At 52.9% G+C, this 70,884-nt stretch overlaps 6 protein-coding genes across 6 annotated transcripts; 2 read left to right on the top strand and 4 right to left on the bottom strand.

Moving 5' to 3' along the window:
* Positions 1-10,406: 10,406 nt before the first annotated feature.
* On the bottom strand, positions 10,407-11,035 carry IUM83_15626 (glucose-6-phosphate isomerase; the record flags this gene model as incomplete). The annotated part of the gene is made up of 2 exons (XM_067940459.1): positions 10,407-10,801; positions 10,879-11,035. 2 exons carry the CDS (start codon positions 11,033-11,035, stop codon positions 10,407-10,409), a joined length of 552 nt encoding a protein of 183 aa, XP_067790585.1.
* Positions 11,036-14,197: 3,162 nt separating this feature from the next.
* On the bottom strand, positions 14,198-15,319 carry IUM83_15627 (Pleiotropic drug resistance protein; the record flags this gene model as incomplete). Its single annotated transcript, XM_067940460.1, has 2 exons — positions 14,198-14,425; positions 14,663-15,319. The coding sequence occupies 2 exons, from the start codon at positions 15,317-15,319 to the stop codon at positions 14,198-14,200; spliced, it is 885 nt and encodes a 294-aa protein (XP_067790586.1).
* Positions 15,320-15,909: 590 nt separating this feature from the next.
* On the top strand, positions 15,910-17,020 carry IUM83_15628 (putative pleiotropic drug resistance protein; the record flags this gene model as incomplete). The annotated part of the gene is made up of 4 exons (XM_067940461.1): positions 15,910-16,126; positions 16,193-16,609; positions 16,694-16,789; positions 16,887-17,020. 4 exons carry the CDS (start codon positions 15,910-15,912, stop codon positions 17,018-17,020), a joined length of 864 nt encoding a protein of 287 aa, XP_067790580.1.
* A 5,291-nt stretch (positions 17,021-22,311) lies between these two features.
* IUM83_15629 (Serine protease trypsin-like protein) lies at positions 22,312-27,080 on the top strand (the record flags this gene model as incomplete). The annotated part of the gene is made up of 2 exons (XM_067940462.1): positions 22,312-22,440; positions 26,616-27,080. The coding sequence occupies 2 exons, from the start codon at positions 22,312-22,314 to the stop codon at positions 27,078-27,080; spliced, it is 594 nt and encodes a 197-aa protein (XP_067790581.1).
* Positions 27,081-44,046: 16,966 nt separating this feature from the next.
* On the bottom strand, positions 44,047-44,464 carry IUM83_15630 (Multidrug/Oligosaccharidyl-lipid/Polysaccharide (MOP) Flippase Superfamily; the record flags this gene model as incomplete). The annotated part of the gene is made up of 2 exons (XM_067940463.1): positions 44,047-44,235; positions 44,309-44,464. The coding sequence occupies 2 exons, from the start codon at positions 44,462-44,464 to the stop codon at positions 44,047-44,049; spliced, it is 345 nt and encodes a 114-aa protein (XP_067790652.1).
* A 5,079-nt stretch (positions 44,465-49,543) lies between these two features.
* Positions 49,544-50,344, bottom strand: IUM83_15631 (uncharacterized protein; the record flags this gene model as incomplete). The annotated part of the gene is made up of 1 exon (XM_067940464.1): positions 49,544-50,344. One exon carries the CDS (start codon positions 50,342-50,344, stop codon positions 49,544-49,546), a length of 801 nt encoding a protein of 266 aa, XP_067790651.1.
* Positions 50,345-70,884: the final 20,540 nt, after the last annotated feature.

The raw sequence follows: 70,884 nt of genomic DNA on the forward strand, positions 1-70,884 counted from the left end.
CTTCCGACAATACGAACTTATCTGCGATTTTCCATGCATCTCTGGCGGCTCGGTATCCAAGTTTCTCCACCTCTCCGCGTAACAGGGTCTTCAGGTTAGCCCATCGCAATTCTTCGTCCTGAGCGGCAGCTATTCGTCGTCGTCTTTCTTCTTGGACTTCCACAGGATCAATGTCTTGTGCGTTAGGAGCTGCTGGTGGAGCTTGGGTCGTTTCCGGGGTTGAATTTCAGGAGGTTTCCGGTTAGGTCGAGTCTTCGGCGGTGACTTCGGCTTATCGTGTGTGAATCGGACATGTTTTTTCTTGCTCTTGGTCTGCGCCCGAGTCATCGCCAGTAGCATTCCAGGTTCTGGACGTACGAAATCAGCAAATGTCTTGCGTTTCGCGGTCGAGACGCCGCTCAGAGTTTGAAGAGAGCCTCCTGGAACCAGGTTTTGTGCTTCTGATCCTTGCGGCGGCGACTCGTAGATCACTTCTTGTATCCGATTGAGTCCGGCCAACTCTGCTTTCCGGGTCTCACTCAGAATGACCTTGGAAACTTTTGACTCCAAGGCTTCTGTTGCCAACGAGTCCGCGGCAGCATTGTATCCGCGTACCACGTGCAGGTATTTGACTGACCGCAACCGTGCTGTGATCTTCTTGTGATGATTCAGCTGTGCCATCAGTGATTCCTTCCGGCAAGCTATCACCCCTAGGGATTGCTGGATCGCGAGTCTCGAGTCTCCCACGATCACTAAGTCTTCGGCGCCGTGTTCGATCGCGGCGAGAACGCCGTTGTTCATGCCGGTGTACTCGGCGATATTGACCGTGGTTTTCTCGAGGTAAGCGTTCGCTGCAATAACTATTTTCCACTCCGGAAGGCTCCACACGATCCATGAGCAACTGCCGTAACCACCGTACTTCTCAGTCTTCGCTGACCCATCGAAAGAGACCACGAAGCCTGTATGAGTCGTCGGTAGGCGTGCATAGAGCAAGTTTGGGTCCATGCGAGTCGTCGGTGAGCCTTTAGTCGGTGGGGCAACCAGGTCTAATGAGTCATCGAGGTCCACGAAGTTGGTCACCGTCGACTGGAGCAGCTGGGTGAAGGCACAGTCCTTCTCCTTGACTCGTTGGACGATCAGGTGCCACGGGGAGAGCAATACCGCGAATTGTACAGCTCTCCCAAAGAGTGACTTTGACTTGGTAATCCACTCCAAGGTGGAGAAGCGAGTGTAAACTCGTATTGTCCGTCCCGCCAACTGAGTGTAGCAAGTCTTCAGCAGTAGCAACAGTGCTAGCACCTCTTTTTCCGCCGCATGATAGTTCATCTCGGCCTCCTTCAATACACGTCCGCAGAAGCGAACAGGGTGCAACTTGTCATCATGCAGCTGTAGCAGCGTGGAGCTTAATGCCCACTCGTTTGCGAACAGCATGATGTGCACGTCCTTGGTGCGGTCGAAGTGGCGGAGTATCGGCGCTGCCGTAACCTTGTCTTGGAGAGCTTGGAAACTCCGGCGGGCAACTGTGAGGTCACCCTCCGGCGCGAAATCGTCTTCCTTCAGCTGGTACAGCGCCGCGCCGTAGACAGCGAAGTCTTGGATGAAGCGGCTGTAATAATTCAGCGCACCTAGGAAAGACTGCATTCCCTTCTTCGTTCGTGGGAAAGACAGCTTAGTGATCGCGTCCAGCTTCTTCGGATCGGGCCGAATGCCGTCTTTGACACTTCATGGGACAGAAAGTCAACGCGTCCTTGCACGAAAGTACTCTTGGTAAAGCTGACGCTGATCCGGCACTCTTCAAAACGACTGAGGAGCCGATCCAGCGTCGCCAAACAACTGTCGAAGTCTTCGCCACCGAAACAGATATCGTCCACGAAGGATCGCCGGTCGAACACAGGTACCAGCGACGACTCGTCGGCTTCGTTGGTCGTAAACATATCGGCTTCGGGGCTGTTAATGAGTCGAGTAATGGGTTCAGCTGTCTTCGAGTCATCGCGGGCAGCTGCAAACTTGGTTCGAGTCGTCGCTGTAGTGCCTGGTAGGCGAGGCGACGACTCGAGTCGCCGGCAGTGTTCTGCCGAGTCTTCGGCGGCCTTCATTTTGCTGCAAAGGCGTTCCAGCCGCCCTTCGGTTGCACAAATCCCCACAATGCGTTGTCTATCATCCGTTGGTAGATCATCGGCGCGTTCTTGAGGCCGAAAGGCATTCGTAGCCACTCGAAATGCCCCAGAGGACACACAAATGCCGAAATCTTGCGCGCACGTAGAGTCATCAGGATGGCCCAGAATCCGCTGGCCGCGTCGAGCGAGCAGAACCAAAGATAAGTCTCCAAGTCTGTGAGCAAGTCGTCGACGAGAGGCATGGCGTAATCCAGGATTGCCGTTACCGCGTTGACCATCTTGTAGTCGATGCAGAGGCGGATGTCTTGGCCATTCTTCTTGAGGACAATGACGATTGGCGAGGCCCACGGGCTGTCCGAGAACGCGATGAGCCCTGCCTTGAGCAGTCCTTTGAGGAGTTCGTACAATTTCTTGAGATGCTTGAATGGGATCCGTCGGGCCCGCTGTTTGATCGGCGCATGCCCCTGCACATCTATGTCGCAGACAACGCCATATGCCGGCGGTGGGAGTGCATTCCCGCTTGCAATCATGATACTTTCATGGCGTCGGAGTACTTCGATCAGGCTCCCTTGTTGGTCTGCCGACAACTCGGGATTCTTGACGTTCGCCGCCGAGTAGTTGAGTGTAGTCGGCTCTGGCTCCGATAAATCGGGGAGGAACGCTAATTCGTGCGCGTAGTCTTCCAGTTCGATGTCCGCTGGCGGGTGTTCCGCCGTCTCGTCGTTACTGTCGGCGGTACCTTCCGTGACCAGTACACGCATTACTGCTATGAACGTCTGGTCGAGTGTCGTTGAGATGTCTCCGGCTTCTCGGCTGGGTGCAGTCTGAGTCATCGGTGGATGCCTCTTCGGACTGCACTCTAGTCCTCGGTCTTCGTCGCGGCGCACCGTCGACTCAGCAGTCTCCAGTCCTGATCCAGCTGCTTCTGGAGTCATGGCTTCATCGTTAGTCGTCATCACCCCCAGCGAGTCGCCGGCAGTAGCGTCGAGTCGTCGGTGATGTTCTTCCGCTATCCATTCTGAGTCACCCGTCACCGACGAGTCGTCGGCACTGTCACGTTCATTGTTGACGGGTGGTTTCTCGGCCGAGTCTTTGTCCGGTCGCTGCAAGATACCTTTGGGTGTCGGGTAACGCACTTGTTCCACCGCTGGAGGCTGCTTGGCCAACCATTGTTGGTAGAGTTCAGCTTCCCACTTGAGTAGTGTCTTGTCTCGTGCGGCAGCGTATGCGAGTACCTGCCACTCCTTGTACTTTGCGGATTCTAGCCGCACGTAGCCTTCAGTCTTCGGCAGCGACCCAATTGGAACCCAGACTATCACCGGGAAGTGTACCGGACAACTCGCCAGTCTATCCGTGGCGTTGGTAAGTCGAATCCTGACCGGACGTCCCTTGTAGAACCTGGTGACAGTCGGGATGAACGTGTCAGTTCGGCGGATCCACGGCACGTGAGTCGTCGGCTCGGGTTGTCGCCGTTGTAGTTTGAACTCGTCCCATTCATGGCCCGGTATTTGCATTGGTTTCGTCGGACCGTACGCGACGTGGCTTCCTTCGGCCTCGTCCATCATGTTTTGAGTCTTGATCAGCGGGATCATTACCTCGTCGGGGAGCTTGGCCGTTGCGTTTAGGAGGTCCAGTCGGATACCGGCCGGGATCATAAAATCGGTGCCAAGCACCACTTCTACCCCGGCGCAGTGATCCATTATCCAGACTTCAAAAACATAAACGCGCTCCCATCCAAGGGTGACTTTCACCTTCGCTCGGCGAGTCGTCATCATCTTGCCCTTGGTGATCCCTTGTACATCCATGCAACGTCCATGCCCCACTACTTCGCGGAGTTTCAGTCGCTTGGCAAGTTTTTCCGAGATGACACTGACGTTTGCCCCGGTGTCCAGCAATATCCTCGTGCGCGAGTCGTTCACGGCTCCGTTCACCAGTGTCCGCATCCTTACACGCTTGTCAAATTTCTGCGCCGACCACCATCCCATCCGTTCTCCAGCTAAGAGTCGCACTTCTGGAACGAGTCGTCGGCGCGAGTCTTCCTGTATTGCGCTTGTCAGCCAGTCTTCGGCGGTATCTCCCACCTCTTCGTTGTCGTCTTCTTCACACCATACACCTCCACCGAGGCAATCGCCTCTCTCCTTTTCCAATTCCGTCGTTTTCATGTCGTTGTTTTGCTCAGTCTTCGTCCATTCGCACTCGCCCACAAATGCAAAGATGCACTCGGCTTCAATTGCGGGCTCGGCTAACTGTGGCAGCCCGATTGGGACCAACCCAGTCGTAGTTGGCGGGCTGCCTAGTTTAAATGGTCCGAAAACAGGAGTTCTTGGAGCTCGGGTGTGAGGTCTTTCTTGTCCACCTTGGACTTGATGATCTTGGTGATTTCTTGGAACACTTCACATTTTCCTGAGTCGTGTACTTGTTTGCACAGCTTGCACCGACGTCGGCAGTAGTGCGCCGAGTGATAGAGACCCCCGCAGGCCGCGCACGGTCCATACTGGCGAGGTCTCTCGTCGCGGTGACTGCGGTTCTGGAGCCGATTGTCCCGGCCTTGGCTGCGCCCCGCTGAGTCACCCCAGGGTTGTCGGTTGGCGGACCGGGCGTACGTGCCTTCGGCAGCAACTCGTCGTTCGTTGTCATTGGCTGCCGCAAGGTAGTGGTCGCTTTCGTCTGACGAATAGCTATCACCCCAGTCTTCGCCGAAACGTTGTGAGTCGTCGCTGCCGTGTTCACTTCCATCTTCGCTGTTGCTGTCGCCATCATATCTGTGGCGTTGTTGCTGCAGCTCGCTCCGCGTGTCTCGCGTGTCCCGTCCATGAAGTTCGGCGACGATGTCAGCGACAGATGCTTCAGCTAGGCTCACGCGAGGCATATTGCGTGAATCGTCGTGACGACGCTCATAATCTCGTTCGCGTCGGTCGCGACGGTTGTAAGCATCCCGCGAGTCGTCGCGGCGGCGGTCATCACGTCGGCGAGCGTCCTCCAAGCGCTCGTGGCGGCGCAAGTCATCGCGACGTCTGTCATCACGTCGTCGGGAGGCATCCCGAGCTCGAGGGTGAGGCAGCGACGACTCGCGGGACGAACTACGCTCGTCAATCTTCAGTATCTCTTGGATCATCTCTTCCAACTCATGTATGTCTAAGATGCGCAGGTGGCACAGGCGCCGTTCGAGTCCTCGGTCGCCGCAAGTCTCGAGGAACCGCTTGACGTGGTCGCGTGCCTTGCGGCCGTTGCTCTCAAACCGAAGTCCGGCGTTCCTGGCATAGCCATTGAGCCGGTTTAGGTAGTCGCAAACATGTTCCTTGTCTTCGCGCTTGGCTGAGTAGTAGCGAGTCTCCGCTGACTGGCTGAACTGGGAGCAATAGTACTTGATGAAAGCTTCGCTTAAGAGGCTCCACGTTCGCTTGGTCTTCTTGGGTAGTTGTCGGTACCAATGTAGAGCGCCGTCCCGAAGACTCAGCTCGAAAGGCATGCACCAATCGTTGGGCGATGCTCGTGTTCCTTTCATCTCGTAGACAAAGGCGCGAAGCCATTGCATCGAGTTCTCGCTCTTGTTTCTGGTGCCCGAAAACGCCTTGATCTGCCCCAGTGGGCGATGCGTTGCCACCTCGATCCTCGGAGTCGCGTTAAGCAACTCGGATTCGGTCACCTCACGGATTTGGCGCAGGTACTCGCCCATCTGCGCTCCTCCATCGCCGGTAAAGTCCGCTTCTTCGTCCGACGAGTCGTCGGTGGGCCCGCTGCGGAGGTTCGTGCTCCGTCTTGAGTTGCTTTTCATGCCCCTGGCCGATTTTGAGTCATCGGTGGTGCGTCCAGCGCGGTCTGAGTAGCCCGTAGTTGGTGGAGTCACCATGTGGGAGTCTTGAAAGTACGGGGATCGCTCTCCTGACGCGCTAAACACCCCTCTGATGGGTTTTCGGCTGGGGTTTTCGCGGATTGTCCTCTTCGGAGTCGTCGGCAGCGGTACGCTAGCCGGGTCGACCACTTCGCGAGTCGCACGAGTCTTCCGCGAGTCGTCCAGAGTGAACGAGTTCACGCCGAAGGCTGTGCGGAGTCGCTTCTTCCATTTCCAGAGCTCCGCGCCTGCTTCGGCCGGCACCCAGCACTCCAGAGTCGACGGCGAAGGGTACTCCAGAGGCCGAAGACCCAATGCTTTCAGAAATCGTTCGGTTTCCTTCACCACTTGTTCGATTGTTACCGAACTCACTGGGCGAGCCAACTCGTGACACAAATCGGCCCAAACCGCCTGGCGAGTCATCGTTGGCTCGAATAGCTCACCCCAGTCGCTCTTCTTCATCTCTTCGTATAGTCGACCGAGAACCTTGTTGGCCGCCGGCGTGTCACCGTTGAGTGGCGGCCGGTTACCGGAGGTTTGCTCGGTCACTTGAGTCGTCAGGACTGGTGACCTCGAGTCGTCGGCGGCGTCTTCAAAGTCTTCCAAGTCGTCATATGCAGGCCCTGGGCCATCCACATCATCCAGTTCATCCGCGAGGTTGCGCGTCACGGAACGCGTGTCATCGTCAAGCTCAACCGCGAGGTTTCGCGACAACGAGCGCGTGCCCACGCTGCGTCCCGCAGACAGCACTGCATCTTCCGGAGTCTCGGGTGTCACCACCGCTAGCGCAGGCGCCTTCTCCTCCAGGTAATCGTCGTAGTCTTCATCCATTTCTTCGTCCTTGGCGTCGGATCCAGTCATCGAGTCGTCGAAGCTGACGGTCCGCTCAGCAATCGGGTCGAGGTGCGGCGTGATCAGGGCCGCCGTCGAGTCGTCGCCACGCGTTCCTCCAGTCTTCATCGGAGTTGCTGGTACCGCTGAACGTGATCCTTTCGCCATTTTCTTCTTTCTTCGTCTCTTTTTTTTTCTTCTTCTTTTTCTTGTTCTTCTTCTTCTTCTTGGTTGCTCGTAAAGTCGATCGACCTGCAGTAGCACGAAACACAGAAGGTCACACCAATCCCGGGTCGCGGCACCAGTTGTCGTGTAGGAACACGCGCTAAATTATATATGGCACACTTTCCCCACCAACAACACCCACCGAGTCACCGAAGACTCAATGGGCTTGTTAGGGTTAGAACCTGAAGGCCCAGGAACTTTCCCTTGCACCGGGTTGATGTTTCCCCTGTGTACCGAGCTTCCGCTAGTCGACCGACGGAAGACTCAGCGTCACTAGCCACGAGCAAAGGCTAGCACGCTCTCCCACACAAAATATACCTCGCAGGCCCTCAGAAGGAAGGGTCCCGGCCTGTTACGGCGTGATACGAGGGTGCCGGAGCTATACTCCGGCGGGAAGAAATAAATGGAGTGCGCTCTCGCTCCTCCAGTTCCTGGCGACGACTCGTCGCTACCAATACACCGGCCACTAACTCTTGGCCCTGCCAGGGATGAACACACGCTACACTAGTAGATGTGCCCACCGACAGTCATAATCCTACCTACCAGGTTTACCTTGAGCTGCAGGTCGTTCACTGCAGGCACCGGTGTCGCCCTTGCGTGGTTGGGAGGAAAAGCTGTTCTGTTATTGTTGCCCGAAGGCTTATCTTGTCTTCTCTTAAGTTTCCTATCGATCAATACAAATATCAAGTATAAACGCGTCCGTTTTGGACCGCCAGTTGTAACTCACGACTCTTCGGCGCTTTCTCTGCGACGTGGCGGCGTTACCGACGACTCAAACGGCCGTTGAAACGCCACCGACGACTCGGGACAGGCGCCGATGACTCATAAGTTCGGATCTTGCCAGTAGGTTCGCCCCGCACTTAACGAGCTGCAACCGCCCGCGCTTGACTTGGGACCGTCGACGAGTCATCGTCACCGGCCTATTTAGGCCAATCAGCGATCAGGGAGTTTAGTCCAATGACTGGCGATGGGTTGTGACTTGCCAGTTAGCGCCGGCGCCTCGAGTCTTCTTCGCCCCTCGTCCCGCCTTTGGGTTTTGGCCTTGGCTTCATTTCCCGATACCACAGTACATTAGTAGTGCTATTGTTACTACTATCCATGTTTGTAAGGGCTACTATTCAATTAGCACTACTAATGGCTCGAACCCAGTACTATAGTAGTAGTAATAATAGTAGTAGTGATAGTATGTCTACTAACGCTACTATCCTGGAGACTACTACCGAACCCTGACCACAGCCACTGGAAAATCCTCGGTTATTCTCCAACTTCTTCAATCCACTCGTATTGTGCGACTTGAGCAGCTTCTTCGACGTATTAGCAACTTCGTTGACTACAGCAAGTGAGATTTTGTGGAGATGAGTAATCATCGACTCGTTGGTGTGGTGAGCGGCGTCAGTATGTGACGTGGACGTCCGTCTGCCAATGAGATGGCAGGGGACTCCCACGTCAATTGCTAATGCATACCCTTCTGTTTACGCTGTTCAGCTGGGGGTTTTGTCTCTGTCGGCGTGGTCACCATGAAGCGGTCAGCGCGAACTTGGCGACGCTGAAGCTCCAGAATTGCCATCTCATGCGTCTTGTGGGCAGATACCAAATGCGTCGTGGCGTTTGAGGCGTGGCTAGCGTGACAAAGTGCGTTTTGCCAGGTTTTGGTCTCCAAACACACCTTGCGAATATGCGTGTACTGCTTCTTCTTGTACGTGACTGGCTTTCCAAGCTGGTGAACCAAAATCCAAATCGGATCTGTCGTGTTCGCAGGGGGGCCGTGAGTGATGTGATCCGGAACGCTATTTACTACAGCCGGGGTCCCCTCGAGCTCTGTTTCCCTCGGATCGATCACGGTGGCAATGCTTGAGCACGATTTTCCAGAGATACTGATCGGAGTGGACTCCTGGAGGTCGCTGTCATCCGCGTTGAAGACCGTCAGACCACACGCGCGGCTGCAGAATCTGTACGTGGACTTGCTCAGTACAATCACCGCGGCAAAAAACCAACGCCAGAGAGCAACGTTACCTTTGAGAGAGCTCGCCTTTAGTGCATAGCTCGTTACTACACCGGTGATGCACCTGACGGCCACATACACAGCACGGAGCAGTCTCTGATATGGCACTCTAGCGACAATTGGTCTTCGCGCACCTCATGATACGTTCGTGTGAGGCTGGAGGTCGAAGAATGGAGGTTCCTGACTGAAGTTCGCGGTAGATGGGGAGGCCGGAGAACCACTCATCCTTGCGTCTTTCGAAGATCTTGCGTCAGTTGAAGTATGGGTACATTAGTAGTGCTATTGTTACTACTATCCATGTTTGTAAGGGCTACTATTCAATTAGCACTACTAATGGATCGAACCCAGTACTATAGTAGTAATAATAATAGTAGTAGTGATAGTATGTCTACTAACGCTACTATCCTGGAGACTACTACCGAACCCTGACCACAGCCACTGGAAAATCCTCGGTTATTCTCCAACTTCTTCAATCCACTCGTATTGTGCGACTTGAGCAGCTTCTTCGACGTATTAGCAACTTCGTTGACTACAGCAAGTGAGATTTTGTGGCGATGAGTAATCATCGACTCGTTGGTGTGGTGAGTGGCGTCAGTATGTGACGTGGACGTCCGTCTGCCAATGAGATGGCAGGGGACTCCCACGTCAATTGCTAATGCATACCCTTCTGTTTACGCTGTACAGCGTAATAAAACATTGCATGGTTTATATTCGTTACATGCTATCCTACTGGTCAATATCAAGAATAATCATGATTATGGGATGGAGTTTCATGCGACCTCATTGGCTAAAAATCCTTGAGATGTGCAAGAATCAAGTTTTCGAGCCAAACTTTTGATTATGGGACGCAAGTCGCATATTTGGATCAAGCTGTACGTCTTGGATTAGCAGATTCTCATTGGTAGATCAGGATAGAATTAGGACCTAGATACTTGTTGTGTGTCCAGGTCGCTAAGAACTACTGGTTGTGCGGCGGCAATAAGCCGACGCCAAACTAACGATTCCATCAATCACTTTTCAACTTCCAATCTTCCGCTCAAGTGTTCGACGGGCGCCCGCCTCTGCGCCCTCAAGCTTTGGGGCTTCGGATCTTCACATCGGTTTGTGTGACACAGTAACCATGTGAAAGACGATGGCAACGAGCAATGCGGCAAAAACCATCCACATTATTGCAATAGCTGATGTTTTCGTTGCTGGGAGGACGGGCGTACTTGCGTGGGTGCAAGTTGCAAACGAGAGTCGAACTCAACCAGCGAGGGTTTCTGCTTGAATGATGCATCAGGACACCGTATTGCTCAATTTGAGTGAATATGTAGCCAAAATTCTGCCCAAGCTGGCGTGACATCATTATAGGCTCCATGGATCCTACCGTGAGCACCTGGAGAGAGTGTGGCGCTCACTTGGTGATCGCGTGAATATCCTAGGATGGCTCGGTGCAGAGCTCCGCCGTGTCTGTCAGCGTCACCCCCCGCGTGACAAAGCTCACTCTACCACCAGCTCCTGGCTGCAGCTTTTCCAGCCGCTGAGCCGCCATCTCCAGGCGCTGCGCGGATGTGTCCAGCAGCAGCGTCAGGCGCGCCGTCGGGTAGGCCTCCAGCACAGCCGAGGCGGCGCGCCCGCTGCCCGCGCACGGGTCCAGCACGTGGCGGTCGCCGCAGGGCGGCAACCCCAGCACCAGCTCGCGGAGCATGGGCCCGGCCTGCGCCAGGCGCCGCTCCAGCTGCAGGTCGTACCAGTGGGCGTCCCCCCAGAAGTCGCCGCCGCCGCGCGCCAAGTTGCGGCGCCAACTGCCTTCGTCTGCTGCAATAGCGGCTGCTGTAGTAGCAATACTGGTAGTGGTGGTGGCAGTGGTCATACAGTTGGTGCTGGAGTCGTGGAAGGAGTAGAAGTACCGGTAGAGTTGCTATTAGGGTCGTGTGTCGGGTCGGCCTTGCGCTTCTTGTGCTTCGTGCCGGTCTGGGATGCGGTGGCGTGGAACGGGGCGAGCGTCATCTGCTTGGAGCCGCCGGGGGTGCTCACGGACACGAACTCCGGGCTGGAGGAAGCCATGCGCTTGCTTGTTCGAGATACTTTTGTCATTGGACGCTTTATTTTGTCTTGAATGGCGTTATGCGATGTTTTCTGGGTTTTCCAGGGTTGTGGTGCGAACCACTATAGGTATAAACACATATATCCGAATCACTTATATCGTGACAAGAGGATGATGAATCGGTACGAACCTGTTAGTTTTGTACCGCTGTGGATAGTATTTTATCCAGTTGCTTGTTGATTAAGTCTTTTAGAGGCGACATTTGCGTGAGAAGAACAACGTGTCAGTTGTCGTTTCGATTTTCACTGTAGTCCTATTTTCTATTGTCACAGCACTACTCTCAATCGAAGCACTCAAATTCAACCAGCAAGCGACAAATGTCAAGGTCTCACGGTTGATTCTCGGACAAAAAACGCAATTTTATGTCGCGGTGACCCGAGTTTTAACCCCTTACTTCCCGGAGCTTTTTACGAGGGTAATTTTTTGCTCTATCCCATATACTATTATATAGCGTTTTGTATACCGACTCTTTTAAGTACGGAGGGGGTTGGGGAGGGCAGGATCCGGTACTGGGTGTATAGTTAAGACAATATCCTACATAACGTCGTCCTATGTATGCTAATTGATTCCCTTGCAACCTTATGTAGGCGACGTTAATATAACAAATGTACTGTTTATCGGGCCGTTCAATTTTTGAAACGTTGCACACGTCGAGCAACTCTTTATGACCAATGGCAAGAAGCAAGTGTTGTTGTTTCAATTGATTGCAAGTAGCCAGGCTACACGTAAAAAGAACAAATTCCTACTCATCTTCCTCCGCCACTCCCTCGCTGTCGTCATTTGCGTTTGTGTCACCACCACCGCCTCCACCGCCACCTCCGCCACCAGATTCCTGAGCTCGATGTCTACGCTTCTTGCCCGGTCGTGACGGTGGTGGGCGCTCTAGCGTCTTGTGTGCATCCAAAAGCATGGGCGGAATTGCGTTTCCGTTTTTCCACTCGATGTGCCAAATGCGAAAGCAAGTATCTCTGCCCTCGCGTCCAACATTGCATAGATATTTTCTGCATCACCACAACACAGTAAGCCAACCAGTCTCTACATGTAACAATAGAATGCACGTACCGTCGGTTTCCGTTAGAACATTCAGGGCAGAAGTATTTAGTGAACTTTCGAGGCTGGACTTTGAACAAGGCGCACACCTTGCACAACCGCTGGCGTCGTTTTGTTCCCTGTTCTCCCTCCGCAGTGTCGGGGTTCTCCTCAAGGCGGTGATCCCCATCGACAAGCGGATCTCCCTCCGCGTGCTGAACCACGTCATTCCGCGAAGGTGATGGCGCTGTCCTCTCTCGAGCATTCGCGGCCTCCTATAAGATTCAACATAAGTGGACTCGTATGTTAAATAGCATCAACTGCATAACCGCTTATGTTATCCAAACAACATAATACGCACCTCAATAGATGCAAATGCTTCTGGAGAATCAACCGCTAGTAGTTGCTCCATCAGCTCTTCGTAAAACGCGAAATGCTTGGCAGGTCTCAAATTGTTCACGTTTTTGTGGTAACGGAACACGATAAAAGCATTCACGAGGGCCATGTCGAACAGTCCCAGAAACAACGTCCGATAGTACTTGCGTGACTTGTATGAAAGTTGGACGCTGTAGCGCTGCATCCGGAGCTGGTCGTGAACGTCAACACCGCCCATCCAGCGGTGGTAGTCCCGAACCAGCTCCGGAGCAGGAAGTGACTGCATTTCACCATTGATTCGTCGCACTAGAATACATAGCATATTCAATTTAGTGCACTTCGTATCAAATAGAGCTAACACCAACACAATACTTACTGACTGTGGTTAGTTGCCGACTGCCTCCGCTCGACAGCAAGTGCACTGGATTCCGGTCCATCCACATGGCTGCGGTTAGTTGCGGAAATTGCTTGTTTTGGGCCAGTTTTATTGTGCCCTGTGGTGGATCCATAACTTTGCGCTTCGCCACTGTCTTGTATTTCTTAGAGGTGATGACACCGCTAGCGTATCCTGATCGATCGGTCTGGATCGTGCCAGTAAGATAGACCCGGCGATGAAGCAGCTCCAACGCTAGCTTCACTGATATATAAAATCGATCGGTGACCACGAGCCTCCCGGGAGAACAAGCCGAAGGTGGCAGCAAGGCTTTCAGATTGCGCAGTACTCTCCTGAATTATTATCGGCCGGAACAGGCGTGCGAAGGTGGGTCTTGGCTCCGCAGTAAACCTCCCGCCTGTAGCACAGTATGCAAATAACAAATATAAGTTGCTGTTATGTTGGACCATGTCGTACTTAGTCCGTGCTTATGTTGGCTGTATCCAACATAAGCACTTAGGCCCCAAAAAATCGCCGTGGTAAGCCAGAGCTTACCACGCCAGGTACACCGCTTACCTCAGGCAATATGCCGACTTCGCGCACGCTGCCACAAACACCTTCGTTCCCCAGCGATGCGGCTTATCCTTGTTGAACTGGCGCATGGGATTGAATCGGGATCTTGAGGGTAATGTAGCTTCATCAAACCTAATGACGGGGGGTGCTTTATATCCACGCGCGAATGTTCTCTGTAAAATATTCACTACCGGCCGGCTCTTCCACGCGCGGTCCTGTCGCGCTTGAAGTGACTTGTTATTGGAGAAATGCAAGTACCCCATGATGTGAAAGAACCTGGGCTTCCCCATGTACAACTTGAACCGGTTCGTGGCCATAGCGCCTAACCTCTTTGTAGCCCAGTGAGAAGCGATGCCCTTTCGAATTGGCGCCAGCATGCGCGCAAGAAGCAGTACCATGACTTGGAGAACTTCAAACGCCTGGATGTCCGGTACACTGGCCAACCTCCGTCGAATCTCACCTAAGTCTTCAACTTCGCCACCGCGACGACGCTGTTGAGCCCGAATCGCCCGTGCTCGCGCAGGAATTGATTGCTTGTGGTAGGTATTGCTCTTCACAGCAATTTGAGACCACAGCTTTGGCGGCATGAAGTAGAAGAGCAACGTAATGGGATCGTTAGCCACGCCAAGTACGCTATCAGTTGGGCCATACGGGCCATCGTAAAGCCCATGGTACTCCGGGTCTGCTCCAAACTTTGACGTGTCTACATTATAAAACACAATAGCATGTTATGTTAGTCAATATGTAGAAAATGCGTTCCTCCAACCAATCCTTATGTTGAATTCATCCAAAATTGCGTGCCGTACTCCCAACCATTGTCACGCATCGATGCCATCAGTCGCTTGTCCTTCGACGCCGATAGCCAGATCAAATCTGGAAGCGCCTCCGCCTCTTGCGCAGTCTCCTCATCAGTCAGATAGCCAATGTCCCAGTCATCCGCCCCAACTACCATAATCAGATTTGTCGTCTTCAGGCTCCTCGCGTAGATCTGGGTCCTCGTCTGAGTTGAGACCGGTGCATGCATTAGCTCCACGTTCCATTAGATTTGGGTCTGCATCGACGACACAGGTATGTATCGGGCATGGGTCATCTTGTCCATTCCCCTCTGGTTTGTCTTCATCACTTGGGGCAGGCAGACCGATCACACTATCACAAACATAAATCAGTATGTTAGATCATATTTTGGATACATGGTTGAATGAACATTATTATGTTGGAGGATCTCAACATAACTCACCTCATCGTCAACTTCATCATCTTCTTGCAGAATACCGCGGCGCCGCTTGCCTGACGATGCTTGAGTTGTTCTTTTACGCTTCTGCTGTCGCAAAGACGGTTCCTCAGAAAAGATAACGCGACGTTGCACAGGCGTCGCAACCGCAGCACATTCCACTGACGCCACCATATCTGCAATCACTTCTACCACCGACGTTGGAGTTGCTGCACTCGTTCCCGTCTCCTCCGCTGTCGTTCCCATTTGCCGCGTAGTCTTCTTGCGCACAGTCACAGCACCTTTCGCCGCCGCATCAGCTGCCGTTGCCGGCGCGATGCCTACACGACCACGCGCATCCGGCATCGTAGTTTCCTTGGCTTCTGCGCAAGCGCGAGCTTCCACTGGCGCCTCCTTCGCTCCCGCGATCTGCATGCGTTGGGCGGTCGCGGTCGAAGCGTCTACAGTTTTGGACTCTGCATTCTCCATCTCCGGCGTTGTCAGTTTGGTAGGCCTCTTGCGTGTAGCTTTTTTCGTTTTCTTCTTGTCCTCTTCTCGGCCCTCTTTGAGTTCCGTCTGCCTCATACGTCGCTGGTAACGGTCGCCAAGCAGTGCCTCAAGGCATCGCATGCGTTCTTCCTCGGTAAGTTGGTTCCGCGGAGTCTTTCCCGTCGTAGCTACCATCTTGACTCTCTGCAGGCCTATTGAAGAATGACGAGCTGGTGGCTGTGAACCACTCACCCGTTGATGGGTGTGTGGATCCTGTCTCTACCACCTTCAACCGAACCCTCCCGACTGAAGACCTAAGCCTGTACATGCGGATGTTATGTACAAGAAAAATATCTTAATTTCATTATACTGATACATGGACATGTGTTCAATACAAATCTCAAGTTTAAAATATTCTTATGTTGGAGGTCCAACATACCAGAGACGCTGCGAAAAGGTGAATTAGGGTATACACCTCTTATGTTGTACCGTACTACATACGAGGTGTATACCCTAATTCACTTCTCGTTGCAGCATCTATGCTATGTTGGACCTCCAACATAAGAGAGATTTAAACTTGGATTTTGTATGGGATGACTGTCCTTGTCACATTATACTGAAATCGAGTCAATATTTTGCGTGTAAAATGGGCGGATGCACAGGCTTAGGTTTACCCACTGTGGGGTTCGGTTGCAGTGGGCAGAGAAAGGTTCCACTCACCCATCAAGGACGAGTGGCTCATAACCATCAGCTCCTCATGCTGCAAAACGACGGCAAGAAGCAAGATGGTCGCCCCGACCGGCAAGACTCCCCGACACCAGCTTTCTGAACGAGAACGCCAGCTATGCTTAGAAGCACTGCTCGGAGACCGCTGTCAGCGGCGTATGCGTCGGGCGAAGCGTAAAGAGAGCGAAGCGGACGCGAAGACTACAAAAAAGTCGACAAGAAAGAAGGCCACGAAGCTCACGACTGCGGCCATGGAGAGAGTGGAATCCAAGATCGGTGCGGTTCCGTCGGATAGAGGTCGTGTGGAGCCAGCAGAGGCCTAAGCGGCTGCGTGCGAGGCAGCGACGGGGGCCAAGGAGACGGCGGTGGAGGCAAAGGAGGTGGTATCGGAGGTGGTAGGGAGGGACAGGAAGGTTGGAAGGCTGGACGCCCCCATTTCGCGCGTGGTGGAGGAGGTAGAGTCTGACATCGTCGCTTTCGTCGACACTTCCGCAGAGATGGTTGCATCGTCGCTTGGCTCGCGTTTGACTTCGACATCTCGTGACAAACCTTCTTCGATCAGCTCTCGCAAGCGGCGTCGTGCAGTACTTCAAGATGATAGTGCGGGCGAAGATGAAACAAGTTCTGGTGGGAGAGATGACTCTGTGCGGAGCCTGGAGCTGCCTGTGAAGTGCATTATTGATGGCGACGCTAATCTAATGACTATTGGTGCTGAGCAATGCACGGAACTAAACTCGGATGAGGACCCATCACTTCCAGGTGAGCCCGAATCCGAAGATGATGATGAAGGCGATGAATGAGTGGAAGACTGGAATATTGGAGTTCTTACGGATGAGGACTCAGAGGAAGAGCCGGCGGAGATTCCGGACTCTGCGTGTTTGACGTCAGAGAGGAACAAGAAGACGATGGCGATGATGAGGACACACGGATGGGAGTATGGTACGTTATGATGATAATATCCAACATAATTGGATCTCTATTTGATGCTCATACAACATACGAACAACATAGTCTAACTGGTTGTGTTTTTCTATAGTTCCTGCGAAGTTTGGCCCGGACCCAACGTATGCCGGCTTGTACGATGGGCCGTACGGACCCAGTGATAGCGTCATGTCCGTGGCGGATGACCCATTGGCACTTCTGTTTTACTTCATGCCCCCGACGTTGTAGACGCAGATCGCGGTGGAGAGCAATCACTACCATACGCAGTCAATATCGCTTCGGGCGCGCTCTATCCGATCTCGGCAGCGGCGGTTGGGACAAGAAGTTGAAGGTCTTGGTGATATTCGTCGGCGCTTGGCTGCGGTTGCAGATATTGAGGCGTGGGATGTGTTGCGTGCTATGGCTTTATTAATTTCGCGAATGTTGGCACCAATTCGGAAAGGAATCGCTGCACATTGGTCAACAAAGCATGTCGGTGCGATGGCTAAAAACCGCTTCAATTTATTTTTGGGGAAGAACCGCTTTTTTCACGTGATGGGTTACCTGCACTTTTCGAACAACAAGTCCCCGCGAGCTTCCGTCGATCGAGCCTGAAAAATCAGGCCTGTGGTCGACGTACTTCAGCGCACATTTGCCCGTGGTTATCAAACGCCTCCGGTCATCAGTTTCGATGAAGCTACGCTTCCGTCTCGCTCCAGGTACGACCCGATGCCTCAATTCAACAAGGACAAGCCGCATAAGTGGGGGGGACCAAGATTTTCGTCGCTGCGTATGCCAAGACTGCTTATTGCTTGAGGTTGGTGCTGCAACTAGTGTGGCTAGCCTCGACTAGCCACACTTTTTTTTTTGTCTAAGTCCTTATGTTGGTAGAAGACGACATAACTGTGGTGGGTAAATTGTGATGTTCAACATAGTGCTAACATTTATGCTTTCTCCTACTGTGTCGATAGGATTGAAGTCTACTGTGGTGCTAAAACACATCTACGGACGCCAGTTCCAAAGGATAACAACACTGGAGAAGCGGCTGTTCTCAGGAATATCCTGGCATTGTGCCCACCATCACCGTCATCGCCCTGGCGGTTGGTGGTCACAGACCGCTTCTACACTTCGGTCAGGCTAGCGCTAGAGCTGCTACATGGCCGCATCTATCTAACTCGTACAATTCAAACCGACCGAGCGGACTTCGCAAAAGATGTTGTCACGTCCAAGTCGTTCAAGACGGTAAACAAAAAGAAGGAAATTGTCCCCCCACAAGGCACTATCAAGCTAGCCCACAACAAGCATTTCCCCCAGATTACAGCTGCCATGTGGATGGACAGGAACCCCGTTCACTTACTATCGAGTGGAAGTAGTCGAGCGATGGGCACATGCGGTACGTACAATTTCGAACCGGAACGGGAAATTGGTAACTTTTTTGTGTCAATGATAGCGAGACGTATTGCTGGAGAGCAACAGACGGTGCCTGCGCCGGAGTTGGTTCTGGATTATCATCGCTGGATGGGTGGCGTTGATGTCGTATAGGAATTCACGATTTTACGAGTCCTCGTCCCTCAGCCTCGACAAATGGGACGAGTCCTACCAACAACACACGCTTCCCTCGAAAGGTCGGCGAAGATTGTTGGGATTAAACATGAAGACCAGGTCCGATCCCTTACACCGGGCTGGAAATATGCCTTGTGTTGAAGTATCGGTCAGGTTGGTAGAGCCCACACACAGGCACCGTCAGCCACGAGCAACGGCTGGGGTGCGTAAATATAAACGCTTTCGCGCTAAACCCACTGTGGTCCCTCAGAAAGGAAGGGTACCGGGCCGGTCAAGGCCTTTGACAGGGACGCCGAGGTGAAACCTCGGCCAAAGAGTCAAATACACTGGGGGCCACGCCACGCACCCAGGACAACGTACAAACGTACAGGGAGGACTCTCTACCTCCCAACACTCGGCCACTATCCACTCTTGGCCTTGCCAGGGCGAACTCTCGGTCAATGTACCTTAAGCTCACCGGCAGACATACCCCGCGTCGGCCGAGCGTATCCAGACCCTACAGCTAAGCTGGCTAGACTTACAGTAGACGGACTTGACCCTGATGGCTTGGGGGGAATATTCTGCTCTGATTTAATAGTTAGAGGCGGTGAGGCCTCGACTATAACTAATCCCTAATGTCTATACAAATATCTAATATAGACCGAGCCTTTTGTCTAATCCTACAACCGGACGAGCCTTCGTCTTAAGTCCGGATTCCTAATAGGAGGCAAAAGGTGTATCCACTATGACTATCTGGAGAGCTCGGCGAGAATTTATTAGGGCCCGCCGAGCCTCGCAGTCACTAACTAGCTTTCTGTCACTCTGGCGCGGTGAATGTGAGTAGCCAATAGGAGACCTCGGTCGTCTTCTCTCAAATTCTCGACGCCGTTAGACCTCGGTCCGGTGGCTCCACTCCGCAGTCAAAACCCAATCTCTCATTGACATCCACGACCAACTCCGGATGGAGCGGTACAGCGTGCAGCTATGCTACAAGACTAAGAAGTACTACAAGGCGTTGTTTCTAGGACTACTGGATATGGCTTTGGTAAACGCGTTCATTGTGCATCGGCACAACCGCAAAGTGAATAACAAGAGCGCACCAAAGCATTTCGCTTTCTTCGAGACGCTGATGGAGCAGCTGAATGCAATTGACTCTTCGGAGACGTACGCAGCGATTGAGGTAAGTACTAAGTTGGTGTATCCTACATAATCAACTATGGGATGAAGTTTGAGCTAACATAACACTTCCTTATGTGCGCTATATTCGAACAGGCTGCCACTCGAGCCCAGGACAGAACAGCATCCCCAAGCCGACCGGATAGTTACCAGGCGTCATCTGCAAGGGGATCGGAGGGTGGCCATCGTCTGGAGGAAAATCCCGACACAGTTGAAGGCGAACAAGGTGTCAAGCGTCGTCAGCGATCGTGTAAGGTCTGCGCGCTGTTCAAGGTCAAACCACGCAAATTTACGAAGTATTTTGCCCAGAATGGTCTAATGGCAACAAGCGGTACGTTGCGCTATATTGAGTTTTACTAATAGCGGAAAATGCATACAGAACTAACGCACTTATCTAGAAAATATCTATGCAATGTAGCGCGCGAAGGTAGGGAGAAGAAGTGCTTCAGTATCTGGCACAACGAGTGGGGTAACGGAATGGATATCCCTCGGCTGTTGCTGGAGGACCACAAGCTGCGCAACCGTCCACATCTATCTCACCCGGGGAAGAAGCGTCGGCGTCGCGATTCCGCAGGCGGTGGTAGTGCTGGTGAGGGTGATGCGCGCAGTTGTGAAGGTGGCGATGAGGACGAAGCAGATGAGGACGAAGAATGAGGCGATGAGACGACGAACATGACCGTTCTTTACATTGGCAGTGATGCAGGAATACATGGTAATCAATTGAAACGATTTCTTTCCTTCCGACAATTCGTCAAAACAAATCTAGTCACTGTCGCTGGACGTGTGCAACAATAAAAAAAATCGGCTACCAATAAACAGGGCATACATTATGTTCTCCTAGCCTACATAAGTGGTTTGTCGGATCACATTCTACTGTATGACATACGACCGATGTATGTTGGATATGTCCTGACCATGTCTACCAGCCCTATCGTATGTCCACACCAAACCCCGGCGTACTTAAGTGACGCGATATACAATTCTCTATACAATAATATATGGGACGGGGTAAAAAAATATCCTCGTGAATAGGTCCGGGAAGTAAGGGGTTAAGACGTGAAAGAAATCTATCTACTGGAACGACTCACATTGAATTTCCAACATACTTCACAGCACAAGCTACAAAATACGCACTGCCGTTCCCGAAAGGATACAGTATTAATACATGTATGCTTATATAGGTTTGTTAGCTATTACTACTAGAACCATGCGGCTTTTACCGTATAGAACTTGCTGATTCCGACATTGATGTTAGAGTAGGGTAGGGGCACAAAAGACCCTATCAAATATCATGCCAACCTATAAAGTTTCATAATCAATATGTTTGGTACAAAATGAGCTGGGACGTCGAATCCTCCAAGAAGTCACGAGGTACACCACTCTCTCGGGCCACTCGCAGCGCGCCCACCCGCAGCATCGTCGACGAAACCGGGGCGCGTTCGACGCGGTAGTCCTTCGCCCATCGCACGAGGTCTTGCTCGGCGTCTGCGCTCAGCGATGTGTCGGTCCCGAGCAGACGGAAGCTACAACCCCCACAGTTTCACGAATGGCGACGATCTTGTCCTTCTTCTTGGCTCAGATGTAGACGCTCTTGCGCGTAGTGTCGAGGACCGTCCCTCTAGCCCGGGAAATAACGAGTCGAGCGTGTCTTGCAAACCGACGCTTTCGTGGGAGTTGATGACAGCGAGACGAAAACCGTAGGTCACTCAAGTGTTCTTGTGCTGGTGCAGTTTGCGATCACCCGTCACCTTAAGCGGCTATCGCCCCCGAGGCATCTTGGCAATGATCTCTAATCTAATGCAAGGTGGCCGGTAGACGCGTGCACTCGGGTTCACGCGGAAATCGGTGGCTCTGGGATTTTGTCGGAATCATTAATTTGGCTTTTCTATTTGATTAAACGTCATTGGTCAAAATGTAATATCGAAATTTACATATTGTCGGAATCAACAAGTTCTATACGGTAAATGATTTTGGATCCTTGAAAAAAATGCTAACAGCAATTTGCCCCGTGGAAGCATTTTACTACTAGTAGTATGTGGCTATCGAGAATGGGAACAAAGGAGAAGCCCTCGGCGGCAATACTGTAGCTCTTTTCTCCTTTATTTTCCAAACCATGCAGTGCTTTCTCAATTCTCTGGATTTTATCCAGAGTCCTGAGGCGGATGCCACTCAGGTGCCATTATTCTCCAATCGAAATACCTGCCGAATATGATTGATTCAGTTCGGTTCAACAGGCGTTTAAGGGAACTGTGATGTTCAATTACCTGTGCTCAAATCAAATTATGCTGGTGTGTTGACCCATCCAGTTTTTATTAAGTTAAAAAATATTATTTCAAATAACTTGTACTCGAGTATAATACCTGTGACAGGTAATTAATCTGATCACTCGAGCGACATCCGCAGATTTTCTCCGCGTTCAGGTCCCCGTGGAGGTGAGGGGTGGTCACCTCCGTTCATTAAGGCGAAAAGCTCTGAATTTTCGTGGCCTCAATTTGAAGAAGCAGATGAAACAAAGTTAAAACCTGTCTCGATTTGTTTATTTATCGTAGCCTACGCGGCGTTGACGCGGTCACAGGCAAGATCTAACAAAGCCGTGAACAGCTCTGAGTTTTAATACTGGGAACACCCGAAGAATGAGAGGGTTGCGTGCGCGTAACTCGCCTTGGCGCAACCTTCGCGCCACATCAGCCGGAATGATGTCGACGCAGCAATTTCGACAGGAAGTTTGGTGTTGGTGCGGAACAGCTTACACCACCATCCAGCTTCGGACAGCGAGCTGCGGCTATGTTGATCTATACCAAGCTCGCCCCGCCACGGACGAGATGCTTAAGAAGAGCGAGGCCGTGTCCGTGGCCATCCTCACATATGACGAAAGCAAGCTGTGGGCTACAGGTCAAGGCGCGAAGAAGGCGCTGGTCGGTCGCGAGATGGCCGTTAGCTCGGTTCCCATAGTACGTACAGAAGGCCATCGCACCGGTGGGCATCCAGCCCTCGACTACTCAGTGAATTACCAAAATGAACGAGTCAGACAAACATATATTGTGTGTTACTTTCATTTAATGAAGTCCGCGCGGAGCGGGGTGGCGTCTGGGGGAACAAGACCAGAGCTCGGAAAAATAATTATTTTATTTTACTGAGACGGTGGGTCAACTTTTGCTGGACTCGCGGTCACGACAGCATCACCCGCACCTCCATCCTCGGCTCCATGCCATTTGACGAGCAAAACCATTTCTGCAGTTAGAGCGCTTGTTCGACTCCAGGTACTGCCCGCGTCCAAGGCGGCCAGCATCCAGCTCTTCGTGCCCACTCCTGGCCGTGGTCGACAACGACCACCGCTGCAAAACGGCAATTACGCCGAGAAAAACACCAACAGGTAGGCATACTGCAGCATTCCTGCAGCAGGGAAAATAATCCTGCTCAACCCGAAAGAGCTGTGATTTTCCTAACTTTTTATTATTGTTAGCAAACTAATGATGTTAAGTAAATAAAATATTAAGAGACGAAATAATAGCGGATCAATGCCGCGGACATGAAAGGTAACTTACTTATGGCAGCACGCTGACCTGACCTAGGTCGTGTGCGACTTGGCTCGGAACACCTGTGTTGCGAGCTGCAAACATTGCTACAGATTGCCATGGCATGGTCGACCTCGAGATCGAGATAATATTTCGATCAAGAAGAACAACACTTCTTGTCGTTGAGGCCAAGTTGCTGCATTTCTCGTCCTCCACCTCGTCGATATCTTCATTCGCTTCAGCATGCAATTCATCATCTCGGTGCAGTACAGCCATAACTCTTGGATCCCACTTGACGCCGAAAATGTTTCGACGACCAATTCGGCTGGAATACACACTGTAGCACAATAACAACAAAAATAGGGATATTGCAAAATTCTCGTCCACTTCTGCCGCAGCTCATCATGGCGGTCATGCAGACGTTTCATCTTGCCCAACTTGGCAATCCATCATGGCGGTCACGCACAGTTTCATCCTGCCAAACTAGGCAATCACTGGGGGTCACGCACCATAGCGCTCTTGCGTATTATACATCTCATCCAATTCTTTCAGGATTCATAGCTCGATCGAGCAACCGTCCCGTTTTAAGTGACAGCGATCTAGCATTAGCGCTTGACTGTATCATCATATACTTATTTTCGCACGCTCACGCTAAATCCAGAGCTGTTCCGGGCGAAGAACGGCTTTGTTTCTCTTTGCTTATCTGCTACTACTGTAATAGCTGTATAGTATCGCCAGTCATTTACAAAGAAGACCGGAACTACATACATCTGCAGCAGTTAGTGGTCGCCTCTAACCAAGGCAAGTACCATTACCACCAGTAATAGAATCGATCCAAGCTCGAACGCTTGACACACGAGAGTAAATGCCGGGATAACCTTCCCTCCCACACGCGTCATCCTTGCTCCAACTCACCACGCCGACCAACACGTCTTCTTCACCGGACCCTGGCACGACGAGCGGGCCTCCTGAGTCGCCAAAACACGAGTCGTGGTTCAGAACGCCTCCGGCACAGACCATACTCGAATCAATGGTGGCATATGCGGCACATGCTGTGTCGCTCACAAGCTGGACATCAACCCCTTGTAGCTCGTAGGGTTTCGTACCGTTGACCTCTGCATCCGTACCCCAACCCATCGTGGTAGCCCAAGCACCGGCCTTGAAGTCGGAGTCATTAGCCGCTGCCAATTTCACAGGTGCGAATTTGCTGGGTTTCTCGAGCTCGAGCACCATGAAGTCAAGCGAATTCTTCACATTCTCCGAGTAGTTTGGGTGATTCATGAGCGACACCACTCGAATCTGCTCGCCGTCCTGAGTTCCATTTATGTAGTGCGAGCCGATGGAAGCCCAACGAATGTCGTAGCGTGAGCAGTGCGATGCACTGAGGATATGTGTCGGCGATATCAGGGACCCTCCACAGAAGTTGTTGCCCGAGGGGGTGGATCGAAGGCTTGTCATATACGTTTTGGTGCCACTAGGGACCACACTCCCACCCAGGATAAGCTGTCGCTCGACGGTGTGCCCCTCATAGCAGTCTGTTGAGTGCGTGAAGCAGGCTAGTGCAGCGGCAAGAACTGACCAGGTCTTGAACGTCTTCATTGCGGTACGTGCAAATTCTAGTATGAACAAAACTCGAGGTGCTTCCCGCGACAGCAGCAGAAGAACCACAGTGGCGTGGGTTCCTGTGATGTTGGCCAAGATGTGTTCTTGGTTGGATGAGTGCGTTGCGTGCAACTCCATTACCATATGGTATAATATACCGTATATGGCAGGTCTTGTTTATTCGTCAGCGACTGGGTCTGAGGATCGGTTGATTTTTGGAACGTGTGAGGATCGTGAAAAAGGGTTGATAGATACAAATTTTAGTATATGATTTTACCATATCAGCTTTCGGAGTTCATCGGTAGGAGTATCGATTCTTACAGAGAGAGAGAGAGAGAGGGTGAAAGCAAATCCACCTAATCCAGCCAAATTGGCAGCTTCATATCTGTAGATGCGTTTGTTGCCTGCGCTTCCAGGTCCACTGGAAAGATCTCCCCTTACCCAGCCATTCTATGAAGCTAAACACGTCTCCGTAGCTGCCGTATTACCTCAGCCGGCCACTTTCTTCCCCTTCGTAGCGGTCGTTCTGGGGATTTGAGGGCCGTGACATCCATCCCGGCGAGCCGGTTCCGATTTCTGTTGCACTACCCTTCTCTGCGTGTGACGAGCAGTTCTCGATTTCCCGATCGCGAGGTGGAAATTCAGGTCTTACATAGTTCCTCCCGATTATTTATTAGCTTGTCCGCCCCAAGGACCTACAAAATGACAATTTGCACCTGGTGGAATTTACTTTGCGGTTTGCTATAGACTGTACCAGTAGATACTTAGAATCCATAGATGCACGGCAATAGGGATTTCAAAAAGCTTTTGATAGGTGCGCTCGATAGAAACGCTCAAGGATTTGCAGGTACATCGACATACATGTACAGGTGTACGTGTCTTTTGCAAAGAACGCTTAACCTTGTAAACTTTGAGCTCCAATGCCACACTGTAGGTAGGTCACACAAAACCTAGCTTCTGTCTTTTTCTGCACGTTTCTACGCAGGTGGTTACTGTAGTTTGTAACAACCTGATAATATTGTTCTGCACGATCTAGATATGGTGTACAATGTACACACTATGATGTAAGTGGAAAGTTTTTTAGGTGTGGTAATGATCCTTCCGCAGGTTCACCTACCGAAACCTTGTTACGACTTCACCTTCCTCTAAATGGCGAGGTTTAAACCTTACATGTATTACGCACTATGTACATAATATGTACAAGAACGTACTATGTACGCGTAGAATCGATCACAGTACAGGGAAGTCCATCACAACGTGGATCCCAGCTGGTGTTCGCATTGTTGAAGTGATCTAGGCGGCAAACTGGAATTTCCTGAAAAGGTGGATCACACATCAGCTGATCAAGGCATGCTTAGTATTGACAGCAGTATCCTACTAATATAACATTGCTCTATTGGGGGGAGGGCACAATTTGGGGTAGAACGTTCACCAACTTTCCGCCATTTTTAGAAGCATAATTTTGCAAACTGTACACGAGCTGGAAGTGTTGGCAACATGCGGTCGTTGACGGTATCCGTAGCACAGCTCGTTAATCTTCCCGATTGTGCGGTTCGCCTTTGTAACCCAGTCGACACGACGGTCGTGGCCAACGGCCATGATCACTGTCCATGTTCTTCACAAGAACATCTGAATCCTGCGTTTGCGCGGTAAACCGTTCACTTTCGTTTGCCTCAGCTGCTGAACACTGGTACAAGATGAAGCTTAGCTTCGCATTATTACTAGCCCTCGCTTTTGTCTCTACTGCTCAAGGCGATTCAAGTCACCACACCGGGCCGGCGAGTTCTTTCAGCACCACCAGTGTTGTGCCAAGCGGATCGAAGACCTATGTCGCTGGGTTGCGATCCAGTGCAGCCGGGAACAACTTCTGCAGCGCTACCCTCATCACTCCGACGCACTTGCTAGTCGGCACATATTGCTACTCGGGCAATATCCGATGGGCTTCGATCGGCTCTCACTACGTCAACGGAACCCAAGATGGTGAGCAGATAAAAATTGTGGCAATCCAGAGCCACCCGAAGAGCTCGAGCGCGAACTTCTCCAATGATGTTGCAATTCTCACGCTGGAGAGACCGAGTAAGTTCAAGCCCGTGGCGCTTGCGTCGGCTGGTAGTTCTGGTGTTAAGGACGGCGAGTGGGCTGCGAAGATGGGATGGGACGACACTGCAGGTAGCGGCACGATGGCCTACGAGCTGACACGTGCAAACGTTCAACTGATGGAAAATGCGAACTGCGCCAAGCAGACAAGTATCGACGACACCATGCTGTGCTCGCGAGGAGCTACCAATAAGACTTCCTGTACCGGCGACTATGGGGGTCCTGTTGTTGTCGAGCACCGCAGTGGCGATGTTGTGGTGGGCATCGTAAGCTGGGGCAACAACTGTGGTCAACCAGGGTACCCCAGTGTGTACTCACGTGTGTCAAGTGCTCGTGCATGGATCGAGTCTGTTGTCAGGGGTGTGTGCTTCCACTGAAATCGCTCGTGTAACCCAAATAATAACGTCCCGATGACCAAAAGACGCATCGAAATTCTCTGAATTCTCTGAAATTTGGGTGTGCGAGTTTGCCAATTCAAATACCCTTCAACATCGCATATTGTCATAAAGACGTGTTTGTGGTGCATTGGTATCCTGGTATTACCGTGCTGTTTTTCTCACGTCTCCGCTAAGTGGCGCGATCCGAGTAGGTTGCGCTCAGATCAACTTCAACGTCGGTCGAATTCGAGTACCGACCCCGGGCATATGGATCGCGCCCCCAGCTGCGTTGGAACAACATGCGGCGCGCAGCAGAAGACGCGGCTTGCTGCAGTCTTCGTCAAACGGCGTTGTCTGGATGCGCGGCGTCGGGGCCATTCGTCACTTGATTTCACGTCGCGCCGGCCCCGTTCGTGGCCAAGGTCGCCGCTGGGTGCTGCGCGTATGGAGGCAACAGCGCTGGCTTCGCACCGACCCGCGCAGTCAAGCGCTTGCATCCATAGCGCGACACCACCTGAACGGTATTGTTTGTAAATTGATCTTGCTCCTAAATCTGCTAAAACTGTTTAACATCTGTGAAAGGGGTTGACAGCGGCTGGCTGTCAGAGCCCCGCTAATATGCATGTCTCTGATTGGTAGAAAGATGCTGCATTCTACCAATAGGATATTTGGGTATGTGTAGACCACTCATTGTGGTGGCCCACTTCAATGTATCCATTGGTGTGACTTACACCAAGGCGAGGAAGTATCTAAAACTTTTAACAGACATTTTATCTGTTAAAATCACGAGTGGCTTGTAGGCGCTTGTGTGTGTAACCCCGTTACATCCACCAATAGTATGCAAAACGTCTTTGCTCGAAGGAATTCCTACGCTTTCCCAGGATGAGTGAAAGTCTAGCCGATAAACCTCCAGTCTAGAGGTCAGGGTCATCTGAATGCACTATCACCGCTGGTGCAATACTGTGTGCGCCTTCGTTGTCTTATTGTCCCTTTAAGTATGGCCCCGTCCAGGGGTTGCGGCAGAGCCGTCGCCTCCAGTTTTTCGATGCTCCCTAGAGTGGAACCTGCTGATTTTCACGTCCTACCGCGATGTCCATGACGAATGGTGCCGCCTTCGTGAGATTCTTGTCATTGTATGCGATGGTCAGCTTTTCGAGGGCTGGCGCGTTCTTCACTGCTGCAGTGGTGCTAGTGTGGACCGCCGTTGTGCGGTTCTCGACACTATTGGCACTGCATTACGTGAACCATCAGACAAGGTGAACAGTTTACTTAGTTTGAGAACGCGCATATAGACAAGGTATCCCAAGAACAGTTACTTACAAATTCTTGTGACGAAGAAATTGTCTACGATTTAGAAAGAATCGATTCAACCTCATCTGGTTGTGCTGCTGCTGAACGAGGCGCAGTGGTGAGATGGTGTTCTTCGGAGATCTGTGGGAGATGGCGGTGAACCTGATCAACTACTACGAGTCAATCGATGTGTGGCGCCGCGACTCGAGAAGGACTACAACACTGTGATGTGGATGCTGGAGGTTATCGACACCGGCAACGAGAATTCGTCGAAGACGGATTTCGTGTCGCTGTACAGGTTTAGCGAACAGTACCGCCAGCTTGAATCGAACTTGGATCGCGAGAGTGTCGCGCGGCCTTCGCTGCCACCATTAGAGTTCTGGCACAAGCGGGTAGCTAGTAATTGGGTGCAGGTGGTGTTCGTGGCGATGAGTTGGTTTGCTTTGTACTGGCGGACACCATCCTACAATCTTACCAGTGTCGTTGTGGAGTAGCGCCCTCCCAGAAAACTGTAAGTTAGTCCTCGCACAAACTCTGCACGTCCAATCTGGGTCGTGTCGGGCTATTTCCCGGTCCTTTGAGTAGCGTATCTGCGGAAAGGCACTTGTAGATTTTGCCGACAAGCACCTGAGTTGGGGGGGGGGGGGTCCGGGTGACACCCTGCTCGGACGCAGGCGTGTTGAATCCCTTGGGTGTGCGGCGTTTTCGGGCCTGCGTTTCCTCGGGATTGCATGGCGTTATCGGGCCTACGCGGTCTTGTGCACGGCGGTTATCGGGCCTACGCGGTCCTTCGTCTCGGGCGGCGCGTTGTCGGGCGTGCCGTAGACGGTACAGTTTAGCGTTCCCTCCTGTTAGGCACGGGGTTGGAGGGAGGGGGGGGAGAGACCCGATCCAGCGAGCGTCGGGGGGCCACGTGTTCCTGGTGACTCGACTTGCCGGCGCTTGCTGGTTCCCCTGAACGTGGAAGAACCGTGGGAGGTCTTTGTGGTTCAGAGAAGTTTCGGGACTGATCCTATGTCCTTGCTACTGGCTACTGACTGCTAAGCATTCTGTTCCATGCCTAACCCTACGTCTGTCGTGTATCCCGCTGCCGATCCTCAACCTGATTTATGTTCTGTCGTGCGTCCCACCACCGATCTTCAACCTGACTTATGGCCGATCTTTACCCTGATTTACGGCCCGTCATCATAACCCCGGTGTGACGGGGTTTGAGTGACGGGGTCTAGGGTGACCGGGTTTGAGTAGCGGGCTGTACAACAACGGGAGCCAGATCCAGCGTCGGACCGGTACCGATCCCTCGACGTATCAGTCTCAGGCGCCGTGTCACCGCCCATCGCTCCGCCGAACCTTCTCGTAAAAGTCGACCGCGTCGATCAACATTCATCGTCCCGCCTTCTCCCATCTCCGGTAGCACCTACTTGGTTCTCGCCGGGAGCACTCTTCCACATCGTGATTTCGTGCGTGTTTGCTATTGACCTCGGAATTCCACACATTGGATCCGACTACAAATCGTATGAAGGGGTGAACGCGGACCTGGTAATAGTTTACGTGGGCGCTGTCAACATCAAGTTCATCAGCTTCAACGGGGTACTCCCTAACACCTCACAGGAGTGGACATCGTTCTACCGTGAACGAGCTGGTGCTCGTGTGCCTCTTCATAACCGACCTCCCAAGGCTTCCACTCGAAGCCTCCGCGTCGCTACGGCACTCTCTCACATCCACCACCATCGCGACGACTTCAACCAGGGCGTCTCATCACACTAACCTCTTCGCCTCGAACCTCAGCAAAGTATCCAATCTCTTTCCTCTCTCGCTCTTCGTTCATTGGCCTAGTGTCAACATCTCTTCCATCCGGATGAAGCACTCTGTGGTGGAGTGGATCCAACGGAATAAGTAAAGATCCCACACTCCCACACTGCGCCCAGACACCGACTAACGGAGGGGGTACTCCGTTAGCCGTGGGGATACTGAGTGGTTCACCTTTGTACCCGTCGGTGGGCTGGATCTACTCTCTCGTTGACACGAGATGCGCAGCGGGTGAACTTGAACGTCCTTTAGGAGTAGTCTAGTAGATTTGCGTGGGTATTCCTGCGCGCGTAGTTCCGAGTGGGTAAAGCTTGGTATTGCGCTCGTTGATGTTGTGGATTCGATAATAATGTATCGGATCCGGGGTTGTAGCCTTGTAGGTTGTGTTATAGTCCTTTCCTTTAATTCTCGCACTGCTGGATGCGGGAGCTCATGTCATATCTGTGACTTTCGTCCGATGGGTAAGTGCCTGTCTGTGTCGTGCTGCAACTCGGCAAATGCCTGGTTGGAGACTGGAGATGTCCGTGACGAGTGTCCACATCAGTCTCCGCCCAGCATGGGCATCTGGAGCCGGTGATATGTACGCTCCGCCCGCTTGAGCGTCATGATCTGCACCATGTGACGCGCACTCACGAAGGCACTCATGAGGGTGGAGAGCGTACTGCTGCTTCACGTCCCCGTAGTCCTCGGAGTTGGTGTCGCTGGCCCTGCTCGACATGGGCGATTGGGTCTAGCTAAGATTTGCAGCTGGACTCTATATTACTCGCGGCCACGGCAGAATCACCCGCCACCTTTATCCTCAGTTCCATGCCATTTGACGAACAAAACGATCTCTGTAGTTGGAGCTCTTGTTTGACCCCAGGAACTGCACGATTGGATCGCCTGCAGTGGTATCGCATGGGTTCATCTTCGCCTACATCTGATTTATGCGATTGGCTAAAAGATTTCAGGAATACGAGCTTATTGACAAATAGATATCGCACTAAACTGAGGTGGACGACACAGATAACATCCAGGTACTTTATGGTTTTGTGCAAGTAATTATATCCGTCTCATTTTACCTTAAACTAATAGCTTTTGTGTCTTTATTTGGATTAAATTATACTTGAGGACTCAAGTATATTTTTTTTCTAATTAAATCTAAACTACCGCTTCCTCATACACGTAGCGCAATGTGTAAGCTAAAGTAGTGAGACAAAGTAGGCCTACTACAGTGGAGCTACATGAACTTTCATCCAACCAGGGGGCACTTCGAGACCACGCAGACAAACAAGACGGAGTGTAGTTCCGAGGGACAGCACAAATACTTGATGCTTGCGCGTCAAGGATAGCATAGACAAGTTCTCCATCCCTATCCTAAATATTTTCTCAGCCTGCTGTTCACTCATGTTTAACCTAATTTCAAGGCCTACTGCTGATGCAAATTCAGCAATGCGTTTTACTAGATTTATCCAGTCCGAGCATGCTTTTCCATTTCATTGCGAGGAAGGTCATGCGTGCGTACTCGCTTTAACGGTAACCGCTTGCCTTGTCGCCAAACCACGACAACTGCCAAGCCCACCCGGGAATGAGCTGACTCGTTGAGGCCGGAGCTGAGCTGCACTTGGAACCCGAGTCGGATTTGGAGGCGAGCGAGCTTGGAGGCTGGATGAGTGCAGAGGCAGGATCTTCTTAGCTCGCTTGCTTGCTCGGCGGATCTTCATGGTGTTGGAGGGCTCGAGGACTTGGCGGCAAGAATTATTTGTATCAATCCTAGGGAGTCGAACTTCTTGGCTACGAAACCGGGACTATTCGATAATCTTTGTGAGTGTACACATATTCACTTATCTGCCAAATTCGCAGGAAAATACTACTGCGGCGAAGGAAAGAAATTTTATTGGCCAAAATTAACCTAGACGTTGCCGTTTATACTCTGGTATTGATGTTGAAGAAGTCCGAACTTGATGTTGCCGCGCTTTCCTCACAAACCGAAGGATAGTAGTGACTGACGACTCTGCTACACGCCTTTTTCTCTTTGAAGGTGGCAGTTGAAGATAGTCCATTCCTACACGAAAAACCACCGTTGCCTATTGCTTATACATACTCCGTGGAATAGTAATCCAGCCGATACGACCGGTGCTTGAATGTGCCGTATCATGACAGTGCAGTCAGAGAACGTTTTGTGCAGTGCATTGCTAGGTAGACCATGTGCTCGAATAGTATTAAACGGAGGTTAGACTTTGTGGTAATCGCCAAACTACCACCGTTTAAATGCTCCAAATGGACTAGCTTTTGGAAACTCAACAGACATCGGAAGTAGATGAAATGTTCCGTCATAATAGTGGTCTCTTCGGGGGTTGTTGGCGTCCCCATCACTAGAGACTGCTGGTGCTCGAGGATGTGGCATCCCTGCGCGTGCAAGTAGTTTGTAAATGATAGATTCGAGCTGCTCCATGATAATATTTCCAGTTGTGACTCCCTTTTCCTCAATTAGGTTACTGTTCATTTCAAAGCGTACTGGTGGCAAGTTGTGAATAGTGTTTTGCATTGCATACAGCTGCTTATACAGGTCTACATGTGGTGGAATTTCCGTTGGATTCATCCACGAAGATGTGCCCATTTCTAGTTTAGATCGTAGTTGACTCAATTCATCATGTCGAAACAAGTACGTTGAAAGCAGCGGGTGAGAAGCTGACAATGTCTCTCCGAGTTAGTTAGCATGGCAGACGAGAGATACTACGCACAGTTTTAGGATATCTTGAAGGGTACTAGTGGTGTGAAGTGCAAGGAACATTTCAGCGATGCAGTCACGCAGACTAGAATCTTGATTGTCTTCAAAATGGGGAGGAAGTACCGAAACGTCCGCAAGATTAGGCAGGAACCCAGCAACAGCACGTCCAAGGTACTGGGTCTGGGCTGATTCAGAATCGCACATAAGATTCCATTGCGTAGTGAGGAAAAAATGCGCAAATTCGCCGTCTTAACACTCAATAGTTGTCTTGCACAATTCCTGGTTAATCGACAACGGTAATGGGTCTTTGCCAGACTCGCGAAGGGATCCCGACTGATACATTGATGCCTGTAGCCGCTTTAACACCGAAAAAAAGTGACATACTCTTCTCGTAGGAAGGAGGAAGAGGCATCTGCTTCCGGACGGGAAAGAGATTTGATAGCACTTCGGTAGCCGTACAGCGCGCCAACACCGACTGGCTTCCGCCTCTGGACTAGAAACCCTAGCGATATGAAGCGACCGAGGTCGATCTGGCCGCTTCTGTCGAAAACATGGCGTGCTTCACTGTTTTTGATGCTGATAATCCAACGCGATATGGTTTGAAGACTTCACGCGTGCTGAGTTCTCATTGAAATGCATGCACCACGCACATCTTGGGTGGTAATGTTTTTACGTGCGTTGGTGACAATCGCCTCGTCAACAGCTAAGACGCCGCTCTGCTCATCCGCTGCGACCACCAAAATGCAGACTGCCGCAGTCTCCTTAGCTCTTGTAGCAACCGCTTGAGTGGGAGTGCTGTCCACACCCGAGGTGCACTTCATCCCTTTGCTACAAGGCCTCGGCTTGTCAGTCATTCGAGACATACCACCGGCGTTATCGAGCACGAGGGTACAATCGTGGGCTTTGAGCTCGGAGTGGTGATGGCATCGACGTCCTTAGCAGTTGTAGTGGGTCTAACTTGACTCACTACTTTAGCTTACACATTGCGCTACGTGTATGAGGAAACGCAAGAGTTTATTATAAGTTGAATTAATTATATTTGAATACACAAGTATAATTTAACTTAGATAAGACTCCAAGTAGCTAGTTTAAGGTAAAATGAGAACTGTATTGCTTGTAAATTGATCTTCCTCTAAAATCTGCTAAAAACTGTTTATCATCTATGAAAGGGTTGGCAGCGGCTGGCTGTCAGAGCCCCGCTAATATGCATGTCTCTGATTGGTAGAAAGATGCTGCTTTCTACCAATAGGATATTTGGGTATGTGTAGACCACTCATTGTGGTGGTCCACTTCAATGTATCTATTGGTGTGTCTTACACCAAGGTGAGGAAGTATCCAAAACTTTTAACAGATATCCTATCTGTTAAATTCACAAGTGGCTTGCAGCCACTTGTACGTGTAACCCCGTTACACCATCCCCTCCTTAACGTTAGACGCGCGGGGTCCCCGCACGTCAATCTTTGGAATTGACCATTCGTCAATTCTCCGCGTTTGGAGAAGAAATCCGCGCTCATTCAACGATGAGCGCGCCTCAAAGACTTAGAAGTCGGTGGGGAGTCATCTCTCCATCGACGACTACTTGAACGCCAAAAGACGAAGTACGGCGACATCGTCGACTTTGACGACGACGATGAAGACATGGAGGGCGAGGAGGACTCGTCCTCAAAGCGCAACGACTCAGTGTCGAGCAAATCGCTCGACCCTCATGCCAAGAACATTCGCCCGCGTGAAGGGGACGAATCGGACGCTTCGAGTTCGAAGCGTTCGCGTACTGAGAGCGATACCCCACTCGCTTCCGCTGGGGCTCTCAGTACTCCGCGCGCTGTTGTTGCAGCGCGTGATGTCAAAGCTCAAGGCTCTCCGCGCGCTGCACCTGCAGCGCGCGATCCATGGATGCCGTCCGCGTCCGAGATCGCGGACCGGTTTGGGAACTCGGTACCTCCGAATGAGTTGCCGCTGTACGTATGCAGCGCCATCAAAGATGACGCTGTGGCTGCCGAGCTGCACTTTGATGCGGAAACGCATCAAAGGCGCGATTACTACATCGGACTCTTTCATGAGCTCCGATGGTTTCAAAGCAAGAAGACCTCTTCTCGCAGCAAAGTGCCCGAATGGCAGGCACTTTGTCAAAGCTGGAACGCCTTTGTTGAGAACTTCAACAAGAGGCCGAGTGCTTACCGTGATCGGATTAAGCAAGCGCGTGATCGCTTCGAGACGTACTCGAAGCGTGGAAAGTTGGAGCATCTCCACGTTGCTGCGGAGGAGGCAAATGTGCCGTGCGCTGTGCCCGAGGGCTTTCAGTGCACGATGTGCTTCCCAGGCGCGGTCCGCTTGAGCGACCGCGACTTGAAAAGGTACACGTCGTTCCGTGTGCCCGAGAGTCTCAAAGAGCTCCATGCTAAGTTCTTAGCACGTGAGGGCTCGGGCGCTAGCGATGATCGCAGCGCTCGTGTTACTTCCGCTGCGCCAGCGCGTACTGCTCCTCGTACGCCCTCACCATTTCCGGAACGTCCTCCAGCAAGACGTTCCGCGGCTCCCATGTATCTTGGTGGGGAGGAAATCCTCTCCAACGAATACGAAACCGAGCTCCTTGAGGGTTCGTTTTCGGGATACTATGGTCAACAATCCGCTCAACAATCCAGCGGGTTGGGCCGCTGGCGTCACGGATCGGCGGTGGCGGGGGTGGGAACACGCCCCGGGTATGATCAGCCCCGGGCTGATCAGTATGCGCCTCTACACGACCGGGTGGCCGTCGTGGAGCGTCTTCAGGGCGCAGAGTTCGCCGCCCTGAAACAGGAGCTGGCGAACCAGAAGGCTCAGGTTGCGGCGGTCTCGCAGACCGCCTCGAATATCCAGGTCGAAATGGGGGACCCGGATGAAGGAATTGCTCCAGCGGGTCCGCGAGCTGGAGGAGAGGCTGCTCGTCGCCTAGGCCAAGTCCTCCGCTTCTGCCTCGGCTCCTGCCGAGGCTTCGGGTCGGCCGAACTAGATGGCTCGTGCTGCAGATATGGCTTCAGCCGTCCGACGTAAAAGGTCGGATGGAGGCGCATGCTAGACGGTATGGCTAGCGTGTAAGCGTTGCCGTGCCGTGCCAACACAGTGAACGGCCCGATGAAGCGCGAAGCAAGCTTGCTTGCTCCGAAATCCGAAACTGCATGTCTAGGCAGGTTTTGTGTAGCTAACAAAACTAATGAACCAACTTTAAATTCATTTGTGTTGCCTCTGCCCGCATTGTCTGCGTTCAGCTTCTGTTGATTAACAGAAGCTGCTATTGCATCTTGGACAAACCGAATCACGGCTTGTCTTTTGGTGATGAAACTGATTGCATCCGAGCTGAAGTCATTCAGCTCGCTCTCCGCTAGAGGCCCGGCCTCTGCGTGGTTCTTTGCGGTGTCTGCGCCCTGCGCAGACCCGTGGTCGTTGGCCTTGTTGTTGGGGGAGTCTGCGCCCTGCGCAGACTCATGTGGTTTGTCCATTGTTGCAGCTGACACTGTGCAAGTGTCAGCGGTTTTCTGCGGCTGCTGTATTGCAGGCGTAGATCCTCCCCCACTTAAAGTGGGAGCCATCACTCCGAGTAAACTCGGTAGACGTGGATGCCGCATGGCATTCACGTAGAACGGTGTATGCCCGGTCGATGCATGCACTAAGTTATTGATGGCAAACTCTGCCATCGATAAGCACTCGCTCCAGTATTGGAACGAGTGAGCGTAGCTCTTCAACGTATCGACGAGCACGCGATTCACGCGCTCTGTTTGGCCGTCCGTCTGCGGATGATCCGCAGTCGACATGGAAAGCTGGCTCCCAAGAAGTGTAAACACTTTTTGCCACAGGTGCGCTGTGAAGCGCGGGTCTCTGTCCGACACGATGTCGGACGGCATGCCATGGTGTTTGGACACCATGTCGACGAGCAGACGGGCCGTCTGCTTCGCGGTCACCTCTGCTGGCACCGCAGCAAGATGTACCATCTTGCTGAAGCGGTCTACAAAGACCACAACACCGGTGTTCCCTCCGCTATCCGGGGGAAGACCAAAGATGAAGTCCAAAGACATGGACTTCCAACACTCCGACGGAGTCGGTAGTGATTACAGTGGAGCCTGCGCGAATGGCGCAGGCTTTACGCGTTGACATACCTCGCAAGCACGGATGTACTTGCGCACCCACTTATACTGGTGGTGCCAGTAGAAGTCGTGCGTGAGAAGGACGTATGTCTTCTCACGTCCGAGATGTCCCGCAGTCGGGGCATCATGATATTCGTACATGATCCTGAGTCGCAGGTCATGGTCATTCGGCACGACAACGCGGTCCGCGTTGTCGTCGACTGCATTATAAAGAAGCAGTCCGTCGTGCATCCGATATCGGAGTGCACGCGCACGAAGGTGCTTGGGCAACTTCTGACGAGCCTTGTCAGAAGGTGTTGTGCCATAGGCCAGCAAGAGCTTCGTGTCCGCGTCGCGCGCGTACGCGTACGCGGACTTCACATCGTCCAGCAGAGACGATGTGGGTTTGCTCGATCGCATGACGTCAATGGCATTGCCGTCAACAGCTTCTGCATAGTCCGGCCGACGTGATAACGCGTCGGCCACCACGTTCAATCTTCCGGGTTTGTATTCGACCCGGAAGTTATACTCCGCAAAGAATGAGAGCCATCTCGCCATTCTTTGTGAAATGTGTGGCGACTTCACTGCGGTGCGCAGTGAAGCGTGGTCGGTGTAGACCACAAATGGTCTACTCCCAAACAAATACACTCGGAACATTGCGAGTGCGTACTTCATGGCAAGGCGTTCCTTGTCATGCACCGGATAGTTGCGCTCAGCTGGCTTCAGCTGACGCGATTGGAAGTAGACGACACGATCACGGCCCTCGTGATCGTGCTGCATCAACGCGCATCCGATCGCGAAATCGGATGCGTCACACACTACGTGAAATGGGCGATCTTGGTCAGCCACTGCCAAGATCGGCGCCTCAGTCAAGCCCCGCTTGACTGCATCGAATGCCTTTTGGCAATCGGGCGTCCAATTCCACACAGCTTCCTTCTTAAGAAGCTGTGACAGCGGGCTGATCTTGCCCGCATAATCCTCCACGTACTTGCACAAGTACGTGGCCAAGCCAAGGAACTGCCTCAGTTCCTTGACACTTGAAGGCGTTGGCCATTCATTTATCACTCTGACCTTTTCCGGGTCAGGGCGAACACCATTCTTCCCTACGAGACACCCGAGGACGGGTATCTCGCTCGCCCCGAAGATACACTTCTTCAGGTTCGCGTAGAGCTTATGCGAAAGCATAAGCTCAAGTAGCTTCCGGAGATGCACCCTGTGCATCTCTACGTCGGTCTTCTCGTCCACAGCCCGGCTGTGGATGAATACGTCATCGAAGTAGCTCGGTGCGAAGTCGCGCACCGAGCGCAACAAGTGCGTCACGCACCTGTTGAAAGTCGCAGGGGCAGTCTTAAGCCCCTATGGCATTACTAGCCATTCCCAGAGCATGCCGCTTGGCGCGCTCACTGCCGTGAGATGGATATCGCTCTCACGCATTAGGATTTGATAAAATCCGTCTCACAAGTCGAGATCACTGTAACGGTGCTCCCGGCCATCGAATCGATGATAACATCTTTTCGCGGTATCGGCGTCTGCGCCGGTACCGTCGCATCGTTCAGCTTGTTATACACATGAACGATGCGCCATCCGCCCTGTGGCTTCTTGACACAGAACGTCGGAGCACTGTGCGGGGACTTTGATTCCCGCACTTGTCCTGCTTTACGACGACTTTCAAAGAAGTCGTCGATCGCTTTCACTTGCTCTCGCGGCAGTGGCCACTGCCGCGTGACACAGTACTTCGTGCCCGGCACGAGATCAATCTCGTGCTGAATGCCCTTATCCTGCGGAAGCTCCGCAGGAATGTCTTCCGGGAGTACGTCTTTGTACTCCCTCAACAATTCGTAATAGGGACTCGACTTCAGCGAGTCCCAACCTTGTTCCTCGAAGCGCTCTCGCTTCGTCTTCGCACTGAGAGTGTCTTCACTCTCAGTGGTACTTCCCATGAAGAGCTGCCTCAGCTCTTCGCTCTCGCTCGCCGTTCTTTCGCTGTCCGAAAGAACGCAGACTTGCTCGATGCGTCCTTCGTGCAAGTCGCGCGTGAAGCGCTTCCAGCTCATGGCTGGAAGCGAAGTCAGCTCCGACGCCGTCGTCGGAGGACTAGCGAGTTCCATGTCACGATACTGGAATCCAATATTGGTGCGCGTCAAGACGCTTAGCGTCTTGACATTTGGCGTCACCGCCGCAGTCTGCCCAGCAGACTGCTCTTGTTGCGTCTCGGCCCTGGACCGAGACTTGCGCAGCGTTTTCCGCTTGCGCCGTCTTCTTGTTGTGCGGAGCCCGGCTCCGCACAGTTGTTCTTCTGGTCCAGGCCCGGCCGTGGACAGTTGTTCGCCGGCGGACCCTGTCCGCGGGCGCGCGGTATCAAGCCCGGCTTGACCGCATTTTCCTTCGTGCAGCCCGGCTGCACGGTAATGTGTCCCTTCGCCGGCAGACCCTGTCTGCGGGCGCGCGATATCAAGCTCGGCTTGATCGCATGGCGCTTGGTCGTGCAGCCCGGCTGCACGACAGCATGCAAATTGCGTCAGTGCGGTACGTTTGCAACCGTCGGCACTGTTTGCAGCGTCAACTCCCGGCGTTGACACGCCTTCGTCACCTCGACGCCATTCATTGGCGGAGCTCCTCATGACCGAGGGTGCGTCGGCTCCCGGAGCCGACGCGTCGTTGTCGACCTGACCTCTTCGGGTCAGGGACTGTCCCTTACACGCTTGAACGTGGGTGTTGGTTCCCGGAAACAACACATCTTTTTCGTCCGACGTCGGCAGCATTGCCGACGTGGGTCTCACTTGTGCGCGCCCTCGCGCACTTCTTGGGCACTCCAGGACTGCAGCATTAAGCGCTGTCACGACTGGTGAGCCGCGCGCACCTGATGGTGCGTGCGCTGCGGTAACAGGGCCATCGCTCTCTGTTCCGCTGTCGCGGTCGAAGCGCACGAGCGTGCGCTTGTTCCAGTCTATCACCGGATGCCCATTACCACGTCGAACTTATCGTCCAGGTCCTGGACGATAAAGCGTTCGACAAACACTCGTTGTTTGTACGAGAAGCGCACGTTCACGGCGCGCTTTTCAGGCTTCACGATGGCACCTGTTGCCAATCGAACTTCCAGAAGACTTCGAGGTGTATCTACCTCCTCCAAGTCAAGTCTCGGCAGGCTTCGTAGTCGAACAAAGTTGTTCGACGCGCCTGAATCTACCAAAGCTCGAAGAGAGTCACTCGCTCTCTTCGAGCAAACCTTCAAGATGACTAGGTTCGGGCTGTCATCTTGTTTCTTGCAGTGAGAGCTGGTCTCACTGGGGGCTGCAGTCCTCAGTGTCGCGTGCCCGATGTCGGCACGCGCGACTGCATTACCAGTAGGGCGCCCCGCGCCTACTGGATGTTCGCGTTTTTTGTTGGTCCGCGGCGATGCCTAACATCGCCACGACGGCCACTTCCAGGGGGCATGGGAGCTGTGCACTCCCGTGCAAAGTGACCGATCCTTCCGCAACGGAAGCATCGCACGTTACCTCCCTGCTGCTGGTAACCAGCAGCCGTTGCGTTCGCGAGGTCCATTGGTTCTGGACCTCCCGTCCTCGCTACCGGGCGCGGTTGCGGCCTCGGTACATTTACATGGAGTTTAGCCTGCCGCAGGCTAAACTCTTCTTGCATGGCAAGGGTGATTGCAGCTTCGAGAGTACTCGGGTACGCTCGGAAAAGATAGGTCTTCACAAGCCCATCTCTAAGTCCTTTCATGAACGTGACGACCTTGGTCGCCTCGTCAATCGGGTTAGTCACGATATTTGATACCAAATATCGTGCGCGCTGCGCGTAAGCATGGACGTCATGCTTACCCTGCTGAAGGTCGAGGAACTCCGCCCTCGACCGGAACTCGTTTTGCGGGGGCTCAAACGCTTGTTTGAGCTCCTCTTTGAACACTGCGTACGTGCTGAAGCACGTAGGATCGGAGAGTCGGAGTCCATACGCCCAACTCCTTGCGCGTCCGCCAAGGCAGGACCTGGCGAACGCGACCTTCGACAGCGGGTCGACGATGCGTCGAGCCGCAATGGGTGCGTCGAGCTCGACAAGCCATCGGAGGAGAGGCTCGCCCTCTCTTCCCACGTAATTGCTTACGCTCAACTTTAATGGTTGAGCACGCGGTGTCGTCCCTGACGACGCCGTCACTGAGGAAGCCGCATCACGCTGCTCCTTCATGATGAACCCCAGAGCAACACCATGTCGCTCCGTCGGCGATAGCGTACGCAGCATTGTAGCTATCGCCGCTTCTCCAATGACTGTTGACAGTCGTTGAAGGGCCTCCCACTCTGGGTCAGACAGGTGGGGGCAGTCAGCCCGTGCACCATGCGTTGCAGGCGTGTTGGAGCTCTCCATGGGCACCTCCGTGCTCATGGGGTTCTCGGCTCCGCGTTCGTACACCGCGTACGAACGTCAAGCCGTCGGTCGTTGGACGGACTACAAAGTGCTACCAGGTGTAGTGGGTCTAACTTGACTCACTACTTTAGCTTACACGTTGCGCTACGTGTATGAGGAAGCGTAAGTACTTAGTAATTACTTAGGTTAATTATATTTGAATACACAAATATAAGTTAACTTAGACAAGACTCCAAGTAGCTAGTTTAAGGTAAAATGAGAACTGTATTGCTTGTAAATTGATCTTCCTCTAAAATCTGCTAAAAACTGTTTATCATCTATGAAAGGGTTGGCAGCGGCTGGCTGTCAGAGCCCCGCTAATATGCATGTCTCTGATTGGTAGAAAGATGCTGCTTTCTACCAATAGGATATTTGGGTATGTGTAGACCACTCATTGTGGTGGTCCACTTCAATGTATCTATTGGTGTGTCTTACACCAAGGTGAGGAAGTATCCAAAACTTTTAACAGATATCCTATCTGTTAAATTCACAAGTGGCTTGCAGCCACTTGTACGTGTAACCCCGTTACACCATCCCCTCCTTAACGTTAGACGCGCGGGGTCCCCGCACGTCAATCTTTGGAATTGACCATTCGTCAATTCTCCGCGTATGGAGAAGAAATCCGCGCTCATTCAACGATGAGCGCGCCTCAGAAGAAGACTTAGAAGTCGGTGGGGAGTCATCTCTCCATCGACGACTACTTCGAACGCCAAAAGACGAAGTACGGCGACATCGTCGACTTTGACGACGACGATGAAGACATGGAGGGCGAGGAGGACTCGTCCTCAAAGCGCAACGACTCAGTGTCGAGCAAATCGCTCGACCCTCATGCCAAGAACATTCGCCCGCGTGAAGGGGACGAATCGGACGCTTCGAGTTCGAAGCGTTCGCGTACTGAGAGCGATACCCCACTCGCTTCCGCTGGGGCTCTCAGTACTCCGCGCGCTGTTGTTGCAGCGCGTGATGTCAAAGCTCAAGGCTCTCCGCGCGCTGCACCTGCAGCGCGCGATCCATGGATGCCGTCCGCGTCCGAGATCGCGGACCGGTTTGGGAACTCGGTACCTCCGAATGAGTTGCCGCTGTACGTATGCAGCGCCATCAAAGATGACGCTGTGGCTGCCGAGCTGCACTTTGATGCGGAAACGCATCAAAGGCGCGATTACTACATCGGACTCTTTCATGAGCTCCGATGGTTTCAAAGCAAGAAGACCTCTTCTCGCAGCAAAGTGCCCGAATGGCAGGCACTTTGTCAAAGCTGGAACGCCTTTGTTGAGAACTTCAACAAGAGGCCGAGTGCTTACCGTGATCGGATTAAGCAAGCGCGTGATCGCTTCGAGACGTACTCGAAGCGTGGAAAGTTGGAGCATCTCCACGTTGCTGCGGAGGAGGCAAATGTGCCGTGCGCTGTGCCCGAGGGCTTTCAGTGCACGATGTGCTTCCCAGGCGCGGTCCGCTTGAGCGACCGCGACTTGAAAGGGTACACGTCGTTCCGTGTGCCCGAGAGTCTCAAAGAGCTCCATGCTAAGTTCTTAGCACGTGAGGGCTCGGGCGCTAGCGATGATCGCAGCGCTCGTGTTACTTCCGCTGCGCCAGCGCGTACTGCTCCTCGTACGCCCTCACCATTTCCGGAACGTCCTCCAGCAAGACGTTCCGCGGCTCCCATGTATCTTGATGGGGAGGAAATCCTCTCCAACGAATACGAAACCGAGCTCCTTGAGGGTTCGTTTTCGGGATACTATGGTCAACAATCCGCTCAACAATCCAGCGGGTTGGGCCGCTGGCGTCACGGATCGGCGGTGGCGGGGGTGGGAACACGCCCCGGGTATGATCAGCCCCGGGCTGATCAGTATGCGCCTCTCCACGACCGGGTGGCCGTCGTGGAGCGTCTGCACGGCGGTGGGTTCGCCGCCCTGAAGTAGGAGCTGGCGAACCAGAAGGCCCAAATAGGAGAGGCTGCTCGTCGCCGAGGCCAAGTCCTCCGCTTCTGCCTCGGCTCCTGCCGAGGCTTCGGGTCGGCCGAACTAGATGGCTCGTGCTGCAGATATGGCTTCAGCCGTCCGACGTAAAAGGTCGGATGGAGGCGCATGCTAGACGGTATGGCTAGCGTGTAAGCGTTGCCGTGCCGTGCCAACACAGTGAACGGCCCGATGAAGCGCGGAGCAAGCTTGCTTGCTCCGAAATCTGAAACCGAAACTGCATATTTAGGTAGGTTTTGAGTAGTTAACAAAACCAATGAACTAACTTTAAATTCATTTATGTTACCTCTGCCCACATTGGCTGCGTTCAGCTTCTGTTGATCAACAGAAGCTGCTATTGCATCTCGGACAAACCGAATTACGGGTTGTCTTTTGGTGATGAAGTTGGTTGCATCCGAGCTGAAGTCATTCAGCTCGCTCTCCGCTAGAGGCCCGGCCTCTGCGTGGTTCGTTGCGGTGTCTGCGCCCTGCGCAGACCCGTGCCGGACTACCAACAGTTAATCAAGCAGGCCGCCCACTTCATTCGTGGACTAGACGCTTGCTCCCTCGATAGTGCGAGGGGTGACCTCGCCGCCTTCATCATCTCCTCGTATGGTACTGCTGGCTCATGCGCCTCAGTCAAATCGCTGACGAAACCTCCTGGCTCCTCGAGCGTTGTAACAGGGTGCGCTTCACTTTCGCGCATCCGCTCATGTCTGCTGGACTACAGGCTCCTGCTGCTCCATCCGGTGCTGCCGACCACGGTAACTGTTGCCGTACTTACCTTCACTGTGCGCCATGCACATACCGTTGCGTTGCGCCCACTTGGAGCAGCCGCTAGGGTGGCCACAACGACGACCGCCGCCGTGCGAACGGCAGAAGCCGTCTCCCTGCGAGCTCTTGGAACACCCCTCCACACGGCAACGAACACCACCACCGTGGGCCTTGCTCATTCCGCACGCCGAGCCGCACCACCTCGGCGTCGTCCTTGGACAGCGCCAGCAGGCAGCCGACGCTCCAGTACCAGAACACCACGGGCAGCGACAGCAGCAAGACGACCGCGAGGCCGATCTGCAGCCAGGTGCCCGCCAGCTCGCCGTTCCGGGCGCCCCACGCCTGGCCTAACAGCTTTAGCGCTGCGGATGAGTGTCGACGAAGAGTAGATAGGGAAGACTTGTATACTTGAGAGCAGAAATCGAAGTAATATTCAACCATTAACCTCACACCAACTGTGTGACTTCTACACGTGCCATGCACGAGGAGGAGGGCCTAAGCAGAAAACCCCCTTTGACCATACAATCCATCCATCGAAATTGCAGGTGTTCTCCTAGCCATCCGCCCAGAACGCGACCAGATCGTGAGTGAACATGAGAGAGTGATAGAGAAAGAAATCAACACGAGTCTCATACTCTCATACTCCCCCAGAACTCAGGATTCCTGGTCATCAACACTTTTGTGTCGTGTTGACAGGCCTGCTTTTGAAGCAGCCTCAACCACGTCCTCAACTCCAAGCAGCTCCCGCAGCATTGCAAATTGCTGTGGTCCGAGCGCCTTGGTGAACATATCAGCAATGTTATCTGTTGTAGGAACGTATTTCAGAGATAATTTCTTGCCTTCAACACGTTCAGCCAGCTTATGGCTCAGTTTTGCAAATCGCTTTACACCTTCCTAATTCCCGACGTGCTGACAAACTTTGATCGTGCTCTGATTGTCACAGTGTAGTTCCGGAACCAAAGGCTTCATGCCTATCTCTTTGAGTAGCTCTTCCGCCCAAAGTAGGTCCTCGACACACGGACTGGCAGCCACCAGCTCAGACTTCCACGTGTCATCCGTGACACTGTTTTGCTTCTTGCTTTTGAAACCAAAGCTGAAACCATTCAACTGGAGCACATAACCAGTAATTGATCTCCCCCTATCCGGACAATTTCCATGATCGGAGTCACTAAACGCTCGCAGCTGAAGCTGCTCGATCGGAGCCGCATCGTCTTTGCGGTAAACCAATCCAAATGTCCTCGTACCCCGCAGGTACTGCAACACGCGCTTAGCACTAGCAAAATTCTCTTTTGTATATGCACCAGAATGACGTCCGAGACTTCGTACCGCATTAGCAATATCTGGACGCGTACAAGTGACCAAGTACTGCAACTTCCCAACAATCTCTCGATACGGAAGTGCTGGATCATTAATCTTGGCCACGTCACGCTCCAGGGGCACCTTCTTCTCATTGTGCATCTGTGGAGAACCCACCGAACGAACCATACTCATATGAAAACGTTCCAGCAATTGATCTACGTAGGCGGATTGCGACAGACAAAGCATGACACCAGGCTCATAGTGTACTTCTATCGACAACATGTGTTTCACGCGTCCCAAATCCTTCATCGTGAGCTTGAGCCGCAGTGCTTCGACCACATCATCAATATCGCTGGTCTTACCAATAATTAGCATATCATCGACGTAGACAGTAACCAGAACAATTCTGTCGTCCACGCACATTACGTAAAGACCCACATCATGTGCGCAGCGACTAAAACCAAGTTCAACCAAATATTTGTGCAAGGTTTGATACCATATTCTTGCAGCCTGCTTCAAGCCATAAAGACCTTTCTGGAGCCAACAAACCCATCCCGTACCATCGTCGAAGCACGCAGGTTGTTCCATGTAGATAACTACTCCATGGAGTGGACTGTTCAATAACGCAGTTTTGACATCCACGTGTTTGGCATCCAACTCAAGGAGCAGCGCCAACAGAAGTAACAGGAGAATCTTCACTATGCGCACTACCGGAGAGTACGTGTCCCAGTATTCGTGTCCAAACCGCTGCTTAAAACCATGTACCACTAATCGCGCTTTGTATCGTATATTGTTGCCCTTTTCATCTCTTTTGACGCAATACACCCATTTTGTCGTGATCACCTTCACTTTCTTTCCTTCCGGCGACTTTGGTCGGTCAACTAAAATCCATGTTCCGCTCTTCAGCAACGAATCAAATTCTTCTTTCATCGCCTGTATCCATAGTTTCCGCTGAGGCGAACGCATTGCTTCCTCTACTGATGATGGATTTCCAACAAACTCTTCTTCCAGCGATAGCACATACCCTCCCAATCTTACATTTGTTCTTCGAGTTCGAGTCGAGCGACGAGCAGGATCACCATTGTCTTGTTGATCAGTACTTAGGTGTCTCTGTCTTCGAGCTTGTCTACGACCTCTACTTCTCTTCGAGTGTGCGGAGTGGTTGGGGTTTGTGTAGTTGCTGGATTTGTGTCATCCATGTCAACATCTGACAATTCGTCATCGGCGTCTGATGATTCACTACTGGATGAGGTTCCTCCCCCTAAACCAGCACTACCAGGCTCACGCACAACATCGTCAGGCAAATTGCTGCCCACCTCCTGTTGAACAATTTCTCGCACACTGTCAGCAGCTACATACTCCACTGGAAGAGGTACGAAAGGGATCTGCTTGTACATCGCCTGCTTTCCAAGTAGTAATGCTTTAATGTAAGACTTGCTGACTGTGATATCTTCGCGAAATTTCACATCTCGCGCTTCCACAATTTGTCCTGTTCGCAGGTGTAGCAGTGGATATCCAGGTGAGATGCGAGCGAACCCGAGTAGCAAAGCAGGTTCCGCCTTAGGACTCAACTTATCTTTCCGCTTCGCTTGATAAATGAAACCAATCGAACCACAAACACGAATTTTAGCGACGTGCGGCTTGGTGCCGAATAATTTTTTCCGATGAAGTTCTGCCGTTCAGCGCCCGCGTCGTACTCATGTTGTCAACGTCCACGATATATTGAAGCACTTCAGGCCGCAATTGAGTCGGAAGATTAGCAGCACACATCGCAGCACGCGTTTTGCCCACCAATACACCATTCAGTTTCTCCACCAGCGCGTTTTCTTCGGGAGTATAAGGATGCGTAGGTACAAGACGAATTCCACGAGCCGCTAGAAACAACTTCAGCTCGTCATTAATGAACTCCCCTCCTCTGTCACTGGTAAATTTCTTGATACGATGGCCTTGTGTCAGCAACTCAGTGATTAACTTCAACGTGTTGGCATTTGTATCACTCTTGTTCTTCAGTGGAAAACACCATTTGTACCGAGAGCCTTCATCCTGGATCAGATGAAAATATCGAAATCCCTTGACACGAGGCAAGTATTTACCGATATCGCAAATGTCTGACATCAGCCGCTCGTAATTGACTTTGGTACGCTTATCTGCGGCACGTGCTTTGTAGGATCGCCGTTTGCGTTTGGCAGACATGCAGCTAACACATACAAACTTCTTCTTGAACAAGTGCAGGGGGATATCCATGCCCGTGACCGTGCCATGCACGGCAATGTGCTTGATAGCTGCTACGTTCAAATGCCCCAGACGTTCGTGCCAACGCATTAATGGACTGGCATCAGCATTCACCGACATCATAACTGCTCCTGTCACGACGGAATCAACATTACTCGTCTGTAGCCAGTAATGATCACCTCGCTCACAAAACACTAGTCGCACATCTGCACGATCTAAGCAAACCTTTGATATTGCTTCGTCGGGAGAGTTTGTCGACATTTTCCAGCCAGCCTTTTTCAACTTGCCCAAACTCAGCAGGTTGGATGAACCATGTGGAGAATACTCAACGTTCTCCAATTGCAATTCCAGGACTCCATAAGATCTGCCATTGCGTGTAAATACTCGAACATTCCCACTCATAATGCCTTTGGTGAGCTCTCCAGTCCAGACCTTGAAACTTCTTCTCGACTTCTTCTCGCTTGTAAAACGATTTCTATCAATGCGTACGTGCGTCGTAGTCCCAGAGTCCAGCATCAACTCACTTGGGTTGGTCGAGTGTGTGCTCTGCTGTACCATACCGATCATCTCCATTTCTTCATCGCTACTGCTGTCGTCGTGACCATTATTAAGCCATTGCATGTTGTGGTGTAGGAAACATTAGTTTTGTGGAGCACCCAAGTGGAAAAGTGTACGAAATCCGCCTAATAGCGGAACCGACGGTACTACTCGGCTGGATGATACACTGTGCCAGTCCGCCGAGTTCGCCGAGCTCTCAGTACCCAGACGGCCAGGAAAACAACACCGACGGTACTACTCGGCTGGATGGCACACTGTGCCAGTCCGCCGAGTTCGCCGAGCTCTCAGTACCCAGACGGCCAGGAAAACAACACCGACGGTACTACTCGGCTGGATGGCACACTGTGCCAGTCCGCCGAGCTCACCGAGCTCGCAGGCTTCACGAGCGCACTGCGGCCGACTGAATGGGAATCAAGAGCACCGGAGACCACAGATGGGTGGCGCCACGCAAGGAGAAGACGCACGTACGGCGGGCCGAGTGCGGGGACGCTAGGAGACGCTCAGCCGAGTTCAAGGCAGTTTCCAGGCCTTGAGCTCGGCTAAACAGAGCCGCCGGCCGCCCAGACGACGCGGTGCATTGCCAGAAGGCGCACAAGAGGACCAAGCGGGAGCCCGACGAGCACAGCAGCACTCAGCCGAGTCAGCGAGACCTCCCCGTCGAGCTTGCCGGGTTATCCGGACAACTTATCCGGCTCCGCCGAGTTCGAAGCGTCGCTGAGAGGGTGAAGGGTCGGCCGAGATCCGAAACCACTCCATTTCACTTGATATTTGTATAGGACCTTAGGAATAGTGGAGGCGCCCTTTCAGGACGCCCGGGAGACTTAAGAACCAACAGAGCAGGATTTCCTAGGCCCACAACACGTGTACACTTCTCCGTAAGTCACTGCGCGGGGTCGGATTATGCCTGCTGTCGGTACCCGAGAGGCATAGCTTGGAGGGTACTCGACTGGCAGCGCCAAGAGATAAGTCGGCCCGGGTTGGGCACATCTCGCCAAGCGCGAAAGGAACAGGTCTCGCCAGGTCGGCGAGCCGGTACGCCGGACAGCCCGGGTGCCGTTACTCTTCAAGTCGGGTTCCTTCTGCCCCGGCGACCTGTAAAAGCGCTCGCGCGCCGTCGTTCATCCTTTGGTGGAGGGCACAGGATTTCTTTACCCGGAGGCAGGTAGTTCAGCTGACTTCCGTGATTTGACTGGCTTGGGGTACTTGGTCTCGGCGGAGGCGAGCCACTTCTGTCCTGGAAGGTCCGAACCGCTTGGGGCAACTCAGCGCAGGCCAACTAGAGCCGACTAGCTCGGCTGTTGTTGTGGTTTGTGCTAGTATCCACATTTGACGATTTTGTGCGTGCTACAACACCACAAAGTGCTCGATCACACCCGATGTCTGTTGTTTACTTTTACCAGAGCTTGTTTCCTTCTTGCCTTGGACATTGCGCTTCTGGGAACTACCCTTCCTGCTCGAGTCTTGACCATTGTCACTCACCTTCTTGGACTTATTCTTGTAGTACCAGCAATTACGCCTCATGTGACCAGCCTTCTTACAGTGGTAACACTTAATAGCCTTCTTTCCAGCATCTCCACCAGTGCTATCAGCTCCATTTCGCCATTGACCATCACTACCACCAGGCCCACCCCGACCAGTAGCATTCATGCTCATGACCACCGCGGACTCAGCGGCAGTCTGACCCACCATGCGATCGCGTTCATCTCGCGAACGGAGAGCATTTGTCACCTGCTGAAGTGTCGGCGGGTGGCCCTGTCGCGTTGGGAGGTCAAACTGCTCTATCAGCTCTTTGTGCATTACCGCGACGCCCATCAGGAGTACACTATCCATCTCTTGATCCGAAATTGCATGCTCCACGCCCATGTTCCACAGTCGCTGCCGACGCCGAGTCATCGTGCTGATATAGTCAGCCATCGATTGACCTCGCTCTAGCGAGCACTGGTAGAGTTGGCGCTTCAGTAGCATAGCATACGAGAAGTCACGTTGAGTATGGTCCGAGACCAACGTGTCCCACATATCTTTTGCCGACGGCATTCCACAGACCTTGGACGCATCGTCATTCTTGCAGCCACGAAGTCCACGCAGTGTCGCAGCCCTGGCCAGCCGATCGCGCTTGTCGAAGACAGCTTGCAGGGTCGCGTCCATGGCGTGCCTTGTGTCATCACCGGTTACAACACCCCACGCATCTCGGTCGCTGAGGTACAGCTCCAGATCGGCTTCATACAGCTCAAACGTAGCCTCAAAGCGAGGTGGCTTGCTGCTGCTTCCTCGAGTCGAGAGTTGTTGTTGCGGAACAGCTGCTACCGGCGGATGTGCTTGTTGTGCTATTTGCCCAGGCGCAGGTTGCGCAGGTTGCCCCGCTCTAGCTCTAGTTGCCGCGTTGTTCCCACCGGTAGAAGCCATGTCTTGTCACTAGCTGCTTGAGTCTAACACTTCACCCGCACGAACGACTTGGACTCATAACCTAACAGCTTTAGCGCTGCGGATGAGTGTCGACGAAGAGTAGATAGGGAAGACTTGTATACTTGAGAGCAGAAATCGAAGTAATATTCAACCATTAACCTCACACCAACTGTGTGACTTCTACACGTGCCATGCACGAGGAGGAGGGCCTAAGCAGAAAACCCCCTTTGACCATACAATCCATCCATCGAAATTGCAGGTGTTCTCCTAGCCATCCGCCCAGAACGCGACCAGATCGTGAGTGAACATGAGAGAGTGATAGAGAAAGAAATCAACACGAGTCTCATACTCTCATAGGTTTTGAGTAGCTAACAAAATCAATGAACTAACTTTGAATTCATTTATGTTACCTCTGCCCACATTGGCTGCGTTCAGCTTCTGTTGATCAACAGAAGCTGCTATTGCATCTCGGACAAACCGAATTACGGGTTGTCTTTTGGTGATGAAGTTGGTTGCATCCGAGCTGAAGTCATTCAGCTCGCTCTCCGCTAGAGGCCCGGCCTCTGCGTGGTTCTTTGCGGTGTCTGCGCCCTGCGCAGACCCGTGGTCGTTGGCCTTGTTGTTGGGGGAGTCTGCGCCCTGCGCAGACTCATGTGGTTTGTCCATGGTTGCAGCTGACACTGTGCAAGTGTCAGCGGTTTTTTGCGACTGCTGTGCTGCAGTCGTAGATCCTCCCACACTTAAAGTGGGCGCCATCACTCCGAGTAAACTCGGTAGACGTGGATGTCGCATGGCATTCACGTAGAACGGTGTATGCCCGGTCGATGCATGCACTAAGTTATTGATGGCAAACTCTGCCATCGATAAGCACTCGCTCCAGTATTGGAACGAGTGAGCGTAGCTCTTCAACGTATCGACGAGCACGCGATTCACGCGCTCTGTTTGGCCGTCCGTCTGCGGATGATCCGCAGTCGACATGGAAAGCTGGCTCCCAAGAAGTGTAAACACTTTTTGCCACAGGTGCGCTGTGAAGCGCGGGTCTCTGTCCGACACGATGTCGGACGGCATGCCATGGTGTTTGGACACCATGTCGACGAACAGACGGGCCGTCTGCTTCGCGGTCACTTCTGCCGGCACCGCAGCAAGATGTACCATCTTGCTGAAGCGGTCGACGAAGACCACAACACCGGTATTCCCTCCGCTGTCCGGGGGAAGACCAAAGATGAAGTCCAGAGACATGGACTTCCAACACTCCGACGGAGTCGGTAGTGATTGTAACGGAGCCTGCGCGAATGGCGCAGGCTTTACGCGTTGGTATACCTCGCAAGCACGGATGTAGTTGCGCACCCACTTATACTGGTGGTGCCAGTAGAAGTCGCGCGTGAGAAGGACGTATGTCTTCTCACGTCCGAGATGTCCCGCAGTCGGGGCATCATGATATTCGTACATGATCCTGAGTCGCAGGTCATGGTCATTCGGCACGACAACGCGGTCCGCGTTGTCGTCGACTGCATTATAAAGAAGCAGTCCGTCGTGCATCCGATATCGGTGTGCACGCGCACGAAGGTGCTTGGGCAACTTCTGACGAGCCTTGTCAGAAGGTGTTGTGCCATAGGCCAGCAAGAGCTTCGTGTCCGCGTCGCGCGCGTACGCGTACGCGGACTTCACATCGTCCAGCAGAGACGATGTGGGTTTGCTCGATCGCATGACGTCAATGGCATTGCCGTCAACAGCTTCTGCATAGTCCGGCCGACGTGATAACGCGTCGGCCACCACGTTCAATCTTCCGGGTTTGTATTCGACCCGGAAGTTATACTCCGCAAAGAATGAGAGCCATCTCGCCATTCTTTGTGAAATGTGTGGCGACTTCACTGCGGTGCGCAGTGAAGCGTGGTCGGTGTAGACCACAAATGGTCTACTCCCAAGCAAATACACTCGGAACTTTGCGAGTGCGTATTTCATGGCAAGGCGTTCCTTGTCATGCACCGGATAGTTGCGCTCAGCTGGCTTCAGCTGACGCGATTGGAAGTAGACGACACGATCACGGCCCTCGTGATCGTGCTGCATCAACGCGCATCCGATCGCGAAATCGGATGCGTCACACACTACGTGAAATGGGCGATCTTGGTCAGCCACTGCCAAGATCGGCGCCTCAGTCTAGCCCCGCTTGACTGCATCGAATGCCTTTTGGCAATCGGGCGTCCAATTCCACACAGCTTCCTTCTTAAGAAGCTGTGACAGCGGGCGGATCTTGCCCGCATAATCCTCCACGTACTTGCACAAGTACGCGGCCAAGCCAAGGAACTGTCTCAGTTCCTTGACACTTGAAGGCGTTGGCCAATCATTTATCACTCTGACCTTTTCCGGGTCAGGGCGAACACCATTCTTCCCTACGAGACACCCGAGGACGGGTATCTCGCTCGCCCCGAAGATACACTTCTTCAGGTTCGCGTAGAGCTTATGCTTTCGCATAAGCTCAAGTAGCTTCCGGAGATGCACCCTGTGCATCTCTACGTCGGTCTTCTCGTCCACAGCCCGGCTGTGGATGAATACGTCATCGAAGTAGCTCGGTGCGAAGTCGCGCACCGAGCGCAACAAGTGCGTCACGCACCTGTTGAAAGTCGCAGGGGCATTCTTAAGCCCCTGTGGCATTACTAGCCATTCCCAGAGCATGTCGCTTGGCGTGCTCACTGCCGTGAGAGGGATATCGCTCTCACGCATTAGGATTTGATAAAATCCATCTCGCAAGTCGAGATCACTGTAACGGTGCTCCCGGCCATCGAATCGATGATAACATCTTTTCGCGGTATCGGCGTCTGCGCCGGTACCGTCGCATCGTTCAGCTTGTTATACACATGAACGATGCGCCATCCGCCCTGTGGCTTCTTGACACAGAACGTCGGAGCACTGTGCGGGGACTTTGATTCCCGCACTTGTCCTGCTTTACGACGACTTTCAAAGAAGTCGTCGATCGCTTTCACTTGCTCTCGCGACAGTGGCCACTGCCGCGTGACACAGTACTTCGTGCCCGGCACGAGATCAATCTCGTGCTGAATGCCCTTATCCTGCGGAAGCTCCGCAGGAATGTCTTCCGGGAGTACGTCTTTGTACTCCCTCAATAATTCGTAATAGGGACTCGACTTCAGCGAGTCCCAACCTTGTTCCTCGAAGCGCTCTCGCTTCGTCTTCGCACTGAGAGTGTCTTCACTCTCAGTGGTACTTCCCATGAAGAGCTGTCTCAGCTCTTCACCTTCGCTCTCCGTTCTTTCGCTGTTCGAAAGAACGCAGACCTGCTCGATGCGTCCATCGTGCAAGTCGCGTGTGAAGCGCTTCCAGCTCATGGCTGGAAGTGAAGTCAACTCCGACGCCGTTGTCGGAGGATTAGCGAGTTCCATGTCACGATACTGGAATCCAGTATCGGTGCGCGTCAGGACGCTTAGCGTCTCGACATCCGGCGTTACCGCCTCAGGCTGCCCAGCAGACTGCTCTTGATGCGTCTCGGTCCCGGTCCGAGACTTGCGCAGCGTTCTCCGCTTGCGCCGTCTTCTTGTTGTGCGGAGCCGGGCTCCGCACAGTTGTTCTTTTGGTCCAGGCCCGGCCGTGGACAGTTGTTCGCCGGCGGACCCTGTCCGCGGGCGCGCGGTATCAAGCCCGGCTTGACCGCATGGCGCTTCGTCGTGCAGCCCGGCTGCACGACAGCATGCAAATTGCGTCAGTGCGGTACGTTTGCAACCGTCCGCACTGTTTGCAGCGTCAACTCCCGGAGTTGACACGCCTTCGTCACCTCGACGCCATTCATTGGCGGAGCCCCTCATCTCCGAGGGTGCGTCGTCTCCCGGAGCCGACGCGTCGTTGTCGACCTGACATCTTCGGGTCAGGGACGGTCCCTTACACGCTTGAACGTGGGTGTTGGTTCCCGGAACCAACACATCCTTTATCTTCCGACGTCGGCAGCATTGCCGACGTTGGTCTCACTGTGCGCGCCCTCGCGCACTCCTTGGGCACTCCAGGACTGCAGCATTAAGCGCTGTCACGACTGGTGAGCCGCGCGCACCTGATGGTGCGTGCGCTGCGGTAACAGGGCCATCGCTCTCTGTTCCGCTGTCGCGGTCGAAGCGCACGAGCGTGCGCTTGTTCCAGTCTATCACCGGATGCCCATTACCACGTCGAACTTATCGTCCAGGTCCAGGACGATAAAGCGTTCGACAAACACTCGTTGTTTGTACGAGAAGCGCACGTTCACGGCGCGCTTTTCAGGCTTCACAATGGCACCTGTTGCCAATCGAACTTCCAGAAGACTTCGAGGTACATTTACCTCCTCGACGTCAAGTCTCGGCAGGCTTCGCAGCCGGACAAAGTTGTTCGACGCGCCTGAATCTACCAAAGCTCGAAGAGAGTCACTCGCTCTCTTCGAGTAAACCTTCAAGATGACTAGGTTCGGGCTGTCATCGTGTTTCTTGCAGTGAGAGCTGGTCTCACTGGGGGCTGCGGTCCTCAGCGTCGCGTGCCCGATGTCGACACGCGCGACCGCATTACCAGTAGGGCGCCCTGCGCCTACTGGATGTTCGCGTTTTTTGTTGGTCCGCGGCGATGCCTAGCATCACCACGACGGCCACCTCCAGGGGGCATGGGAGCTGTGCACTCCCGTGCAAAGTGACCGATCCTTCCGCAACGGAAGCATCGCACGTTGCCTCCCTGCTGCTGGTAACCAGCAGCCGTTGCGTTCGCGAGGTCCATTGGTTCTGGACCTCCCGTCCTCGCTACCGGGCGCGGTTGCGGCCTCGGTACATTTACATGGAGTTTAGCCTGCCGCAGGCTAAACTCTTCTTGCATGGCAAGAGTGATTGCAGCTTCGAGAGTACTCGGGTACGCTCGGAAGAGATAGGTCTTCACGGGCCCATCTCTAAGTCCTTTCATGAACGTGACGACCTTGGTCGCCTCGTCAATCGGGTTAGTCACGATATTTGATACCAAATATCGTGCGCGCTGCGCGTAAGCATGGACGTCATGCTTACCCTGCTGAAGGTCGAGGAACTCCGCCCTCGACCGGAACTCGTTTTGCGGGGGCTCAAACGCTTGTTTGAGCTCCTCTTTGAACACTGCGTACGTGCTGAAGCACGTAGGATCGGAGAGTCGGAGTCCATACGCCCAACTCCTTGCGCGTCCGCCAAGGCAGGACCTGGCGAACGCGACCTTCGACAGCGGGTCGACGATGCGTCGAGCCGCAATGGCTGTGTCGAGCTCGACAAGCCATCGGAGGAGAGGCTCGCCCTCTCTTCCCACGTAATTGCTTACGCTCAACTTTAATGGTTGAGCACGCGGTGTCGTCCCTGACGACGCCGTCACTGAGGAAGCCGCATCACGCTGCTCCTTCATGATGAACCCCAGAGCAACACCATGTTGCTCCGTCGGCGATTGCGTACGCAGCATCGTAGCTATCGCCGCTTCTCCAATGACTGTTGACAGTCGTTGGAGGGCTTCCAACTCTGGGTCAGACAGGTGGGGGCAGTTAGCGCGTGCAACATGCGTTGCAGGCGTGTTGGACCTCTCCATGGGCACCTCCGTGCTCATGGGGTTCTCGGCTCCGCGTTCGTACACCTCGAACGAACGTCAAGCAGTCGGTCGTTGGACGGACTACAAAGTGCTACCAGGTGTAGTGGGTCTAACTTGACTCACTACTTTAGCTTACACGTTGCGCAACGTGTATGAGGAAGCGTAGGTACTTAGTAATTACTTAGGTTAATTATATTTGAATACACAAATATAAGTTAACTTAGACAAGACTCCAAGTAGCTAGTTTAAGGTAAAATGAGAACTGTATTGTTTGTAAATTGATCTTCCTCCTAAATCTGCTAAAAACTGTTTATCATCTATGAAAGGGGTTGACAGCGGCTGGCTGTCAGAGCCCCGCTAATATGCATGTCTCTGATTGGTAGAAAGATGCTGCATTCTACCAATAGGAAATTTGGGTATGTGTGGCCGACTCACTGTGGTGGCCCACTTCAATGTATCCATTGGTGTGACTTACATCAAGGCGAGGAAGTATCTAAAACTTTTAACAGACATTTTATCTATTAAAATCACGAGTGGCTTGTAGCCACTTGTATGTGTGACCCCGTTACACCTGCGGACACGGAGGCGTCCGTTGAGACCGTTGCCGCAACCTGGAAGCGCTCAGGAGCGATGTTGGAGTGCGTGGTGACTATTGAGTCGGTAGAGAGGCCGATCTGCATGCTGCAAGTGCGGATCGTGGGAGAAATGCGCGAAATCGGTTTGGCGTTTTTCATGGCGGTGCATGCGTATAGGCGAGTTACTGTCGACTATTTCCCGCTGGATTTTACTCCGACGAAACATACGCCACTCAATCTTCAAATAACAGAAATGCAAACCTCAAGTAATTCGCCTACTGCAGCAAAATTTCTACGATCCAATACAAGGCGTAGATACTGGCAACGAAACAATGACAATCGGTATGGAAGCTTTCTTTTTACTAATTTGTTGCCTATAATCGGGTCAATTTTATATTGTATTGGAGTCAGTGCAGTTCACTTGACCGGGCGTAGAACTAAGTTACCCACGCCAGCGCCGACGGCGCCTTCTCTAGCAGCTCTTGCTGTCCGCGGAACTCCGTTACCAGGCTATGGGCCTGAGTTACCCACGTGGTAGGTGCCGTCCGGCACTCCCGCACCTGGAACCTGGTCGGTCCGTTCACCTTCGGAGTCGCCGTCAGTACCGACGACCCCAATGAACATTTTGGACGCAGCTGCGCCCTGGCGGCCCTCGTGAGCACCCCAGCTTCTGCCAGAGGTGGGAACATGATTCACCAAAGCTCTTTCAGAGCGCGGGGGACGGCTTGCCCCAATGACCATGCCCCGCCAATCGATCCAAGGCGCGTGTTTCTCTAACCACGGCATGCCAAGGACCAAGAACGGCTCCTTCCTGTCAAAATCTTCGAACTTGACAACCAGGTCCATGTGGACCTGAGGTACTTCTACCACCGTACCGTCGGCTAGCCTTATGGAGACGAGCCCGTTGCATTTGCTGCCACGTAGAGCATCGGGATACCTACCACGGTTGCGCGCGACTGTCTAGCGGTGCGCAAAATGCTCTGGTGCCCCAGAATCGATCAAGATTCTAAAGTGATGATCGTATCCCGGTACACTCGCGTGCACCAAGACCAACCCACCGATGCCTTTCTCCTCTTCTAGACTGCATAAACGATCAGGGGCTATGTCCCCATGGGACGCGCCACCCGCACGCTTCTCGTGGAGACTTAGGAACTCCCCGGTAGGGAGCGCCGCCCCTGCTGGTGTCCTGCGTTCCCCTGGTCCCTGGTCCGTGGCTTCTGTCAGCGACCCTTAGACCCAAAGGGTTTCAAATTGCAACTCTTCTTTTGTCTTCCGCAGGACAAGCACGTTTCTTGTGCCCTAGCTTGCCACAGCCGACGCAGCGAATGTCGTTCTGCTCGGCCATTCCCAAATCCATGGGAACTGGCCCATTGGAATCCCATTGCCGGAACCACCATCCGGCATACCATCCGGCACAGGGTTACTTTGCCGTACCGTAGCGGGGGAACGAGCCTGTTTGTAGCTGTACTCCACCTGGAGGGTGATCTGTATCGCCTCCTCCATGGTGCTTGCTTGCACCCGGAACATTGGGCTGGGCCAACACGCAGACCGTCCATGAACACGGTCACCTTGATGTGTTCGGGCAGGGGCGTTCCCGCCAGCGAGGCTGTGAGTACTCTCATCTCTTGTGTGTACTCGTGCAGCTCGCACCTTCCTTGTTTGCAGGTGAGGAAGCGCGAGCGCTGGCGATATTCATAGTTCGCCGGAAGGAACGTGGCCCGCAGCTGCTCACAGCTGGGACCATGATGTAAAGCATCCTGGCGTTGTCGTTGCGCGTATACGCCCAACGCTTAGCGCGACACGGAGTCGCTCGTCCGAGACGAGAGCCGCGTCCATCGCGAGCTCGAACTCTCAGACCCAGAAGTGGAGGTTCTCACCCTCCTTCCCTTTAAGGGGGTGAATCTTCAGCCTCAACGGCTTCGGTTGCACCGGATTCGGCGCGGCTGTGGAAGCCTGCAGCCCCTGAACATGGGCAATGAGCCCTTGCTCGTAGTTGTTGAATGCGCTGATGCACTCGACCTGCTCAGCTGGCGGCGCTGCCGCTAAGCTACGCAGAGTTTCTATTCCAAATATGCCTGCCATCTTCCGAACTGACTCGAACTGGGAGTCGTTCAAGTGAGGAAATTCTCTTCTATCCATCGTGGCTCACTCCTTGAGACTACAGAGGTTTCATGTAGTCGAATCTACCCGCATAGATATAGGATTGACTACAAGTGCCACCAAGTGTGACGGGGCCACATGAGCACCTTGCACAGTGGAAGTGTGCTAACGAGAGCATACAAACTCTCAGTGAACGGCAGTTCACGTGTCCCTGGCCTAAGGGGACTGATTGATTAGTATTACGGTAGATCTAACACTGAGTTTATTTATAGGTTAGTACAGATTTGGCCTGCATACAAATCCGAAGTTACCTATAGTTTATCCTATATCAAATGTATCAGTTATTTGTTGGGTCACTACTCAGGGGAGTGACCTTTTGTAGACATTCCTGAATAGTGCCAGTGTCGCTATTCCATGTAACCCCGTTACAGGCACTCTTGTTACCATTAGTTGAAAAGTCTAATATGCATTCTATATGTTAAGATTCAGTGTAACGGGGTTACACGCACAAGTGGCTGCAAGCCACTTGTGATTTTAATAGATAAAATGTCTGTTAAAAGTTTTAGATACTTCCTCGCCTTGATGTAAGTCACACCAATGGATACATTGAAGTGGGCCACCACAGTGAGTCGGCCACACATACCCAAATTTCCTATTGGTAGAATGCAGCATCTTTCTACCAATCAGAGACATGCATATTAGCGGGGCTCTGACAGCCAGCCGCTGTCAACCCCTTTCATAGATGATAAACAGTTTTTAGCAGATTTAGGAGGAAGATCAATTTACAAACAATACAGTTCTCATTTTACCTTAAACTAGCTACTTGGAGTCTTGTCTAAGTTAAATTATACTTGTGTATTCAAATATAATTAACCTAAGTAATTACTAAGTACCTACGCTTCCTCATACACGTTGCGCAACGTGTAAGCTAAAGTAGTGAGTCAAGTTAGACCCACTACACCTGGTAGCACTTTGTAGTCCGTCCAACGACCGACTGCTTGACGTTCGTTCGAGGTGTACGAACGCGGAGCCGAGAACCCCATGAGCATGGAGGTGCCCATGGAGAGGTCCAACACGCCTGCAACGCATGTTGCACGCGCTAACTGCCCCCACCTGTCTGACCCAGAGTTGGAAGCCCTCCAACGACTGTCAACAGTCATTGGAGAAGCGGCGATAGCTACGATGCTGCGTACGCAATCGCCGACGGAGCAACATGGTGTTGCTCTGGGGTTCATCATGAAGGAGCAGCGTGATGCGGCTTCCTCAGTGACGGCGTCGTCAGGGACGACACCGCGTGCTCAACCATTAAAGTTGAGCGTAAGCAATTACGTGGGAAGAGAGGGCGAGCCTCTCCTCCGATGGCTTGTCGAGCTCGACACAGCCATTGCGGCTCGACGCATCGTCGACCCGCTGTCGAAGGTCGCGTTCGCCAGGTCCTGCCTTGGCGGACGCGCAAGGAGTTGGGCGTATGGACTCCGACTCTCCGATCCTACGTGCTTCAGCACGTACGCAGTGTTCAAAGAGGAGCTCAAACAAGCGTTTGAGCCCCCGCAAAACGAGTTCCGGTCGAGGGCGGAGTTCCTCGACCTTCAGCAGGGTAAGCATGACGTCCATGCTTACGCGCAGCGCGCACGATATTTGGTATCAAATATCGTGACTAACTCCGATTGACGAGGCGACCAAGGTCGTCACGTTCATGAAAGGACTTAGAGATGGGCCCGTGAAGACCTATCTCTTCCGAGCGTACCCGAGTACTCTCGAAGCTGCAATCACCCTTGCCATGCAAGAAGAGTTTAGCCTGCGGCAGGCTAAACTCCATGTAAATGTACCGAGGCCGCAACCGCGCCCGGTAGCGAGGACGGGAGGTCCAGAACCAATGGACCTCGCGAACGCAACGGCTGCTGGTTACCAGCAGCAGGGGAGGCAACGTGCGATGCTTCCGTTGCGGAAGGATCGGTCACTTTGCACGGGAGTGCACAGCTCCCATGCCCCCTGGAGGTGGCCGTCGTGGTGATGCTAGGCATCGCCGCGGACCAACAAAAAACGCGAACATCCAGTAGGCGCAGGGCGCCCTACTGGTAATGCGGTCGCGCGTGTCGACATCGGGCACGCGACGCTGAGGACCGCAGCCCCAGTGAGACCAGCTCTCACTGCAAGAAACACGATGACAGCCCGAACCTAGTCATCTTGAAGGTTTACTCGAAGAGAGCGAGTGACTCTCTTCGAGCTTTGGTAGATTCAGGCGCGTCGAACAACTTTGTCCGGCTGCGAAGCCTGCCGAGACTTGACGTCGAGGAGGTAAATGTACCTCGAAGTCTTCTGGAAGTTCGATTGGCAACAGGTGCCATTGTGAAGCCTGAAAAGCGCGCCGTGAACGTGCGCTTCTCGTACAAACAACGAGTGTTTGTCGAACGCTTTATCGTCCTGGACCTGGACGATAAGTTCGACGTGGTAATGGGCATCCGGTGATAGACTGGAACAAGCGCACGCTCGTGCGCTTCGACCGCGACAGCGGAACAGAGAGCGATGGCCCTGTTACCGCAGCGCACGCACCATCAGGTGCGCGCGGCTCACCAGTCGTGACAGCGCTTAATGCTGCAGTCCTGGAGTGCCCAAGGAGTGCGCGAGGGCGCGCACAAGTGAGACCAACGTCGGCAATGCTGCCGACGTCGGAAGAAAAGGATGTGTTGGTTCCGGGAACCAACACCCACGTTCAAGCGTGTAAGGGACCGTCCCTGACCCGAAGATGTCAGGTCGACAACGACGCGTCGGCTCCGGGAGACGACGCACCCTCGGACATGAGGGGCTCCGCCAATGAATGGCGTCGAGGTGACGAAGGCGTGTCAACTCCGGGAGTTGACGCTGCAAACAGTGCGGACGGTTGCAAACGTACCGCACTGACGCAATTTGCATGCTGTCGTGCAGCCGGGCTGCACGACGAAGCGCCATGCGGTCAAGCCGGGCTTGATACCGCGCGCCCGCGGACAGGGTCCGCCGGCGAACAACTGTCCACGGCCGGGCCTGGACCAAAAGAACAACTGTGCGGAGCCCGGCTCCGCACAACAAGAAGACGGCGCAAGCGGAGAACGCTGCGCAAGTCTCGGACCGGGACCGAGACGCATCAAGAGCAGTCTGCTGGGCAGCCTGAGGCGGTAACGCCGGATGTCGAGACGCTAAGCGTCCTGACGCGCACCGATACTGGATTCCAGTATCGTGACATGGAACTCGCTAATCCTCCGACAACGGCGTCGGAGTTGACTTCACTTCCAGCCATGAGCTGGAAGCGCTTCACACGCGACTTGCACGATGGACGCATCGAGCAGGTCTGCGTTCTTTCGAACAGCGAAAGAACGGAGAGCGAAGGTGAAGAGCTGAGACAGCTCTTCATGGGAAGTACCACTGAGAGTGAAGACACTCTCAGTGCGAAGACGAAGCGAGAGCGCTTCGAGGAACAAGGTTGGGACTCGTTAAGGTCGAGTCCCTATTACGAATTATTGAGGGAGTACAAAGACGTACTCCCGGAAGACATTCCTGCGGAGCTTCCGCAGGATAAGGGCATTCAGCACGAGATTGATCTCGTGCCGGGCACGAAGTACTGTGTCACGCGGCAGTGGCCACTGCCGCGAGAGCAAGTAAAAGCAATCGACGGCTTCTTTGAAAGTCGTCGCAAAGCAGGGCAAGCGCGGGAATCAAAGTCCCCGCACAGTGCTCCGACGTTCTGTGTCAAAAAGCCACTGGGCGGATGGCGCATCGTTCATGTGTATAACAAGCTGAACGATGCGACGGTACCGGCGCAGACGCCGATACCGCGAAAAGATGTTATCATCGATTCTATGGCCGGGAGCACCGTTACAGTGCTCTCGACTTGTGAGACGGATTTTATCAAATCCTAATGCGTGAGAGCGATATCCATCTCACGGCAGTGAGCGCGCCAAGCGGCATGCTCTGGGAATGGCTAGTAATGCCACAGGGGGATTAGGAACGCCCCTGCGACTTTCGACAGGTGCGTGGCGCACTTGTTGCGCTCGGTGCGCGACTTCGCACCGAGCTACTTCGATGATGTATTCATCCACAGCCGGGCTGTGGACGGGAAGACCGACGTAGAGATGCACAGGGTGCATCTCCGGAAGCTACTTGAGCTTATGCTTTCGCATAAGCTCTACGCGAACCTGAAGAAGTGTATCTTCGGGGCGGCCGAGAAACCCGTCCTCGGGTGTCTCGTAGGGAAGACTGGTGTTCGCCCTGACCCGGAAAAGGTCAGAGTGATAAATGAATGGCCAACGCCTTCAAGTGTCAAGGAACTGAGACAGTTCCTTGGCTTGGCCGCGTACTTGTGCAAGTACGTGGAGGATTATGCGGGCAAGATCCGCCCGCTGTCACAGCTTCTTAAGAAGGAAGCTGTGTGGAATTGGACGCCCGATTGCCAAAAGGCATTCGATGCAGTCAAGCGGGGCTTGACTGAGGGGCCGATCTTGGCAGTGGCTGACCAAGATCGCCCATTTCACGTAGTGTGTGACGCATCCGATTTCGCGATCGGATGCGCGTTGATGCAGCACGATCACGAGGGCCGTGATCGTGTCGTCTACTTCCAATCGCGTCAGCTGAAGCCAGCTGAGCGCAACTATCCGGTGCATGACAAGGAACGCCTTGCCATGAAGTACGCACTCGCAATGTTCCGAGTGTATTTGTTTGGGAGTAGACCATTTGTGGTCTACACCGACCACGCTTCACTGCGCACCGCAGTGAAGTCGCCACACATTTCACAAAGAATGGCGAGATGGCTCCCGTTCTCTGCGGAGTATAACTTCCGGGTCGAATACAAACCCGGAAGATTGAATGTAGTGACCGACGCGTTATCACGTCCGCCGGACTACGCAGAAGCCGCTGACGTCAATGCAATTGACGTCATGCGATCGAGCAAACCCACATCGTCTCTGTTGGATCATGTGAAGGCCGCGTACGCGTACGCGCACGACGCGGACGCTAAGCTCTTGCTGGCCTATGGCACAACACCTTCTGACAAGGCTCGTCAGAAGTTGCCCAAGCACCTTCGTGCGCGTGCACACCGATATCGGATGCACGACGGACTGCTTCTTTATAATGCAGTCGACGACAACGCGGACCGCGTTGTCGTGCCGAATAACCATGACCTGCGACTCAGGATCATGTACGAATATCATGATGCCCCGACTGCGGGACATCTCGGACGTGAGAAGACATACGTCCTTCTCACGCGCGACTTCTACTGGCACCACCAGTATAAGTGGGTGCGCAACTACATCCGTGCTTGCGAGGTATACCAACGCGTAAAGCCTGCGCCATTCGCGCAGGCTCCGTTACAATCACTACCGACTCCGTCGGAGTGTTGGAAGTCCATGTCTCTGGACTTCATCTTTGGTCTTCCCCCGGACAGCGGAGGGAATACCGGTGTTGTGGTCTTCGTCGACCGCTTCAGCAAGATGGTACATCTTGCTGCGGTGCCGGCAGAAGTGACCGCGAAGCAGACGGCCCGTCTGTTCGTCGACATGGTGTCCAAACACCATGGCATGCCGTCCGACATCGTGTCGGACAGAGACCCGCGCTTCACAGCGCACCTGTGGCAAGAAGTGTTTACACTTCTTGGGAGCCAGCTTTCAATGTCGACTGCGGATCATCCGCAGACGGGCGGCCAAACAGAGCGCGTGAATCGCGTGCTCGTCGATACGTTGAAGAGCTACGCTCACTCGTTCCAATACTGGAGCGAGTGCTTATCGATGGCAGAGTTTGCCATCAATAACTCAGTGCATGCATCGACCGGGCATACACCGTTCTACGTGAATGCCATGCAGCATCCACGTCTACCGAGTTTACTTGGAGTGATGGCTCCCACTTTAAGTGTGGGAGGATCTACGACTGCAGCACAGCAGTCGCAAAAAACCGCTGACACTTGCACAGTGTCAGCTGCAACCATGGACACACCACATGAGTCTGCGCAGGGCGCAGACTCCTCCACCAACAAGGACAACGACCACGGGTCTGCGCAGGGCGCAGACACCGCAAAGAACCACGCAGAGGCAGGGCCTCTAGCGGAGAGCGAGCTGAATGATTTCAGCTCGGATGCAACCAATTTCATCACCAAAAAACAAGCCGTAATTCGGTTTGTCCGAGATGCAATAGCAGCTTCTGTTGATCAACAGAAGCTGAACGCAGACAATGTGGGCAGAGGCAACACAAATGAATTCAAGGTTAGTTCATTGGTTTTGTTAGCTACACAAAACCTGCCTAGACATGCAGTTTCGGATTTTGGAGCAAGCAAGCTTGCTCCGCGCTTCATCGGGCCGTTCACTGTGTTGGCACGGCACGGCAACGCTTACACGCTAGCCATACCGTCTAGCATGCGCCTCCATCCGACCTTTTACGTCGGACGGCTGAAGCCATACCTGCAGCACGAGCCATCTAGCTCGGCTGACCCGAAGCCTCGGCAGGAGCCGAAGCAGAAGCGGAGGACTTGGCCTCGGCAACGAGCAACCTCTCCTCCAGCGCGCGGACGCGCTGGAGCAACCCCTTCATCTGGGTCCCCAGCTCGACCTGGATATTCGAGGCGGTCTGCGAGACCGCCGCGACTTGGGCCTTCTGGTTCGCCAGCTCCTGTTTCAGGGCGGCGAACTCTGCGCCCTGCAGACGCTCCACGACGGCCACCCGGTCGTGGAGAGGCGCATACTGATCAGCCCGGGGCTGATCATACCCGGGGCGTGTTCCCACCCCCGCCACCGCCGATCCGTGACGCCCGCGGCCCAACCCGCTGGATTGTTGAGCGGATTGTTGACCATAGTATCCCGAAAACGAACACTCAAGGGGCTCGTTTTCGTATTCGTTGGAGAGGATTTCCTCCCCATCAAGATACATGGGAGCCGCGGAACGTCTTGCTGGAGGACGTTCCGGAAATGGTGAGGGCGTACGAAGAGCAGTACGCGCTGGCGCAGCGGAAGTAACACGAGCGCTGCGATCATCGCTAGCGCCCGAACCCTCACGTGCTAAGAACTTAGCACGGAGCTCTTTGAGACTCTCGGGCACACGGAACGACGTGTACCCTTTCAAGTCGCGGTCGCTCAATCGGACCGCGCCTGGGAAGCACTTCGCGCACTGAAAGCCCTCGGGCACAGCGCACGGCACATTAGCCTCCTCCGCAGCAACGTGGAGTTGCTCCAACTTTCCACGCTTCGAGTACGTCTCGAAGCGATCACGCGCTTGCTTAACCCGATCACGGTAAGCACTCGGCTTCTTGTTGAAGTTCTCAACAAAAGCATTCCAACTTTGACAAAGTGCCTGCCACTCGGGCACTTTGCTGCGAGAAGATGTCTTCTTGCTTTGAAACCATCGGAGCTCATGGAAGGGTTCGATGTAATAATCGCGCGTTTGATGCGTTTCCGCATCAAAGTGCAGCTCGGCAGCCACGGCGTCGTCTTTGATGGCGTTGCACACGTACAGCGGCACCTCATTCGGAGGTACCGAGTTCCCTTACCGGTCCGTGATCTCGGACGCGGACGGCATCCACGGATCGCGCGCTGCGCCTGCAGCGCGCGGAGAGCCTTGAGCTTTAACATCACGCGCTGCAGCAGCAGCGCGCGGAGTACTGAGAGCCCCAGCGGTAGCGAGTAGGGTATCATTCTCAGTTCGCGAACGCTTCGAGCTCGAAGCGTCCGATTCGTCCCCTTCACGCGGGCGAATGTTCTTGGCATGAGGGTCGAGCGATTTGCTCGATACTGAGTCTTTGCGCTTTGAGGACGAGTCCTCCTCGTCCTCCATGTCTTCATCGTCGTCGTCAAAGTCGACGACGTCGCCGTACTTCGTCTTTTGGCGTTCGAAGTAGTCATCGATGGAAAGATGACTCTCCACCGACTTCTAAGTCTTCTTTTCCTGAGGCGCGCTCATCGTTGAATGAGCGCGGGTTTCTTCTCCAAACGCGGCGAATTGACGAATGGTCAATTCCGAAGATTGACGTGCGGAGACCCCGCGCGTCTAACCTCAAGGGGGGGATGGTGTAACGGCGTTACACGTACAAGTGACTACAAGCCACTTGTGAATTTAACAGATAAAATGTCTGTTAAAAGTTTTGGATACTTCCTCACCTTGCTGTAAGACGCACCAATGGATACATTGAAGTGGACCACCACATTGAGTGGTCCACACATACCCAAAGATCCTATTGGTAGAAAGCAGCATCTTTCTACCAATCAGAGTCATGCATATTAGCGGGGCTCTGACAGCCAGCCGCTGCCAACCCCTATCATAGATGATAAACAGTTTTTAGCAGATTTAGGAGGAAGATCAATTTACAAACAATACAGTTCTCATTTTACCTTAAACTAGCTACTTGGTGTTTTATGTGATTTATATTATACTTGTGGACTCAAGTATAATTAATTCAAATTATTAATAAACTCCTACGCTTCCTTATACACGTAGCGCAACGTGTAAGCTAAAGTAGTCAGTCAAGTTAGACCCACTACATTTAGCTGGCAAAGTTCAAAAGCTGGAAAGCGTTCTGCAGCTTTCCTGCTCAAGAGTTTCAGCTGTCTGATTCAGAAGGAGTGAATTGTAAACCTCGTTGTCTTGCAGTAGTGCTTTGAAAAGGTTAGTTATTGGGCTGTCGTGCGTCCTGTCCGTGGTGGCTGAACGTGTATTCTATCTTGCGCACCAACTCCTGTTGCTCGTTTACCATAGAAACAATCTATTCGATTCTGTGGATCATTTGCACCGGATCTACTTTGTACTTTCTAATAATTTCTTCGTGATCACAGCTTTAAGAGGTCGGTTGGCGTAAAAATCGCGGATCTGCGTTATTGATGTCAAGTCAGCGGTAATAATTCATACACGGGCCCTTTCGCGCCCAAATAATCGATCACTTTCTGGCACGTGTGGGCTGAAGCGGTATCCGATGTAAGACCAATATTTTGTTTTGGAAAATAGTGACTGGGAAGTCGACATACTTTTTTGCCGAATGCTGTAGTAATGCTGTTTTGGGCTTCTACCATTAGGTATGTAAAACGACAATGCACCAAACATTATGTTAGCCATCGATGTTTTCTTTGTGTTAAGAGATAGCTATCAAACCATACGAAATGCTCGAAAATCTAGTTTTGGCATTCTACTTGTTTCGCATTCTTTCTGAGGTACGGTAATAACAAATATATTAACTACTGATTATTTATTGTGTCGCACAATGCTTTTTCGACCTCTGCCGAAGCGTAAGCCAGAATACGGCATGATAAAAGCGTATGCCTTGTATCTAAGTGTGGGAGGCCGCCTGTGAATCAAGTGAAAAATCTTTCCCCACGAACAAACCTAAGTTGTGTTGAAAACCGCTGCCACAGCGACGTATTGAGAGACGACACATCGATGAAGTGATAAATTAGGCTGAGGTAGTGTACGTGCAATCAGCCCACGCATTACCCGTTTGAGCTGCTCGTTTCGGTAAGACTACCAGCACGTCTATCGCCGATCAACCTTGATAGTGACAAGATCAGGACAGTTTTGCCCCGCCTGGGGTTCCTTGAATCTGTTGATGACGACGTTCAATTCGCAGTTACGTATGTATGGATACCTCAGCCTTACGTTCGATTTAAGTTTCGCTTAACAGCACAACGAACGGCTAGTCTACCTTCCTGTTAATCGACTTCATTCTTCTTCAAGAGGTCAGGGTTACACACGCAGACGTAGAAAAAAGATGTTGCGAAATATAGGAAGGTGGTAATGGCTAGACAGCTATCGCCGGGGAATCCCTCTAGTACGCTCCAGCAGAGCTAGCCCCAAAAGATTGAGCCTTCACTTGAAAATTGCGATCTCAACTCCTGGATCCCTCTGTAAAGTGATATAAGATATACCATTTCTATAGCAATACAATAAAAATTGATATACATTTACTACTAGTATTGTTGTTATTGTTTGTCGCTCTCGATTAAAATGTAGAAGTGAATATACTAGAGCCGTTAGCCTCGCTAAACCCTGTCACTCTACGTCCTTTCGCTAGCGAAGTTACTAACTCCTTCCTCGGTTGCCAACGACCGTCATTTGTTGCACTGTTTCCGCTGTGTTTGTCGTTGGGGCACTACCCCCGATGAGAAGCACAGTGTAGCACCAGCTACAACACTTCCCCCTCGCGAAATGTTTTTCCAGTATGCAGTAATACAGTGCGACGTTCTGTTCATCACGTGTCGGTAGTGTATCCATCTCCGATCTCACCACCGGAACAAGGCAACTTCGACTTGAGTCCATTTTCCCGCTAACAAAAGTTGAAAGCCCTGTTCAGTGCCTTCACCGCTTTGCTGGCGTGATTCTATCATGCAAATGCTTTGACCGCAACCGGGACGTCTTGCAGCAAAACGTCGGCCGGTTCCCACGAATCCTCAATCATATCCAACTCCCGCCAGTGAACTTTCAGCTCATGGCGCTTCTCTTTTGCATTGTATTTGGCTTCGAGGATCGTTTCAACCATCACGTGTCCTTCGCTGTTGTGTGCCACATGCAGAAGTAACTATTCCGTGACGGCCAACGAGCTGTTGACATAGAAATTAAGCCGGCTAGTATGTGCTTCCTTGCGTTGACCCGTAACTGTTCTGAATTTCGAAAATCCAATTCGAAGTTGCTGCGGTCACCTACGCTGGTCCGGTCCGCTTCACCTTTAACTTGCTCCTAGTGTGTTGCCACACATCGGCATACAACACGTAGTCACCAATATCAAACTGCGCCATAGCCGTTTGCCGTTTTTTGTCCCGAAATTTACGGCCGGCAGCTCTCAGGGCCCTGTTCACCTGGCTTGTCTTTCTGTGCGAATTGTCCAGTGCGAGCCGCAACAGTTCAATATTTTTGCGTTGTGTTCGCTGAATTTTTCTAGCGTGGTCGACTTTAGTCGACCTGGTACGGCTAGGTGGTCGGCTGGCCCCATGGCTGCCAATCTCGTCATCGCTGTGATGGGGGCAACGCCACCTAGCGCGGGCGACGGTGTATTATTGAGCACCATTTGGACGATCTTCACTACGCGCGGTCATTCATGAGGCTGTAGCCTCCATTCCGATAGTAATGCCCGGCAGCACCGCTGTACCTCTCGCATAACCACCTCTACCGTGCCATTTGCCCACGGGCACCGCGCGGTGGTAAAGTGGTGATGCGCGCCCATAGCGTGCTGCAGCGCTTCAATTGTTTTGTTCTTGAAGTGTGTGCCCTGGTCACTAACCCAGGTGCGACACACTCCAAATGTAGCGAACCAGTCCAGTAGACCATTGTACGTGACCTCAGCATCGGCCGATTTGCATGGCAAAAGCCACACGTACTTAGAAGCATCGTCTTTAATAACGAGTACGTAGACCTCCCCTGTAGTACTCTCCTCCATGAAAAGATAGTCCCAATGTATGAGCATGTTTGGGCTCTCGGCATGCATTGTCTCCCCTAAAACTCGCGGTTGCGGTGGGTCTCGCAAAGTTCTGGTGCAATGCAAACATCTGCGGACAAAATACTCGATGTCTAACTTCATGCCTTTTCATGTGAACCTTTTGCCAATTTTCGCTAATGTAGGTGCTAGCGCTCTGTGCCCTGCGATACCGAAATGACCGACCACACAGATGCGGACTTGCAGGTCTGCAGCTTCGTCGGGGACCCAAATTCGTCCTTGGCCGTCTTTCCACAGCTCATTGTCTGCTTGCCGTGCAATGCCACTCGGCGGTGTTGCCTCACTCTGCTTTGACAATATTTCTTGCCACGTATGCCACACAGAACTCTCGTCGAGCTGTGGTGACAGCGGCAGTGCAACTTGGCGAATAGCGCACACAGACTTGAAAGGGCAGCCCCACCGTAATAATAAATCCGCCCATACTTTTTCTTCCCCTGCGATATCATAGATGTCATATCTGTATGCCATAAGTAACAGGGATCATCGGTGCATCTTGTCCGCTGTGTACTTAGGCACTGTGTTCGAAACACCGTGAGGATCAAAAATGTAGCGGAGATTTCGGTGATCTGTGAAAAGTGCGAAGCCATCCGCGCGATGCAACAAGTAGTCTGCTCGACGACAGGTTTCGA

Source organism: Phytophthora cinnamomi (genome assembly GCF_018691715.1).
Source record: "Phytophthora cinnamomi strain GKB4 chromosome Unknown Contig45, whole genome shotgun sequence".
Taxonomy (NCBI): Eukaryota; Oomycota; class Peronosporomycetes; order Peronosporales; family Peronosporaceae; genus Phytophthora; species Phytophthora cinnamomi.